Here is a 63,099-nt window from a genome sequence, read left to right as displayed (position 1 = left end):
GAATCATCTTTTCCCAATTCTCAACATCCCCTAGTATATCTCTCTGTATGGATAGAATTTGGGAGAAAAGAAAAACTACCTCAAGCGAATGGTATAAGGCTAGATGTTAGATTATTTCTCTCTTCTGTGCCACCACCATTACAGTTGGTGCACATATCTATGTACTCATTAGTCATATCTGTGCAGATCCACGTGTACACATGGTCATGCAAAATTAAAAAGATACTACATGATTTTTAGCTGACATTGAAAATAATACATCTTGTTTTCAGTTTCAGTGTCCAACGAAGGACAACAATAAATGCCATAAGGGGTTTTTTACTTATTCAGCCATGTCTTTGAGACTGTTTCAAAACACATATTACTTTAATGGAACCAAATCATTGCCTTCTCTATGTGCATTTATTGATGGATATTATGTGGTCGTTAAGCAAATCACATTTCTATGCCATGTTTAAGTTTACTAAAAAATATATTTATTCATTATTGTTCTCATGTGATGTTTTCAATGAAGTTTATCGATATATTTCAATGACTCAGTGAATATTCCTAAGGATATAATACGTTGACTACAAGTCTCTAAACATGTATTATAAATATTCCTATTTGATGGATACTCGAGGCATACGTTGAACCATCTGGAAAGAGTAGCACTAACTGATCCTACTTTAATGATAAGTATAGGTGATATTGTGACCATTATTATAGAGACACTAAGGGCATGTATTGGGCACTCTTAATTCAAAGAGGACACTAAATAGTTCCGTGAATGGTATTATAGCTAAACATTAATGAGGTTGATCCATATCATAGTCATCTGAGTGGTCCTCGTATCTAAAACACCAAATACATCTTTTTGAATGATGATTATATTTTGATGATGACTTATGAGGCCCTAATCATGGGATTCAAGTAAGTCTTAGCTCAAATATAGTAATAAGTACACAAAGGTGATTGAGTAGTCAAGATGGGATTGTGCGCCCCTTGTATATGATGATATTGAGTCAAGGAAAAAGACAAATTAAGTATCTGGAAAGGGTACTTAGGATATTGGAGAAACCGTTCTCTAGTGATCCATGTTACACATTCATAGCTAAATATAGCCCAAGTCATTCGAGAGTTTCCCATGGAAAAGGACTATATAGATATCGTAACAGATGATGGTAAATGTCTAATGAGAGAGTTCGATTGTATCAAGTAGAGAACAAAGGTGTAGCTTGTCACCCTAGAAGCATGAAACTTAACCAATCTATTGGGTTAAATTGGTAATATATTAATTAATTTTTATTACTATATTTGATTAATAAGATTTTATAATAAATATTATTCAACCACTAAATTTATTAAATAAGTCATTACATGGGTCACATGATAAGATCTATGGACATTGGTGGGACTAATTAAAACTAAAAGGACTTCTCTGAAAAGAACTATAGATGAGGGAGAATCTCTTTTTAGGCACTCATTCCAGCCAAACCTTGCCCCCTTTGTCTTGTTTTTTTCTCAAGCCACTCTCTCCTCTAGTGAGACTTGATAGTGAGAAGATATACTATATCTTAAAGTAGATTTGAAGGAGAAGAGGAGATCCATTGTCACATCAATCACATGGATACATCTTGAAGATGGGCACATGAATGGCTTTAAGAATATCTTCTAGGGAGAAAGTCAAAGGTGGAATAAGTTCAACACAATGTGACAAAATCATACATTGTTCTATTGATCGGTTGTAACTTTATTTCAAATTTCCCCTGCAAGAAATCTGATTTCAAGCAATCAATCAATCAGACTCAAAAAATCCAACAGTTTATGAACTAAAATCATGATATTTACTCAATTCTCTCACTTTGCTTTTTCTGTTTACTGTTTTTTGAATTGATTTATTATTGCTTTGGCACATTTTCTTGTGAGCTGTAAAGTAAAGCAATGATTACCTCGCACATGGCCCTCTTTACCTCTAAAAACAATGTGAGTTTAAAAATGGTCTAACTGCTAATGATTGATGAAGCCAACCATTGGTGAAAATAAATATCAAACTAATATCTGGTGCATGATGGAATAACATGCAAACTTGAATTTAACTGAGTAAAATTTTACCAACGGCTTAAATAAATTGAGAAATACTATTTTACTTAAAAATTAGTTTGTAAAAGAATATTTGTGGGTATGGAAAATACAGCAAAGTAAATGAATTCCTGTAGTAATTAAAAATAACTATTCAATAGTTTTTAAAATTATTTATCATGACTCCAAAAATATGGAAATTTTCATAAAATCACATCAAATGCTGTTTTATTAAATTTTCAAGTGAGGGCATGACAGTATAGTCATTTTGATGAATTTAATTATGAAATTTACAATGAAATTTATGAGCATTGAAAAAAAGATATAAAAACAAGAGGCAAAACCCATAGTTTAATATGCATTCTTACGATGTTTCTATGTTGTAATTTGAACATTGGGAAGCCGAACTACTTGATTATGAATTAGATGGTACCAGAAGATTGTAAAAAGATAGGTTAAAATTCAAGATATAGAAAAGAAAACAAATAAGGAAGGAGAAAATTAATGAGTTAGTATAAATTGGAGAATACTACTCTGACAAAATAAGAGAACTGGCAATAGAAGATTATGAATGGGCAATAGAAGATCATCAACGATGCCAATTGATAGTCTCAAATTTAGGGTTTTACATCGTCGTAGGTAATTGAGATTATTCAATGAAAAATATGTTTAACCATACTTAGGAATATTTAGCTAGTGATGAAGATGAATCATCTACACAGGGAACGATGATTAAGGATTAAATTTTCTTACTATAATGATTAACGATACGAGAAAAGATAAAGAAGATAATATAATAAGCAAGGTAGTGAAATTGGGTAAAAGGTTATAATAGTTATAATTCAAACTAGTAGAATTAGCAAAAAAAAGACGAGGTAGAAGTAGAATTACGAGACATGTTACGAGAATAAGGTAGAGGACGTGACGGATATGATAATGATCAAATGCGTGAACAGTGTGATGGTAGAGCGAGAGATGAGATAATGGGTACGTAAGGGATTGAAATGATTGTGAAAATATTATGATAAACCCTGATTAAGCTAACTTCAATGTCGCGAAAAGAGCGATATAAGGCAAACACGCTTACCTTAGATCCTTATGTTCCCCCAAGATAATGGCAATTTACGAGTGTCGGTAAGCTCCCCCTCTTCTCTAATGCTTCTTCCCGCACCCAGGACACCAAGAACACACTTGATGGATCTAAAAACACACTATCTTTCAATCAGCCCACACAAGTAGGAAGCAAGTTCAAGATGAAATTCACAGTGATCTAGACCTCTATTTATATATCAGAGGGTAAATGGAAAGAGGAGGGGGAGAAGAAGCAGCGCTGAAAATTTCAGCTCAATCCGAGTTGTAGATTGTCAGATATCGCCATTTGAGGTTGGAGCAATCCTAGCCCGTGATTGTTTTCCATTTCCATTAAATCGCCAAGTCATTAGGAATCCGTGCCGCATTGTCTTCCACAATTGCACTTTTCAGAGCGGCCACATGTATCTGCAGTTGGAAAAATACAGAAGAGAATCATAATATATTTATATTATTTAAATACTTTAATTTAATCATTCTCGTAGCTGATGTGGTGTCGCATCATCACGAGCCACATCAGCGCTTTTCTCACTTTCGTCCAATAGCCAGCTGACACATGCACGCCACGTGTACACGCACATGCCATGTGTACACATGGTGTCGTGTCGTACAGCCACGTTGCCTTCATCGACTATTCCAATGAGAGAGAGAAGAAAAAGTTCAGTTTTCTCTTATCGGGCCTCGATCCACATAGCATTTAGTGTAAAAAAACATATTTTTCACATAGCATTTAGTGGAAAAGTAAAAATCTAATTCGTTAGTTGAATGATGTTATGGCATCGCTTTAAGTGCTGTCATAATGACGTAGCCAAATGATTGGCTGATGGCCATCATTATAATTGGTTCTGATTTGTTGCCCTTCGACGAATCGAATGGGGACATGTGGCCATGCAAAATAGAAAGGTTCAAAATAAATTCAAAAATTCATATATAATAAAATAAAATTCCAAAAAATACATATAAATATCTATATATATCGACTTAGAAAGTTCATATCCTTCCAAATTTAATGCCAAACAGTTACAGAAAAATTATACTCTGACTTAGAAAATTATATTTTTTTAGACTCTATGGTCAGAAAAACCCCAAAAAAACATAAATAATGCAGAAAATTCAGAACATCATTCTAAAAATATATTTAATCATGTTAAACTTGATAACATGAAAATATAAGTAATTTAATGCAAATAAACATGTAAAATTGATCAGATTAAGGTAAAAAAAAATTATGTTATCAGCATGGAAAAAATTTATATTGGATGGAGATTTTTTGTAACAATGATAAGACCTATTACATAATAAATAATTATGTATTTATGGATTGAAATTTAGTCTTATTACCTTTTGGACCTTAAAATTTCAAAATACATGCAAAATAATGGAATTAAAATATAACAGTATTCTAATTGATAACATACTATGGAATGTGATTCATTTTATGTTCCAAGTTAAACATATTTAAAAGGGAGGTATTTACTGATGATAAGACATATATCTCTCGAATAATTTAATATATGCTTGACGTAAACGTGCTTTTGAATGGGATTCATTGAATCCCATTCCAAGAGGTTAAACCTCTTTAATGATTGGTTTAAGCCAATAATTAAAGGCAAAACTGTTTTGGCATCGTGATTAACAATGTCATTATGGCATTTATTACTAACAAACTATCTCTCTTTTTATCTCTATCTCTATCTCTATTTATTTCTCTCTTCCATAGGATGATGTGGCCCAGTAGTAAAAAAGAAGCTCCGTATTAAAATATGGATTATTTTAATACTAGATTTTCCATTGAATAGTCAAAAATTGTGGGGCCCGATGATGTGTCGTGAGACACATGGCCCTACATGTACATGTGGCACCAATGTGTCACTAATGAATTTAGAAATTTAAGGCAGTGTGCTGACACGTCACCACGTCACACGCGCATGTCCCCTTAATATATTCATAAAATATTAGTATACTACTATTTAAATTGTTGTCTTTTTCTTTAACATATACATGGTGTGATAGGTGTTGTCGATTGGGGATGACGCAGGGCAATCTGAGCCATTATGAAGAAAAAAACTAAAAGCAACATGATGACATTGAGGAGGACAATGATAAAGAACTATTTGGATTAAATCATCAGCTAGGAATCATCTAACTTCAGGGCTTGATGTCCAGCAATCCATAAGTCTGATTGAACTGAAATCTTGAGGGTAGCTTCATCTTTTTATACTCTATCCATCCATTCATTAAGATCTATAAATTGAACCCCTGATATTTTTAAAAAACATATTTAAGCTCACTTCTCCTAGAGACAAAGATTGAAAGAAATTGAAGTTTTTAAGGTCCATTAAGAGTGTTCATGGTGTCTAGCATTCTTGGATAGGGTCGACCAAGAAGTGGGGAGGCTGGTCTGCATCAGGATGATGCCTTGATCCTAGTGGAACATAAGCATCAAAGGTTAGTATTTTGTCGTGCATTGACCATTCTTGAACACATACACTTATGTAGATCATATCCATTTCATCACAACTATCCACCATATCCATCTCCATTCATTGTCATCTACCACCCATTTCACATATCATCTTCCAGCTACATCATATATCATCCACACCATAACGATGTCATCATGTGTTTTCTTCTTTATCCGCCTACCAAACCCTAAACCACCTTCTTCCTTCCTCTTATCCCTCACTCATTCCCTACCTCCAAAACCTTCATTTTAGCGTCTCATTCCATCAGCTCCATCATGTGTCATTTTCAAACCTGCTTATCCTATAAAGAACCCTAATTTAAATATTAAAGCATAAATTACATATTTCTGATTAACATTTCCTACTTTTTCATTTTCACCTGCTTTGTCTACATTCCATTGCGTACCAGTCAGGGTAATAGTCATCCTGGTCTTATTAAATAGTTATTATTCCCATATGGTCATTATCTCTTGTCCTATATGTATTCCTTCTTCTCCTCTTAAAATCACCATATCAAAAGAGTCATTTTCCTATGATATGTTCCATGTAGAGACGACATGTACTCATCCAGTATCCAATGCATTTAAGTGAGTGTTGGTTAATAAATTTTATTGATTAAAATTAAATTAAAAAAATGTAATTTTACCATAACTTATTATTTTATCACATAGACTGTCGTAACCAATGAGTTGACCTAATATATCTTCCATGTCTTGGTTTATAGACTTTAATATGTTGTGACCACGTGAGTTTCGATTGGTGTGCCAATCCTTGGCTGGATCAGATGGTTGGCCTAGTGACCAGTTAGCCAAGATATGGAAGGATAGCTGGTCTGGAAACCCAAGCCATAGATGGGCCTCCTGGTTACCAACTATTCAAGATGTATCTATGTTAAGATCTTCAAAATGACACACCATATAACTCCTGAGGGGAAAAATAAAAATTTTAATTATACATAAATATTAGATATGTATGTGGCCTACAAGCCAATTGCACATGCTACTTATGTTTCAATATTCATTCATACAAAACATGCATTATAATGTAGATAATATGCTTATAATTGGATTCCATAAATACAAAAAATAACAAAGTGAATCATGATAGGATGATAATTTTGTGATCACTCTTCTTTAAACATGTAGTTTAAATATTACTCTTTGAAGGATAGTCAATAAGGAGAACAAATATTCAGAAAGAGTAGTGTTACCTAATCTCGCTCTAATGGTGAGTTTGGCTGATCCCATAAGCATTAATGCGGAGACATTAACAACACATAGTGAGTGCTCCTAGAGGAAATGGTTCACTGAAATCATCTGTAACAATCCCTAAATGGTATTATACTTTATTAAAATTCACATTTATTCATTTCACACATAAGTGTGTAAATGTTCCTTACACCTGACACGCCAAAGACACCTTGTGGATGGATGGTTGTGTTATGAGAATGATCCATGATTCTCTAACCATGGGATTCGAAATTGTCTTAGCTCTGATACAGCCACACGTTCATCATCAAGATGGGATCAGCCACCATCAATATTATAGTGATTGACTCAAGGAAGAAGACATAGTTAATTCCCTCACCATGGTAGTTGATAGAGTCGAGTAGAAGTTATCTGAATGGTTTCGCCATGCATTTCTACCAGCTACAATGACTCATAAGGGTTTTCATAATGCATTTCTACTAACTAGTTACCCATACCCTAAGTCATTCAGGAGTCTCAGGAAAATATAGAATTTAAATTATGGTTAATTTTGACATGAGAGTTGATGTGCACTTAAAAAATTTTAGAGCACAATAAGTGGTTAGACACCCTATGGGCTGGAAAATCAACATATCAATTAGGTTGCATTGGTCCTTAGTTTACTAATTTATATGACGATAATTGATAATGTCCCCTATAAAAAGTTATTGTGCCACTAAAGTTATTAAGTAGACTGATACATGGGCCTTGAAGATTTTCAAACATTGGTGGATATAATCTTAGGTTCAGGGAAATTAATGAAGATTTCTTGGGGGCTATTATGAAAATTTTATAGAGATTGTAGTAGCGGAGGAATTTAATTTTTGACCCATGCAATTTATTCCTCAGTGCTATCCCTCCCTGCGCTATTTGAAAGTGATAATTCTAGTGATACTAGATGGTAACAAATTTTGCTCAGATTTCTTGTGGTACTACTTGAGGTGATGATGAAGAGATTGAATGCTCTGAAGTTTGTGTCGACATCAGAATGGCTTAAGGAGACTCATCTATGGAACAAAGAAGGTACAGATTTTATCTGTGTGAATATATTATGATCATCTATGTTTTCTATATTAGGATCCATATGTAGCTCTTTGTATGCACAACCAAATTCCGATTAGGTTAATCAAGGCCACGAATCCCAATAGAGCCTTGTCAATTGGATGAACAAGTAATTGAAATGGTTAAGGAGCTGGTTTCATCTCTATCAATAGTTGTGATCAGTGATTCATAGTGCATGTGAAAAAGACAAATGGTAGACTGTATGTTGAATCTTAATTCTGTCATCAAATGATTAGTTACCGGTAACATGAAACTATTATTATTAATAGTTTGTTATAATGATGTATTTCACTATTTACATTCTATTATGCACACAGGTTAGTTAAGATTCATGGTTAAAATATGAACACCATGAATAATTTTTCATATTAATCAATTCATCCATTTGTTAGACTAAACCACTGGAATATTTCATTCAAGAGGATAAATTATGATATTTATTTGGCCTTTATGATACTTAGGTAAATTGGCTAGTTAATTTTTTATGCAACCCAAGCTTATAGAAGGACAAAGATGAAGTCATAAGGTCATGTTTATGTGGAGCTCTTCAGATTCTCATTTTAGAGTTTCTGAATAATTTAAAATCATGGTAGATGTGATTTTGGACTCCAAATAAAGTGATCCTATCCCTCCATTGAAGGTTAAGGAAACCAAGAGCAGGGTGGTTTCCATATCCTTTCTGGAGGAAAATAATGATTTGGGTCTAGGAAATTCCTTATATCCACTGTTGAGGTCCAAGGGTAGGAAGATGGACTTTCATATAGTTTGAACGAGGACTGAGGAGGAAAACATCAATCGCCCACCAGAGAAATTGACCAACAGATTCATTGAACCAGCCACATTTTATTTCTTTGATATCGTCACCTAAATCATACGGTTTCAAATGCCAACAACCAGTATAAACAAATTACGCATGTAGCAAAAGTTACTTTCAAAACAGTCCATTGCAATTTCCCCCGTTCACTTCCGTAAATAGCACACTCTTGACCGATTGTTTAACATCCCCTACCCAACACCCACAACTAATGTGAAGTTCTTATTCACCACTTTGAGAGTATGAGTAGATGCTCTTATTTAAATAGTTATAGTTCATTTTATGCTCTAAAAGCCCCCAAATTTTCCAAAAAAAAAAAATTTTTCTTAAAAATTTAAATTAATGTTTTCTTGCATCCAAAACTAGATGTATTGTGCTCTTAATTTCCAGATCATAATGCCATGCAGGATTATAGTAAAATTATTGAAAATGGAGAGGGGTAAAGTTGTAAATCTAGGACAAACATCGTGATTTAAAGTCCCCAGTGTCTCACTTGAGTGTAATGATGAGTTAGTGTGAAATTCAAAGTAGCAATTGATATATGAACAATACCAATATGATCTTATGAGCTATAGAATTATTGCACTATCTTTATGTGAATCATCAAAATTTCATACCCACCACATTACCTAGTTAATCCATGTGGCTGGCTTAATTAAGGGGTGAGTTGGATAAAACATAGTATCTATGTATTTACTATAACGTAGGGATTCGTTCATTCAAAACCTCATTCGGCCTGATTCTTGCATTCCAGGAGCAAAAAATTGGAGTGATGTTCAAAAAAAGACTCATGACAGGAAAGAAAATTCAGCCCATTGTGCTTGTGGTGACAAGATTAGTGTGACCTGATGTATCAAATAATAGGTGCTAAGTGACATATTTGAGTGAACTATTTAATGACTATTAATATTTAAATTTATCATTTAAACATCATTTAACACTTAATTCATGAAATTTGCCTAAATTAGTAATTGAGTATTTGTATGTATTTTTTAAGACTAACCCCACCTGACTCATAAAGTCAAGTGGAATGAATCTCACCTCTCTTTTAGATTTTTTGACATTTTCAGATTTAGGTCTCATTTGAGGGTTATTGGGCTAAGGGAAAGAAGTACAAGTAGGCCCAACCACGTTCAAAGCTCCAAGAGTGGCCCAGAGTTGCAGCTTGCATGACTTTAATGAGCCTTTAATATTATTAAGGCCATTCTTTAAAAAAAAGTAAGCCAAGTGAGCATCCATAATGAGGGGCAATCAGAGGACTCAAACCTGATTGGAGGACACCTCTTCACTAGGATTGAGGTTTCAGAAGAGATCTGGACAATTCAAGACCCTGGGAGATCCAAGGGTCATGATTTCCCTCTTTTCCCTACATAAACCCCTCACAATCCAATGTCATACTCACTCTTGCTTCAATCTAAATCCAAGATTTAGTGGCATGTGTGCAATTTTTCTTCAGTCCTCTTACCTTTAGCAAGAGTTGGGTAGAGCAGGGGTATTCCAGAGCAAGAGCTGTTGGAGAAGTGGAAGAGTCTTGATCACCTTGGGCCTTGGATGGTGTGACAAAGAGGTTTGATCATTGTTTCTTCCCCTCATCCCTATCTGTTCACTGTTGTCTGCAAGTTAGTCTTGGAGCAGCTAGCCAACATCTAGACGGTTCCAACGCCTCCAACATCTAGACGGTTAAATTATTTTATTTTATTTTATTTTAATAATTACAAAAAATCCTAAAAATTCCAAAAATTCATACTTTATCTAATGTTTCCTTTTAGAATTAATTTTAATATAGATAAAATTTCTTAATTATAATTTTAGTAATTCTAGTTATTGTGTTTTATAAGTAATAAATTATAAGTATAAAACAAACTTATACAAATCTACCAAAATATTTTAAATCGAAAATTCACTAACTATTACTTTGCTATCTAAGGATTGATCCTTACTCTACCTAGGCTAGTAAGGTTAATAAATATTGTTGTTTTAACTCAGATTATCTAAAAAACTATAATTAGTGATTATTTTATCACTAATACACCCCAAAAATGAGTTATCATGACCTTCTTCATTTCTAACTCATATGTTTCCCTTTTCTTCCTAGGTTATCGTTACCAATAGCCTACATTTTCACCATCATGCACACCAATTTGTGCTTAGCTTATACATGGACTTGTTACTGTATGGAATGGTACACCAAAAAATATAAATATGAATCATCCCAATTCAATTTGTTTTAAATTTTTTAGATTACCAATTTTATTTATTTTCATAGTCTCATGGCTCACTAGGTCTGCATACTAGGTTGTTTGTAGCTCAGCAATTAGACGGTTGTGAGACCAGGCCAATCAACTGACAGGTTGAGTTAATGGACAAAAGTGCATAACATAAGTCAGCACAGAACCAACTAAGTTGACTACGTATGAGTCGAGTCAATAAGGGTTTTTCTAAGCAAATTCAGTCCAAACTAGTCAACTCAGTTTCCAAAAAAGGGGTGACTTTTATTGGAATATTTCAACTCAAACCAAAATAGTTCATCCCATATTCTATGAATATATCAACTCAACAAGGTTTCCCAAACCACAGCTGAGTCAGCCTGGATACAAGTGAGCATGGTTATGTGACAAATATTTACAAACCACAAAGGAATTTTGTGCTGAAGAACATGGCCAATCATGGTTGTCATATCCATAGCAGAAGGAAAACCCTTTTATAAATGATTCGTATCTTTTCACATCCACTAATTTGTTGAAATAATATGCTCTAAGAAAATTCTCGTGAAATAATCATGCCAAGTGAGCTCATGTATTTGTAGTTTTTGTAAATCTAAGATCCATGCATTTCTATTGGATGAAATTTTAAGTGAGCTGGCACTCCAAGAGGGACAAAGTTAACGTTGAATCAAAGGCTCCGCCATGGGGACAAATTAGTGAGAAATTGAAACCCGGTTCTAGTAGATCTCTTCTTTAACCGTAACTAACATATTTTTTTATTTCTGACTCACTTAACATCTATGTTAAATTTTCATTTATACTAGAAATCACTGGTATTGGTTTATTATTTCCTTAAAATTCTATGATTTTTTCTTTTGAAGTTTTAAACTTCTCGGAGATTTTAAGATATGTACTCGATAGTATTTGTTTACATACAAAATATTTTATAAATTATCAAATCTCCTCGTGGAGAATCACTCTTTAGCACGTAAAAAATGTGATTTCTATAGGTGAAATAGGGTAAAAATGTATAATAACCATCAGTAATTAATAAACATATATAAATGTTATTATTTATTTTTTCCATAAACAATTATAAATCAATATATCCTCATATTTAGTCCAACTCACTTGCCAAATAATTATGGATAAGTTATTCTATGAAGGCTTATGAACATCAATAAAATTTTTCAAATGTTATATTCAATATAAAATTAAAGTTCAGATATCAATTTCATTATTCAGATATTATCTCTCGCTCATCTTATATTTTTTATGTCTCATTATTTTAGAGCACTTTTTCTTCATAATGATCAACTAATTTCCAATAAAGTAAAATATCATTGAAATTAACACTTTTGAAAATAAATATAACTATACTATTTTCATTTAGAACATTTGAAATGTTTTTTTCATGTCATTTTGTTGGTTAACTATTTAGAGAAACACAGTCTACGCAATGGTTTATAGTAACTACTTTATCTTATAATGGGTAAAAATGTTATTATTCTCCATATTCCCTTATTTAGATTTGAATAAAATCAATTTCTTAAATTCAAGTGTATTTTAACTAAAAGACAGTCATATAAAATGGTGATATGACATAAATGCAGATAAACTATGTAAATCAGTGCTTGAATATGGATAATCTGCAACTCATGCAGCACAAACTTTGTCATCAATATGAACTGTGTAACTTCTATATTCCTGATAAAAAGGTGATGATTCCTGTGCCATTCACTTTTAAGATTTGGTATTTTTGTATTGATCATTTTTAGACTTCGTGGTGAAGATACATAAATATTTACGACAAGTCAAAGTTTCACTAGTTCTTTATTAAAAGGAAAATGAGAGCAAGACAAAGATAGTTATTGCTTACTTCCATTGGTCCAGATATCTATTTTTGTCTTTGATCCTTCTACTATGTCAGAATTTATTGTAGTTATCAAACACAAAAGCTATCCGCATAATATGTTTAAATTTTTTGGGTTAATCTCAAACTTCAATACAGTCCTACACGATGAGAATCTATCACAATAAAAATGATTTTATTACCCTTAAAAGATAATTATGTTCTATTTTCTAATACCATTTTTTAATTTGCATGTTATTTATTCCATAAAAATATCTTATTAAATTTGATATCATTTTTTAAAAAAACTGTAATAAAATCATCAAACCAGATATATCTTCATACTAAATAATTTCCGTCAGCTTCTGTCGGAAATGTTATTCTCAAAATTCATTATGGATATAATGCTATAGTTTAAATGGTAGGTGTTAGTTAGAATGAAATGACAATGGTCTCAAATGTATAGGTTCTAAAAAATGGTTTCACAAGTTCAATTTTATATGTAACAAATGGCATATTTAATTAAAGGGCAAATATTCCCATATATCCCGGGTTTTTTAAATCGTCTGCGATCTATCCCGGGTTTTAAAAAGTTCCGCGATCTATCCCCAAATTATTTTATTCCACGATCTATCCCGAGTTTTTTAAATCATCCGCGATCTATCCCGAGTTTTTTAAATCTCCAATAGAAGAAGGAGATCATGGGCTTAAATAGAGGAATGAATTAGGGAATGGATATTACCTAATACTCTCGCAATCCATTCCTCTAGTTAAGCCCATGATCTCCTTCTTCCCCCAATAGAAGCTCCCGTTTTTTATCTTCTCCTCTCCAAAATCATCTTTTCTTCTCTATCCTCCCCGTTAAGAACGTTGGTGAGATCGGCTTAACCAGCTTTTACCCCCGACTGCTAAAGGCAGAGAGTGAGGAAAATCGTCACTGGTAGAAGCAGTGACTCTCTAACTTGGTTTCGCATAAGCAGATCACCGACATTTAGTCAGTAAGAAATTAAATGTCTGTGCGTCCCGCTTTAATGCTGTAGCTTCATCTAGAGTAACAGTTCCTTACGACTCATTCTCTCGCATGCTCGCTATTCGCCACGGCAGCAGAACGTGGGTGGCATACGAAAGCTCATGGAAACCCCATGCTCAAATGCCCACCACTATATAAACACAACTCGCTCCTTCAGAAAAGCCAACCGAGCAAAGAACAAATCCAACTCTACTCTTCATCTGTTCTAGTGATTCTGAGTTTGTATTCTTCCCATGGCGCACAACAACATCAAGAGTCATCATCGCGGCGCGGAGATCTACACCGGCGACGTGGTATGCCGCCAGAAGACCATAGCCCTACTCGAGGAGCTTAACCTGCCCAGAGGCCTGCTCCCCGTTGAGAGCGTTGACGAGATCGGCATTAACCGTCTCACGGGCTTTGTTTGGCTCCGCCAGAAGAAGGCCCTCGTTTACACGTTCCCGAAGGCCGGCCGAGTCGTCTCCTTTGGTACCGAGGTCACGGGCTTCGTTGAGAACCGCCGAATGCGGCAGGTGACGGGCGTGAAGTCGAAGGAGATGCTCATGTGGTTCTCTTTGGACGAGTTCTTCGTGGACGCCAAGGACGCCACCAAGATCGTCTTCAGAACGCCCGTCGGCCTGTCCAAGTCCTATCCGACGTCCGCCTTTGAGCTTGACTAGGAGTACAACAAGTTATTTGTTTCCTATGAGATTCTCGTTCGTCCGGTCTGAATTCGCTCAGAAGTCGATTACCCTTCTCAGCTGTTACATGTCACTCATAAGTTGTAAATTTGCTGTTGAAAAATGATAGGAGAACAAAATCGCTTTCAATTGTGAATTTCTGCTTACCGGGAGATGGTAATTAGTCTCTGGGCTTGGAATCCGCGAATAAGGATTTGTTCCTAGGCTTTCAATTACTACGTGATCTTCTCCGAGCACCGTGTAAGATTGTTGTTGATGAAGTCCTCAAGAAGATAGTACTGAAATGGATTGGTCTTTCTGGGAATGCCGCTTCGTTTTGGATTTTGTTGCCATTTTTGTTTCACGTCATAATCTCATACAGGGTTTGACGGTCCCGGTTTTTTGTACTAAAGAAGAACTAAACCTTATCTGAAGTTCGGTCGGGCTCTGGTCTGGTCATGTTGGGTCGTGGTGTGGTCCCGCTCTAGTTATGTTGACTAGTTCATGTCAAAGACAAAGTGAAAAATTACAAGGAAGAAGACAAGAATAATAAAGTAAGAAGAAGAAAAAAAAATTGCATGGAAGAGGAAGAAAAAATAACAAGAAAAGGAGAAGAAAAAAAGAAAGAAAAACGAAAGGAAGCATAAAACAAGAAGAGAAGAAGAAGAAAAGATAAAGATAAGAATAATAAAAGAATAAGAAAGGAAGATGAAAAGAACAAGAAGAAAAGAATAATAAAACAAGATGAAGAGAAAATGGAGGTGAAGACGACAAGAATAATAAAATAAGAAGAAAAGAAAATGGACGTGAAGAAGACAATAAAAAGAGAAGAATATGAAAAGAAAAGAAAGACAGATGAAAATATTTATAAAAGAAGAAGAATAATAGAAGATGAAAGGAAGATGAAAAGAAGGTGAATAGAAGCAGAAAAGAAAAACAGAACAATAATAAAGGAAGATGAGCTATCCATTAACTGTGTTTTTAATTTTCCTGAATTGTTTGATTTGTATCATATTTTCCAAATCCAAACAAGAGAAATTTCCATATAACACTGAATATGTTTTTGACAATTTCTCCTTGTCATATAAGAAGAAGAGAAATTGCAATATAATTTTCAAATTTTATTATATTTTCATCTTGTATGGGTTACCTCATAGACATATAAATAATGTATTCATATACACACAGCATATCGGTTGATAGCTGTCACAGGCATCTCTACCGTTAAAACGAGGCACGTCTTTCATATTTTGCTTGCAGTATGACTTGGTTCGAGATTACTTTATATTTTTATCAATGGTGAAGATTTATCCATCAATTAATTGTGCATCCATGTCCACTACTAAGTCCTGGAGTCATATAAATCCCATATATGAGATATTTTTGGCATAGGCCTTGTGAAAGAATGATAAATTTTAACATATTCTATTCAATGTAAAAGAGATGATTGATAACTTTTATATTCTTCAACAAAATTTTGATATTTATTTATCAATGTCATTCATCAAGTAAAAGTTTGATTGTAGAACTTTACACATTCTGAAGTGTCATTTAGGTCGAATTGGGTCCATTTCAGGATCCTACATTTTGGGAAAAAAAATAAATTAATAGAAAATATTTATTTGAAAATACAGAACACATTATTAAGACAGAGTGAGATATGTTAAAACTGTAAATAAAGTACACTTTACCAGACACCAAATTTTACAGTCAAGTCTATCACACACCATTTTCCTAACAAATTCATATTTAGGTTTCAACATATCAGAAGCCAAGGATAAACTAATAATGTTACATAAGTTTAAGTAGCTAAGGCAGGTAATTTAGGCTTTTTAAATCTCATTCACCCTAACCTAATTATTGTGTGAGATATGATCTCACTACCCAGGGAATGAGATAGAGGATTGGGTAGAACGAGTTTTCTTACCCAGGTTAAGTTAGCCATTAATCCTATTCATGGATATCCGAATGAGGCGATGGGACCCCTAACCAAATTCGTGTGAATGGCATAACTATTCAAATTTTATGAATTTGAATAGTTGTAAATACAGCATAACTACTATACCAATCAAATAAAATTGGTGAAGCTATACTATCTTCTACTCCCAAAATCTCCCATGATATGATGATGTGTGGCCTTCTTTGACTTGCCCCCCAAAGCCTCCTCTTTTTCAGCTCACAAGTTCTTTACATAATTAATGTCCAAAGCCTACTGGGATCTACTTCAAATAACTTCATTCAGGTAGATATTCAAGTATGTTTACTGAGAAGTAATCCCTCAATATATTTCATGGAGAATATTTCTAATGTTCAATGAAGTATACATGCTGGTTCAATATACTGATTTTTAACTATCTCGTGTTCTCTTCTTACCTTATTCTTTTATGTATGCCATCTTCTACGTCAATGTTTATTTACTCCTCATGATCAAACTCACAAGCATTAAATATGTGAATAAATAAACATTCCTGGATTGAAATTTTGCAGGAGTGCCTATGCAGGTTTCATTCTTCTCCTTCCTGTAACTTTAAAAACAATCCGTCATTGAATAAAATATTGGCAGAGTGAGGATAACCTGAATAATTTTTATTAATTGTGGAGTGAATCTCTTATAAATAATTCTTCAGGCTGATTTTTTCTCCATGATTTCCCAATGTTCTGATGTGTTTCCTTCTAACTTCTTCAATTCTGTGTGGAATGTCACTTCCACAGATTTTGTAAATTTGTATAGATACTTTATGATTTGTTGTTTTCAAGATAAATTCAAAGACTACTGAAAAATTCTCCAAATGATGATACCTTGGCAAAGGCTACTGATGATACAAATTTTAGGTCACAACATTCCCATCCTTGTATATTTTTATGTTCTGCATCAAATGGCAAAATTTTATATGCTATACATTTCTATGGATTTTACAATTAAATCTTATGCTTGATATTAATATAGAAATTGTTAAGATATAATTTTTCTATCTTTTAACTTATTTAATCCTGCAAGAAACACATTTTCAGATCCTATAAAATTTAATTGATGTTTGACACTAACTTGGTGTCAAAAAAGCTTTAAAGAAACCTTGAGATTTGTTTAGAATATGATGGCTTTTGCTTTCTCTTAGAAGTGTAATTTTTCATTAAGAGAGAGATCCGAGGAAGATGAGGTCTGAAATAAGCATCAAATGTAAGCATCAAATGGTCAAATAACACATGTATGATGGAGAAGAATAAGACAAAGTAACTGCTATAATTTTCAACTAGCATATGTATTAGTTCGTGAATTCCGACCAAAAATTTCTTCCATGAATCAGCTTCTAAAAACTCTTTAAAATCATGGTAGATATATATATCATATCATATCATATAAATTTCAAAAAATTATAGGGTTCAATGTTTTGTTTGGAACAGGCATGATGTGTGAATTCTTTCTAAAATCAACCTACAAGTTCGTTCACAAAGTGATATCTTTTTCTTTCTCTTTGAAGTGAAATGATTTTCTAAGATAGAGAGAATAGGCTCAAATATTAAGGCTGTATCTGTCTATATCAAATTCCAAAATTAAATGGGAGATCGGTAATGTTAATAATTATTAAATGGTCAAGTAAATTAAATATGATAAAGATGACTAATACAGAAGTTATTTACTTTTGAACTTGTATTTAGAACTTTTTTGTCATTTGCTTTATAAGCCACCAAATTTAAAACCAACCATTCCAGGTCTTCCATGAATTAAATTCTAAATATTCTTGGAAATAATATAACATGCACCGGAAATAATCTTCTTCAAAATATTAACAAACACATTGAAGTTCAAATAATGTTAGCAAGTCATGTGGCATAGGAAACAAATCAAAATCAGAATACAAGTTTGTCCACACAAAAAGATGTCTTGCTTAATGTGGAATCAGAATGTGATTTTTCGCCACGAAAAAGAGAGAAGACCTGCCCATTTGATCTCCCAAAGTGAAAGGGCCATGGGGTGTAATTTGAATAATTATCAATCCATCAAAAGAATCAAATATTAGTTAGAAAAATAGGGTAGGATGAATAGTTTAATCTTGAACTGGAATTTCAAAGAAACATAGTTTTGAAAAAAACTTAACATTATTTAGAAATATCTCCAAAAGTTAGGATATATTGCTGTCATTTTTTAGTTTTGTTCTTTTACGAGAGAGAGAGAGAGAGAGAGAGAGAGAGAGAGAGAAAGAGAGAGAGAGACAGAGACAGAGATAGAGACAGAGAGACAGAGAGAGAGAGAGAGAGACTTAGCGACAGAAACAGAGAGAGAGACAGAGACAGAGACAGAGACAAAGATAGAGAGAGTGTGACATAGACAGAGATAAGGACAGAGACATAGACATAGACATAGACAGAGACAGAGACAGAGATAAGATGTCTGAAACTAAATAACCTTAGCAACCAATGTTAAGAAGTAGAATAAAAATTTCTCTACACAGAGAGGTTCCCAGCTTGCCCTTTGTAGTGCATTTTTTCACCAAGAAATCAAGGAGGGAGGCATGAAAGAATGGTTAAATCTATCTATATTTACTTAAAAATAAAAGTGGCAGGTTTGAATTTTTGAGTGAACCAAAAGGTTAAACTCATTAAAAGACAAAAAAAAAAAAAGAGAGGGTGATTAATTTAACGTTTAACCTGCATACTTGAATTTACATTTATTTATGCGAGATATATCGAATTATTTTCTTCAAAATATGACAACATTAATGAGGTTTGAAATGATGCTAACAGTAAACATGGTGTTGCATAAATTTTAAAAAAGCAGTTTAGAAATTTTTCAAAAATGCCAGATCTCTTGCTTGCTCTTTGTAAATTATAAATATTTTTCACTAAGATAGTAATAGTGAGAGAGGAAAATGAGTCATGGGATTTAATTTAAATGTAGAGGAAAATGAGTCATGGAATTCAAAAGTAAACCAATCCTTATAGTTCGTTCATGAATTTAAGTTCTAAATATTATAAAACAAAATTGGATTATCTAAAATAATCTTCTTATAACTATCAAAAAATTTGGAATATTTTACATGATGTCAGCAACAAATGTAGTGATAGAAATTTTTTTTCTAATCAGTGTACAAAATTTTCCAAAATGGGGGTTCTCTTGCTTGATCTTTGCCACATGGTTTTTATTACTAACGGAGAGAAACGAGTTCTGAAATAAATGTTAAATATGCTGATGCTTACTTGAAAATGAAAGGAGAAAAATAATAAAATAATTTTTCTAGTTTAGATACCTAAGGATTAACCTTAGTGGAGGGAGTGAATTAGGTTCTCTAAAAATATTATCTTGAACTTGGTCAAGTTACCATGTAGTTGTTAAATAGAAAATCAGGTAGATGAAATGGAACACAGTTAGTTTTATATACATATAAGGATAGTTCTTAATGATGTTTGGGGTATTGATTAGGGGACCATCTCGCCAGTCCAGCGTCGGGTCGCCAACAACCTCATCGTGCAGCTCGAGCCGACGTCCGCGACCCCGGCTTCAAGTACTTGGCATAGCAAAATGTTGTGACCTATGACTTTTATTTTCTTGTATTTTGGTTTTCCTGAATGATTCAGATGGGCTGCCATGTTTGGGTGTCGTCCATTGTTATCTTCTTTTATTTTGTTTGATGTACGTTTAAGGGGAAACTTTGTCATGAGACATTTTTCCCTTGTGTTTGGCCCACTTGGGCATCCTCCCTCCTCTATATAAAGTGAAGGCATGCCCAAGGAAGCCTTGGAGTACATTTGGAAATTTGAAAGGTTATCTTTATTTGGGCTCCCGCCTTCTACCGTTGGGAGATATTTTACCATTTTATTGTGTAGATCGTGGGCCCCGTCGCTGGCACGTCGCTAGCTTCACCACAGGGAGATCACCACCTTGTCGTCATCTTGATTTTCTTGGAGCGGCTCCAAGAATTCACATTCCAATAGCACACTGCTCGAAAGAAGCTTAGCCCGGCCATCTTCTCGCTCGACGTCGACTTCTCGTCGCTCCGAACGATCTCCATTCCAACCCGTCTGCCTAGAACATGTTTCTTGAATTGGCGAATTCCCCAAGAGGGGCTTCTTGGAAATCTTGAAGGCTCACCAGTAGTTGCTTGCCCACACACTCTCGGCATCCTCACATCCTTTGCCCGAGCCCACACGCCCTTACCCCATGTTGCAGGATGATGGCAGAGAGCGGTGGTGGCGACCGTGAAGACAAGGGCAACAGATTACAGAGGGCAGAAACGACGCCGAAGATGGCAACATCTCCTCGCCCACTAGAGGAGGAGAGCTTGGCGTAGAGCAGTGGCACGGCAAAGCCCACAAGGTAAAGATGAAGATTTTCTCTTTTCAAATTTCACCAATTTTTACGTCTAGAGAGGGAGTTTTTATAACCTTCTCTCTTGGAATGTTTGGAATTTAAAAAAAAAACCCAAAATTTGAAAGAAAATAAAAGGAAATCTAAGGTTTGTCACATTCTATTCTGTTATGTGGCGCCACCCATTAGAGTAATCGTCGGCTTTCCCTGTTGTTCTCCACCACCCTGCCAATGTGGCTGCATGCTTGTGTCTGCACGGCCCCACATCTGTGCCCGTGCGCCCACGCGCCGGCGCCCCTCGTGCACCCCCCCCCCCCTTTGCGCCCGCGCACCACCCGCACCTGTACCACGCGCATGGTCGCACTCTGTGCCCAACCGTGGCCATGGTCAGCTGTCGCGCGTCGGCAGCCTTCGATAGCCATTTCCCTGTGCCCACGCTTGCCCACGGGCATTCGTGCCATGCCCCGTGCATCCCCGCATGCGCACTTCATGCTCGCTCACCCCACATGTGCGCATTCTTCGCTCGCGTGCTCCCCCCCCCCCAACCCTTGCCCCGCACCACACACCTCAGCTCTTCGTGTGCCCGCGCATGCCCAGCCCTGACAATGTAAGCATCAGCCCATCGTACACACACCTTGCTGTCGGCCTCGGAAGTTTGATTGTGTCATTGACCACTTTCCACGGACTTCCGGATTTTGATCCACTCAGGTCAATCAACATCTTCCCCACTATTATTGCAGTATCATTAGTTTCTTCATTACCGTCTTTAAATTGTTCCTCTTCCACATGAAGTCTGCAACTAATAGGAATAGCCACCATTAGCAAGAGTCAGGAATTTCTTGTGATAACAAATTTAGGTCACCTAACAGTAGAGGATGTGGACGTCTCTAGACCATTGTGTCCCCCTCTTCATAGATGTCTAGTTGATCCCCATGGGTCATTGGGCGTTTTGGCCACGACGGTCCACTCTCAAATCTTTAGTCGATCGTATTACTAATCATAAAAAAACTGCTACATTTCTCATTCATTTTTTCTTGATAAGTTGCTTGCACACGTTCATCTCATTCTTTTGCCATCAGTCCTGCGTTGTAACACAAGCCATCTAATCCCGACGCTCATTGTGTTACACCAGGTATCTTTCACGAGGTTATGATGTGGCTTAGCCATCTCTGTTTGAATGCCCACCAAGTGAATTACTTGGAAATATGCTTGAACAATGATACCAAAAATAGAAAAATTTGGCAAAGCTCTATTGCCCTTGACCCCCAAAGTCTTCCATGAGCGATGGCACTTGAACTAGTTCCACTTGGCCCCCGAAAGACTTCTCCACTCTGTCCCTCAAAGTTTTCTTCATATCGCCCCCAAAGCCTTAACCTGACCAGCCAAAAATATTTAACAAGAAAAGCATACTTCTGAACACCATAGGTTTATCATCAACATCAGTTAGTATGTAATAAGTCTCTTTCAGTAATATTCATGAAAAGACATAATTACATCTACTTCAACATGAATAATCATTCACATCACTATTTTTTTAGTTTAAATATAATAATTAGTAAATATAATTTTTTATTTAGAAATATTAAAAAAATTTAGCTATGTTTACTACATGATTTAACTCAAGATATCAGTATTGGAACGTTATATCCTTCTGTGTTTAATCTTCATTAAATCATCAATAAATTCAGCCTTAAATACCCAAAAGTAGGAAGGGGGAATTTAAAGAAGTCATTAAGCCAACCAAATGAAGTCAAATCCACATATACATTTAAAGAGTGTCGGAGCATATGTTTGAGTCTGTTTCATTGAAAATTTGAGTCCTAAATCAGTGATTTCATGCTTTTATCATGTGGTCAAATTTAGTAGCCTTTAATATAACTGAGGAAATATTGTGCATCCATTAATTTGCACATTCATTAAAACACATATTAAAACATCTTACTAAAATGCCCTTAATGCTCAGTCTTCACATTCAATAGAAGGGAGAAAATGATAACATGAGGACTATTGAGTGAATATCTTGAAATTTACATATTTGTACAGTAAAAAAATTATAAATGTGTGGTGTCAGTACTAAAATTATTAAATATAACTTTTTAAAAGGATATTCAATTTTATATTTATTTTTATTTTAAGGATTTTTTTTGGAAACATAATCTGAAAAGATTCACTTTTCTGAGTCAAAATACATTTTTATGAATTGTTTAATATTGTCTTCACGATGATATGAATATATTTTTAGAATTTTATATTTTTTAAATTAGATATATTAATTTTTTCCTGTCTTTAAGTCTCACCCCAATCAAATGTTTGTCACATTATCAAGTTATATCTCCATCCAAAAAGGATAACTCCTCAAAATTAAAAATCGGATGACAAAATCAAAGTCTCACCCCACCACATGTTGTCATCTGATTATTTATTGTGAGGAATTATACTTTTTGGATGGAGATATAGCTTGAGAATGTGACAACCATTTGATTGGGAAAAGAAAAGGCATTTATCAGGCATCATCAATCTCTTTGCAATCTCACCCATTGATAGCAACCTTTTTATTTTTTTACAAGAATTAAATTTTTACGCATATCATCAAAGAAAAGGAAATGGTCTTGAGGCATCAAACGCGAATGATCTGTGAAAGCATACATATTTTTAGGCTATTTTTGGCATCACAACATTTATATAATCTTAATTTTCATATAAATTAACAATTCATGCAGTTATGTGGCCATTTTATTAAAATACACTTTTTCTTATGATTTTACATAATTTTGTGGTCCAAAATTTTTCTCAATAAAATTATGTTTTAACACTGTGAATTTTAATGGGACGGATAAATAGGTTTTTGGGCTCACTTATTCTCTTGAGTGTGACCTTTTATATTTTATAATTTAATGAAAAAAGGAGGACAACCAAAAAAATGGGTATTAGCTAGAGTGCACGCCAACCGATCTATGGAGGCACAACAGCATTGAAGCCATGCGATGCCCATGCAGCAGCAATGCAATGAAACACCATCAGCACATGGAGGGCCAACATCGAGCTCCATAGAGAGGCCCACACAAAGAACCAGTATCTCGCAATGCACAACCCGCGCATGGGGAAAGGGCTTTATCTAATTCAATAGTCATAAATGAGTGCAATTTATATAGGAACAAAATTTTTATTCCTCCAATATGGAATTATGATTTCTATCTTTTTATTTCTATTTTGGTGGTGGAATGGAACCCAAAAACAAAAGAGAAGGATCATAGCCCAACAAGCTGTAAACTTAAGAGAAGAGGAAAGAAAACTACTGAGTTTTGAGCCAACTCGGCCCGTAGCATGTGCCCTAACGGGGTGCAATATAAGTGCCATAACGGGGCGAAGTATAATTCAATAGTCTCGAGCATATGATCTTTTAAAGGAAGATCGAATAATGTGATTTATACCCATTTTTTTATTTTCTTTATTTTGTAGGGTCATGAATGGCCGTGGACACTAATGAGGATGGCAGGGGGCCGCACCGACGGTAAATCAAAATCTCTGTTGTTCATGGGGCAGCTGACAAGGCTTAAGGGTGCATCACTTCAGAAAGGACCACAGCTGTAATTTAATCACATTCATTCATCCATCCACAGCCAAGGATAGATCCATCCATTGTCACCCTCCTTCAGGCCAAAACTCTTGTTGGCCAAGGGGGAACGCTTGCGGTGATACAATGGCCATAGGGAACCCCAAGACCAGACCACATCATTTAGAGTCTCTCACAGCTATACTCAACCCTTAAAAAGAGTTCTCATGGCCCAAGTTCATTATCTTCTAATGAAACTTTACAGCTATGGGGGTGGGGGGGGGACCCGTACAGGGCCCATCCAGTCAAATCGGAGTCCATAACAGATCGAGGACAGCTTGGCTGGCTCAGGAAACCCCTTGAGGAGGCCCATAATTTCCAATAAATGTGCCAGCATGGAAGAAGACAACCAAACCAAATAGTGACATTAGAAGGGCGATCGGCATCCCATTCTCAGCTTCCTTAATCAGAGAAATTTGGGTGAACTCTAAACCATATATGGTTTATGTCTAGTTGATAAAAATGATTCAACCCATAGATTTATTATCAATCAAGACCAAAATTCATATTTGAATGTATATTTCATAGATCGACCTCTTTGAAGCATTTCATCGAATGCCTAATGACCACAAACATTTTTTCTACTTTTATCTCCTATTATCTCAATGTTAAGTTACAAAAACTATATTGAAATCACTTATTAAATGCTCAATCAGCGAAACCGGAGTACTGAGCTGAGGATTTCTCAATCAGCGAAGCCTCACACCCGAGACTTGCTGGCTCAATTTATTTTTAATTATAATTTTAACTTTTATAATTTATTTTATTTACAATTTTAACTTTTATAATTTATTTTATAATTTTAAATTTTATAATATATATTTCAATTATAATTTTCTTTTATATATTGTATTATATTTATAGAATTTATCCCCAAATCCTATAGTAATATTAATGATTATCTCTTAATTACTCTTATTATCCACTATTTTTTTCCATTATCTTCTAGCATTATCTCTCTCTACCTAATTTCATAAGATCTTCAAAGAATTAAAGTATATTCTCTCCCTACCTCTTTAGCTCTCAAACTCCTATCTGATATCTGTAGCCTACCTCACCCACTAAATAAATAGACAATGAGAAAATATCTTCCCCAATCTTTCTAGTGCTTATCCTTTTTCTTATCCATCTCTCCTCTTATTCCCCAAGTCCCTACATCTTAATCTTCCTTCATTTACTATAACTACCTAACCAAACTAACTTTACTTTAGTTTGGTTATACGTATGTCACGTATAACCAAACTAAAGTAAAACAAATATACATCTTTAGAATATCCAATACCAAGTACATGATGAATCCATTTTGATGCATGAATTCCTACATAAGGTTATTTTTGGCACCACCTTATTGTCATTATCCTCATTTTCAATTGAATTAACAATTCAAGACTTAATTGGACCTTTTCTATCAAAATAACACATTTTATTATGATTGTTAATTATTTTACAGGTCCAGTATTTTCATTCAAAATATGTGTTAACCTTATTCAAAATATGGGTTTCATTCTTCTCTCTCTCTTGTTGGTGATTAAGTGATTTTTCAGGCTAAATTCAAATTTAAATAAATAAGTGATTTTTCAGAGAATAAATTTATCTAACAGCCAAGAAAGGTGTGGTAGTGCTCAAGCCAGTTATATGCCAGCAAATGTAGCGCATTCAAGCTAGACTGCGACCAGCTAGCCCCACCGCACAAGGAGCAATAGTGCTTGGGAGGATCAGCACAAAGAGCCCATTGAGCCCCACATGGTCCAAAATTGAGAGGCCCAACATAGAGATAGCCCATGCATGCGCCTTGGGAAGAACTTTGTTTTATTTGCTTCATAAACCTGTTTAATATTTATTCAGCAATCATTTTTCAAATTTTCAGATTTGAAACATCTTTCAAATGGTTTCTTTCAGATCCACACTAGGCGAGGTCGAAAAGAGACGAAAAGGATCACGATCCAACAGGCCATGATCTTAAGAAACGTGGAAATAAAATATGACTGGGCTTTGAGCTGATCCTGGTGAAGCGTGCATCATATCAAGACTATTTAAATGTACTGATAAAATCTTGATTGGCTGATATTTTCTTGCTCTACATAGTTTCATCAATATTTTTTTCTTATAGTTTCTTGACTGGTTACCAGAGTTGAAAAGGACGGGTGTTGAAAAGTATGGTAAGGTGCCTCACCGGATAGTCAGGAAGGGGAAAAGCTAACGAGGGAACTAAAATGGTAGGGCTGCATCAAGAGCCAACGGCAATTTAATTCTAGCTATTAACCCCTCTTGAAACAAGAGACAAATGCTAGGGGCAAATACATCCATCTGCTCCCCTAGCCATCGACTTCCAGTAAGAAGGGAGGGGGATTAGGGATGATGAGTCATCCTACAAGCTTTACAAGACCATCGAAGGTCTCTCCTCAACCTTAAAAAGAGGTTTTCAACCCTAATTTCAGCATCTTCACACTGGAATCGACAACTGCCACGAGAGACCAGGACAAAGCCACAGGAGTTCCAGCCATCTCTAAATTGTGTTAGCATGGAGGAAAGCAAGCATAGATGCATACCAAAGCTAGGGGCCAGCACTTGGTATCCCTATTCTCTGCCTGCCTGAATTAGGGTGATTTGGGTGATTGATAACTCAGATTTTGGGGTGTATTATTGATAAAAATAATCAATAATTGTACTCATTTGGTAATCTGAATTTTTAAAACAATAATATTATAAACCTTACAAGCCTAGGGAGAGTAAGGGTCGATCCTTAGGGAGAAACGTAATAGTTAGTGAATTTTCTGTTTAAAATATTTTTTTGGTTTGTTTTATACTTATAATATATTACCTATGAAGCAGAGTAACTAGATTTACTAAAATTATAATTATGATATTTTATCTATATCAAAATTTATCCTAAAAGAAAACATTAGATGAAGTATGATTTTTGGGAATTTTAAGGGATTTATTTAGAATTATTTTAAATTTAAAATAAAATAAAGTAAATTTAACCATCTCGATGTTGGGGGCATTGGAACTGTCTAGATGTTGGCTAGCTGCTCCAAGACTAACCTGCAGGAAAAGGTGAACATATAGGGATGAGGGGAAGAACTAGAGATCAAACCTCTTTGTCCCACCAGCCAAGGCCCAAGGTGATCAAGACTCTTCCACTTCTCTAGCAGCTCTTGCTCAGGAATGCCCCTGCTCTACCCAACTCTCACTAAAGGTAAGAGGACTCAAGATCAATTTCACACAGGCCACTAAATCATGGATTTATGTTGAAACAAGAGTGAGTATTACATTGGATTGTGAGGGGTTTTTATAGGAAAGAGAAGAAAATGATGACCCTTGGATCTCCCAAGGTTTCGAATGGTCCAGATCTTTTCTGCAGCCTCAATCCTGTTGAAGAAGTGTCCTCCAATCAGGTTTGAGTCCTCTTATTTCTCCTCATTATGGTTGCTCACTTGGCTTGCCTTTTTTGAAGATTTAGCCTTAATGAGATTAAAGGCTCATTAAAGTCATGCAAGCTACAACTCTATGCCACCCCTGGACCTCTGAACGTGATTGGGCCTTCTCGAACCTCTTTTCCTTATCCCAATAACCCTCAAATGATACCTTAACCTGAAAATATCAAAAACTCTAAAAGAGAAGCGAGATTCATTCCACTTGACTCTATGAGTCTAGTGGGGTTAGTCTAAAAAATACTTATAAATACTTAATAATTAATTAAGGCCAATTTCAATAATTAAGTGCCAAATGATTTTTTAGATGATAAATTTAAATATTAATAGTCACTAAAAAGTTCACTCAAATCTGCCATTTAGCACCTACGATTTGATTCATCAGCGATCCCGTCCATTCCATCGGGTAGATCTTTTCTAATTTATTAGTTTTAGGTTCTTTGATTAAGTTCATATTGACACCTGTGTGTGAGTTCAACCAAATTTAAGAGATTGGCCTCTTTCAAGTGTTGAAAAGAATAAAAATTACCTATTAAAATAAAAACCATATAAACTCTATTTTATTACTTTAATATATCCCTTAATCATAATATATATATATATATATATTTAACTCTTCAAGAAACCTCCTCTATTATCTTCTAGCTCTCACTGTCTACCTGGTTAAGTAAACTATTCTTGAAATCAAAACCTATTTTCCCTTATTTCAAATAATACTAAAACTCTTATCGTACATAAATCTTTCTCGATTTCCCTATTTGACATAAAATTAAATTATATATTTCTTACTATCATTAATACTAAAACTCTGAATTCTTCCTCTAATCTTCCACTAAAATAAATACACTATTCATAAATTTCCTTGACCATAATATCCATTTAACTGCTATATTTATCTATCCTATCCTAAATATAACTTAAATATCACTTGAAATAAACAACCATAATAATTATACCTTGTAATAAGAGTAGTATCTTGTCAGTTTCTCTAGCTAATTAGTCTTATATTTTAAGTAAAATCTAAGAATCATTCTCCCACTATGTATCTCACTCTCTTCCTTTATTATATAATACAACAAATCAGCTTCATTATACTACTTACTTACTATTTCTAATATCTATCAAAACTAATAATTTTAAATATTAATATAATTAACATTTTATTGTATGAATATCTTACCATTACCTTTTCCCTATTTCTTGATAACTCTTACTACTTATTTCTACTTACTACTCATCTTCCACATTATCATTATGAATTCATTATTATTATTTCATCTCTTATAATATCTTAATATATTCACCGGCGGAGTTGCTCCGTTTGGTGCCGTAATCATCCTCTTCCTCTCAGACGAGGCTCGAGAAGTCTAATCCCTCCACCACCGGGTGACTTCTGTCGATCCTCCGGGAGTCAGAATTCTTGGTAAATCGGCACTTGCATGTGCCACTCTGTCGCGTCTTGCATCTCATCTTAGTTCAATACGGTTAGGATTCTCCGTTGGATGATGCCACTGTCGTAGTCCGATACCTCCATCTTTCATTGGCACCGAACCATCACATTTGGTGTTGATCGGACGACGAGCTCTCGACAGGCGGCCCGGAGAGGAGTAGAATCTCCACCCAGCTTCGCGCGCTTCCACGAGGTCGCACATGGGTCTACCAGGTAGTCAGCAAGTCGGGGTACTGGATGGTCGTCACTCCAAACCCAGCAGCAAGAAGAGAATCGACGCCATAGCCGTTGGTCCGTCGGGGCCAAAGCGATTTTCCACTCTCGGAAGTGGGAGGCCCCGCTCGACGTTGGTGCAAGTTTGATGGCGATGTTCATTGAGAACGGTGACTCCGCGTAGCACCGCCGGAAGAAGCGCCGAGAGAGAACGGATCGGGGCGGCCGATGAGTCTCCCACAGCGTGTTCTTTCTCCTCCCATGAGCTCTTCTTCCTCAAGCTTTAGCTTCTCATTCCCTCCTTCTTCCTCTCAATGGGTCGTGACCCTTCAACTTCAACGATACTTAGATAAAAAACGCAAGTCAAGGGTGTCCCTTAGGGCACCCAACGTTCCCCTTTTATAGGGGGGAACGTGGATGGGCCCCTAACAAGCTAACAATAAGGGGAGAAAAGGGGGGGTTCTAGGCCCATTAGTGGGGTGGAGGGGAAAATCCTTATAGTTTGTATTTTCCCTCACTACAACGGATAATTGATAGTGGAAAGAGATAAAGAAAAAGGAGAGACGAGAGATAATACCGATGGTGGAAAATGCGAGAAACGCGTATAGTAATTCGGATGAAAACAACAAAAGAAAACGCTGATAGCGTGCCCGTTACCTGGGATATTTGAATCCGGGTGTGCGCCCCGTCGCCTTGGCTTGTCGGGCAGGCTGAACGCGAGCCGGCGGTGATGTCGATGACGATGGCGATGTCTCCGAAGACGTTCCTGGGGGCTCGGGCTGCGTCCCGCCATCAATTTTTCAAAATTTATAGAATTCTCTTTCTTTCCACTTCTAGGCATCTGATTGGCCATGAAGACTGATGAGGATGAATCGGAAAGGAGAAAATGAGTGATAGGGCTGATGACAGGTCGACTGATATGGCTTGTGGGTGCACCATAAGTAAAAGGGGCCCATGGCAAGTCGCAGCCATTGGACTTCCTTTGAAGGAGATCAGATGGCCAGGGGAAGATCCATCTATCTCTGCTCCCAGCCGTCAACGTCATGTATCCGAAAGCGGTTTCTGGCCACGAGGGACTGCTAGGGGCAATTCAACAGCCTCTGAATAACACCCCCGGCCAGCACACAGTACTTATTGCTGGTGATGATTCCTTTGGAGCTTTAAAATGAAGCTTTTCGTCTTCAATTTGAGGTATCTCCCAATCTAGATCCAGAACGGTGTCTGAATACCCTTCAAATGGTTGTGCGAGCAAGAGAGGGGTATGACACCCTCTGAGAACTCCCTAGCACTCAGAATGGCATCAGAGGAGGCTGAATAAGATGAAGACCTATGCCAACATGGAAGAGAAGAAAGGGGCAAATCACAAACTGAAGTTAGGGGTTGGCAGCTGGCATTCCCACCCTTTGATCATTAATTCAGGGAAGATTTGGTACTCTTCTTGACTTCATCTTCATGAAAATGAGTTTATTTGTTAAGCACCAATGGTGAATTGAAACCTTAAATTTGAGTCACCTGAAAATAATATAGGGTAATAGCTTTAATTTTATACATATAGCCTTAAAATTTTTGAAAGAGGTGAAATCCCTTGGTTTCTCTTTGTAGATTAATTTTTAGTCAAGAGAAAAAGATATCAGGTTTGAATTAAGACATGATTACTCCTTTGACTTTTAACTGGCATATTTTCAATTTTCCATTTTTATAAGTCATTAAACATAAAGCCAATTATAGTAAGTGTTCCATAATTTTAAATGGTGTAAGCAACAAATGTGGTGTTGGAAAAAATCTAGAGTACTTAAATACTCTTTAAAAATTCAGATCTCATGATTTCACTTTCTAGTGTGATTTTTTTACAAAGAGAGAGAGAGAGAGAGAGTAATATCTAAAATTAGGGCTAAATATGCCTTTATGGACTTCCAAACCAAAGTACCAAATTTTTCACCAAAAAAAGGGATATGAGATCTATCACAAGCGCTAAAAGTAATGATAAACACGTAAAGAATCAACGGTTAACTCTGTGATTTTAAAAACATCCAGTAGTCAAATGAGTAAATATTAATGAGTTCAATATACATATAATCGCTTTAATTCTGAATGGTGGAATTTGACTTATATATTTATTTTATAATCTAGAAAAGTTTAAAATAATTATTGATATTCCTCCATGAAATGAAGTTATAAATTATTTAAAATTTAATGTAGATACCAAGAATCATTTGGTTAAAATATTAAAAATTGGATTTGAAATGATGTAAGAAAAATACATGCCAATAAAACAATTTTAAATCAGCCTAAAAATATTTAGGGAGAGGAAAATATCTTGCTTACTACTTTTAGTGAAATTGTTCCCCAAAGGAGTGAGAGAATAGCTCTAAAACTACTGGTTGATATGGCTGCATGGATTTTAAAAATGAAATGGAAGAGATTGTAATTCTAAGATGTATCAATGATCAAATGAATTAGTAATGATATAGACAAATAAGATAAGGTAATGGCTTTAATTTTAACTTTCATATTTCAAAATTTCATTGACTTTATCGTGGAATTATAAAAGGCATATCGTGGAATTATAAATTCGTACTAAATTTCCCAAATTATTGAAAAATCATGCTAAATATCTTAAATCATCTTCAGTGAAATATTAAAAAAGCCATGGTCTTTGAAATGATTACAGCAACAAACATAGTGCGATAAAAAGGCTGAAAAACCCATCTAAAAGTTTCTCCTGAAGGCAAGATCTCTTTCTTGTTCTTTGTAGTGTGATTTTTCACCATGAGAAAGATCAATAGGCCATATGCCTATGTAGACTCATAAAATGAAAGTGAAAGTAAATGTTCAAATGAGTTAAATGTGTGTGAGGGAGAGAGAAGATGGTAAGTGCTTTAGTTTCTAACTTGAATAATTACAAGCCATAAAAGTTGAAAGTTATCCTTACAATTTATCCAAGAATTTGGCTTCTAAATTTCTTGAAAATTTTACAAAGATTTTATTTTACTCATCTATTTATTGGCTCTATAAACTAATCCATTAACTGGGATAAAAATATTAAAGTTAGGTAGATAAGTCCACATTGGCCATCATCTTTGAGTGGTCAAATGATGTCTGGTCAATATAATTCTTTGATCAATGACAAAGAACGGTATCAATGATTTGTATAATTTACCATACAGTCAAACTATGTATGTGATGGATACTATGTGGCCATCAAGCCAATCACATTACCATGTTTCTTTAAGTTCATTGAATAAAATATTTACGTTCAATATTATTCTGTGTGATGTCTATAATGAAGTCCATGAATATGTGCAATGACTTAGTGAATTATGATGAGATCATAATATAGCGATCATTAGTCTTTAAACATGTATTCCAAATATTCATATTCGATGGATAGTTGAGACAGACATCGAATTATCCAGATAGAATAGCACTAGCTGATCCTACTTATACGATAAATATAGCTGATCTTGCGGCTATTAGTGTGACAACACTAAGGATAGATTGTGAGTGCTCTTTGGAAAAAAAGTTCACTCAATTGATCCGTATGAATTCCTGAATGGTATTATACCTAAATGTCAATCAGGTTGATTCATTTTGACTACGACTTATGAGCCTCTAATCATGGGATCTAAATAAATCATATCTTGGATGTAGTAAGAAGCTTACAGAGATGATTGAGAAGTCAAAACGAGATCATCTGCCCTCGGTATAAGAGGAGATTAACTCAAGGAAGACGATGTAGAAAAATCCATGGCCAAGGTAGTGAGGATATTAGAGAAGGCGTTCTCCAATGATCCCTGTTACACATCAGCACTAATCGAATGAAGGGCTAGGGTTTGATTATTAACCATACCCTAATTGTTTGAGAGTCTCGCGCGGGTAATGGATTACACATATACGGTGACCAATGACGGTAAAGATTCCATGAGAGAGTAACACTACTTGTATTTTCTAGAGCACGAGGTGTAGCTTGGCACCCCAGGGTCTAGAAACTTAACCTATTGATTGGGTTAAATCGATCTTTTTAATTGATATATGTTGATAGAGTTAATTAATAAGGTTGGTCTATTAACTAGAATGATACATGGGCCTAGAGGGTCACACACATAAGGTCATAAGAGTTTTGGTGGATGTATTTTACTTTTAGGGTTTTTGAGAAAAACTTTAAGTGAAATATAAAGAGAGAAAGGGATCTCATTTCAAGCACCCATGCAAGCCAGATTTGAGAGCCCCTCCCTTTCTCCACTCTCTTCTCCTCTCATCCAAAGAGAGTGTCTTCATGGTGATAAGATTTAAAGAAGACTTAAACCTTCTATTTTCTATATTTTCAACAAGATTTAAAGAAGAAGACGTGGAGATCCAACAGCAGAGTGATCGCATGGATACTTCTAGGGACCAAAGGCTTGAACGGCTTCATAACAATCTCAGAGTGGCAAAGTCAAGGTTGGAATGAGTTCCCCAAAAGCTACATTTGATGTTTTGTTTTTAAAAATGATTATGAATTGATTGACACGCTTACACGTCCATGGAAACATGTTTTCCATGGACAAACCAAGGCACAGAACTCAATAGTATGTCTATATAGACATGAACATAGTCAACCACTACATATGCGAGATACATAGTTTGAAGTATACAATTTCAGTGATCCTTATCTACATGCTTCCTTATATGATGATCCATGAACAATCTGATGCCAAATCGATTGACTTTAGCATATTCAACTTTGAACATCCATCAAAACACATAGGCATTTTCAATAAAATGCATTGAGTGTTCATCTTCAGATTAGACATTTTAGTGTTATACACATTACTATTTCCCATAAATATGAATCAGATTCCTGATAATAATTTAACTGATTTTTAATTATATATAATATCTTCAGATAGAAATACACATATTAGAGGTCAAATATACGGGTAAAATATATGAGAACAGATAATAAGTGTGTTATCAGCCCTAGTACCCCCTCGTATCATAGGTAGGTAAGAACAGTTCTGTAAGAACAAAAAAACCCATAGAACTAGGTTTTAGACATAGTGATAATGACAGTCTAAAATCAGCCATTTTACGAAGAAATTCGTAAGAAATTAGCCATTTTTTCTAAAATGGTGTATAGGAGTTAGAGTTATTGATAATAAGTTTAAATATATTATATTAGAAAGTTTAAATTAAAAATGAGAGAGCAAGGATTGGTTGTGAGGCTTCGCCGATTGAGAAATCCAAAGCTCAGTACTTGGAGGCTTCATCGATTGAGAACTCATCATCACAGTCCACGGAGGCTTCGCCGATTGAGAACACCTTAGAGGCTTCGCAGATTGAGAACACCTAGAGGCATCGCCGATTGAGATCACCTCAGGATTTAGAGGCTTCGTCGATTGAGAACACCTCATTTACTCGTGGTTAAGCAAAACCCTTATTTTTTACAAGGGCAAGTTTCGAGCTTTTATATATATATAGATAACAACTTTGTATTGTGTCTGTTATATAGAAACTTGCCCTTGTAAAAAATAAAAGTTTTTCTTAACCACGAGTAAACGAGGTGTTCACAATCGGCGAAGCATGTAAAGCCTGAGGTGATCTCAATCGGCGATGCCTCCAGGTGTTCTCAATCGGTGAGCCCTCCATTGTCTTTTTGGCTGAGGTGTTCTCAATCGGCGAAGCCTCCTTGGACTGAGCTGAGGAGTTCTCAATTGGTGAAGCCTCACAGCCAATCCTTGCTCTCTCATTTTATAATTTAAACTTTTCTAGTATAATATATTTAAACTTATTACCAGTAACTCTAACTCCTATACACCATTTTAGAAAAAATGGCTAATTTCTTACGAATTTCTTCGTAAAATGGCTGATTTTAGACTGGTTATCACTATGTCTAAAACCTGGTTCTATGGGTTGTTTTGTTCTTACAGAACTGTTCTTACCTACCTATGATACAAGGGGGTACTAGGGCTGATAACACACTTATTATCTGTTCTCATATATTTTACCCCTATATTTGACCTCTAATAAGTGTATTTTTAAAGAATCATTGATCATTTTAAATAAAAACTTAGTATGGGACTATATTTTATCTTACCTAAGATGTAAAATAGATCATTCAACATGTTATCAGTTGACATTAAATAAATTACTTATCTAGTATATTTTATACTATTGGTATTTTAGCGGTTATAGTAAATTTTCTAATGGATATTAGCACTATAAAATTTGATCAGTTTTAATCGGATCGGATAGCTTAATTTATTCTTATTTATGGATTCTTTTGAAAATCCTTCATCTCTTAACTCATGGCGGAGATGATCTGGTGTCGTAGTTTTTGTATCAATGTCCTGATTTAATGAATTGATTAAAAAAGACCATTAAAATTTTCTGTAGCGTGAAAACTTTGTATAACAAACATTCAGCTATATCGGTTTACAAATGATGAATCATTTTATTTATAGAAAATAATATGGGTTTGTTTATTAATAAATGACAATTTTTTTGGAATTTAATTTATCCAAGTAAAAAATTGAATTCATGATAATATCAAGTATTTTAAAGATAATTAATATAGCCACATGAAGAAAACTTTAAAAGTGAATAGATGCAAAGGTGGTATTCATTTGCATATCTTGTTAACACATGGTCTAGAAAATATCAGTTTACATAATTTACAGCCATCATGTGAATCTGATATGTTTTTAAAATAATATAGATTTTAGGTAAAAAAGATTAGCTTTCCTTTTAGGATATTCACTGAAGATAATCGATAGAAGATATTTCTTGTACACACTTGCTAGTATACAAAATTTTTATTTAGAGTGAATGGGTCTCATGATTTCTAAATAGTAAGGAATTAAAAGTAAGAGTTTCAGTTCTTTAACATTTCCTCTTTAAATACATACCTCTTATGAACATTTTTTATGCATATTTTAAATGACACAAACTTTTAAAGTGGTCTAGAACTTTTCAAATGTTATTAAATGCAGACTGCTCTATCCATGTTAGGCTTGGTCTGTTTACCTTGCTGGCACTGATATATTATTTACGTAAAGACAAATAAAATCTCATTTTTGGAATGTGATTACTTCAAGAAATATAAATATTTATTTTTATTTATCATGCTCATTCAACCATAATTTTTATGGTAACTAATCATTTATGTCCATAAACTAGTTCACCGTAGCATGTAGGGAATATTTAAGAAAAAATTGATTTCTTGATGTGTAATGAGATAATAAATGTCTGTTTGATTCAAATGTAGATGGAATTTCTGGGGTGAAAATAATTGATTTAATTAATTTAAAAATCAATGGTATCAGTTTTTATTTGATTTTCATAATATTTTCATTTAGATGAAATATTAATATGTAGACATGTCTGATTTATAATATTTATGTTCCTATGCATGCATTTAAGAACCTAGTATTCATTGTGTTTGGAATGGGTGAAGACTGTGTTCTTTGTTAATATTTTAACATATTTTTAATCCTAAATCATCGGCCTAAAAATCAAGTTTCATCAAAAATATCAAATCCACTATTTGAAAACTTGTGTACTTTCTTATCCCTATATGTGCAGAGTAACAAGATGTATTAAATGAATAGATACATATAGCTCTTATCTTTCCAGATCTCGCTATAAATTTGTACAATTAAAAACATCTGAATATTCAATCTTGCGTACTTATTTTAATCAAATCATAATCTTCCATGAGAAATTAAGTTGACACAGATTTTAAAAATATCCCATTAAAACTCATAAATTGTGATTGAGTGGAAATCTGTTGCTGTGGCTTTTGGGCTTCATATAGTAAATAGTATCTATTGGCTTGTTCCACTGTTATTATTTTATGAATATTTATATTGTGAATATTTCTCTTCTTATAAAATTGATAAAGATAAATGGTAGTATTTGATGTTAAAGAAGAAAAAAAAACATTTCCTGGATCTTCATCCATCTCTATTTGGTTAAATTTAAGTACATTATCATTTCTTTTACATTTAGTATTATTCTGTTTGCATAAAAACTTCAGATCTGCACAGAACTTTGGATTTTTAATGTAGATAATTTTAATAAACTACTGATGACTATTTATTGTATTAAATATTTAATTTTGTGTAAATGAAATATTTGTATTGGAGATAAGTTGATGATTATTGTATCAGTAAATCTGTTTGATCAATTATATTTTAAAATGATAATGAAAAAGAATTACATTATCATATAGAGAGATGAAAAAAAAATTCTGATTTGTATTTATGCTAATAGGGTATGATTGGTTATATTGTCTCATTCAGCCCATTTCAGACCTGGCTCTCTCTGTTTCTCTTTGCCCTTCAGGAGGTGCATAAGACCATGTAATCCAAGTTTCATCATTACAATTTTCTTTGAATTGATTCAAATGTTATCAAATTTAGGGTATTCCATGTTCAAATTATATCCTTCCCCTATGAATGCCATATGTTTATTGTTGCGCCTTGTCACTACGCTAGGAGAGCCCTTATTCTACTTCACCCTTCCTAGGTGGTACCTGGTTACATATGTCCTTACAGCCGCTACCCTGACATGTTGAATACCATCACTCATCTTTCCCATATACCCATGCCAAGCACCTCCAGTTCTGCCCACAACTTGTTGTTGCACTCATATTCTACCACAACACCAGCATCTTGATGTTTCTATCACATGCTTGCATTGTGCCTGCCCTTTGTCACTAGGCGTGCCTCTTCCCATCAAATCCCCTGCCTCCACAATATCATGTTTTACTTGTTAGCTGCCAAACCATGTTGGTTACCTCACATTTCATCCAAAGTTATGCTCACCACATCCTTCTAGTGGGGATCCTTTTTCTCCCATATTGCGTTATATAATGAAGGCACTATTGGAAATATACATTTATTTCAAGCCAATCATGCATTCAATGTCTCGTTCAATATTCACTGATACAAGATATATTCATTATACTGAAAGTGAGATGTGGATAATTGAAGTCCATGAATACAAATGAGCTGATGATATCATAATACAGTGATAATTAGTTTTTAAATGATCCTAGAGAAGGACATCAAAATATCTGGATAGAATAGCAATGTATAGTCCCATTCATATGATGAGTATGGATGGTCTCGTAGGCATTAGTATGGAGACATTAAGGACACACAGTCAATGCACTTTGGGGAAAGAGTTCATTGAATTGATCTGTATGAATTCCTGAATGGTATTATACCTATTTTCAATCAGGTTGATTCATATCACGGTTGTGAAAGTAATCATATGACCTGAGACACCAAAGATGCCTTGTGGATAGACAATTGTGTTTTGACTATGACCTTAAAGTACCTAATCAAGGGATTCCAAACTGTCCAAATCTTGGATGCAGCAATAAGTCCAAGAAGGTGATTATACGGTCCATATGGGATCGTCCTCCCTCGGTATAAGAGTATATTGGATTAACAATAAATGATGTAGTTAAATCCCTTGCAAGGTAGCAAAAATGTCAAAGTGGGCATTTTCTGATGATTTCTCCATGTGTCAGTACTAAATATGATGTTCAGTTAGGGTTTGACAATTAACCAAACCCTAAGCCATTCAAGAGTCTCACATGGATGAGGGATATAAATACATGGTAACTAATTATGGTGAAGGTTCCATGAGAGAGTAAACAAAATCCTTTGTATCTTCTTAGGGCATGACATGTAACTTGGCACCCTAAAATCCAAAGAATTAACCAATTGATTGGGTTACATTCATACTTCATTCATTAATATATATGCAATATATTTAATTAACAAGATCCATTTAATAAAACATATTAGGCCATTGGAGTTATTAACTAGATTGACACATCGACCAAGAGGGTCACACATACCAGTTTCTTGAATTTCGGTGTATATATTCAGCATTCCAGGAATTTGATTAATTTGATTAAAAGTATTTTTGTTAGGGACTTTTATGAAAATTTCCCCATAAAGTATACATAGATGAAGCCACCTTCATTTGATACACATGAAAGTCAATTTTATTGCACTCCCTCTTTTTTCTCTTCCTCTTCCTTGAGTGATGCTTGTAATGGAGACTAAATGTGGAGGAAATAAAATTTCTAATAGCATATTTTGCAGAAAGAAAAGATCCAATGCTCTAAGTATTATGTGCAAAGGAGACAGTCTTATTTTTCTATATTTTGGTTTTTAGACATATCTTAAATTTGATATTCTATGGAGGAATCGATTTTAGGTCTTGTTGATCAACACCAAATCTTAACATCAGATTCAGCCAGATAAATAGTCTTCATCTACTTCCCATCTTCTCTGGTTGGTGTCCATCTTCACTAAACACAATCATGGACCATGGGCATCTGGCTTAGAGAACTTAACACCTAATAATATTTGATGCATTTTTAGATTCCAACATCAACTATCATTCCATCCAGTCATACTGAATAGGCCATGGTAGATTCAGCCATCCTAAACTGGATACTTAAGAGCATCAGTCCAAAAATTACTTGGCTTCTTGCCCATTTCATCGATCACGGGAACTTCGGAATAGAATAAAGATCGACTTTTCCAATTGGACAAACATATCCTAGACCTTAAAATTAACTGAGTCTCTTTTGCATTTAAAGAAGATACATCTATGTATCCCACTTCAACAATATTCATGCAATGATTTAGGAGCTTTTTATCTATCAAGTTACAAAAAAATTATTATTTCAGTTATTAAAGGTATATATCTCAGTACTCTTTAAATTCAAATATCACTCCTCAAGTATGGGATCAACTCCCTCAGGTGATGTGGCCTTGACTCTCTTATTGTCTTGGTGACACCACAGGTGTTCTTCCATCTATTATATCTTTTTGGGTCCCATTCTCTCCCGCCAGTCAATCTACACCAGTGGCATTTGTCCGTCATGACAGATATGGTGGACATGGTTGGAAGAGGAATGGTGATTGTCATCACTATTATTTCACACATAATTTCCCTTCAAGTAACCACAACGGGAAGATCAATCACCCATCATCATAGTTTTGGGAAGGTTTGGACAACTCGATTAGACGTAGATTATCATCTCCCCCACTCTGGATAACTTTGAAGCTTGGAAGAACGAAAAAAGTGGCTAAAGCTTCTGGAGTTTTTGTCTCCACTCATGTATCCACCTGAAGTACACATCCATTGCTTTATTGTTAGAAATTGTCATGGATCATCCATACAAATAGAACCAGACTAAAATGATGGGTTCCCTCTCCATCTCTACCCTCAAATCTAAGCCATACCATCTGCTTGTATTTCTTCCCTGAGTTATGTTTTTGGATTAAATTGAATGATAAATGAAATCAAATATATAGTTCTTCACAAGGTTCTCTACAGTCTTGATTACCTTGCCAATATCCTATCCATTAGTGATGGAGGACCATCCTGGAGACGGCACGACGGGACGACATCAGCCACGCCGAGCAGCTCGCATCGACGCTCGCCACCCGGGGTTCAAGTACCCCGCGTAAGCATCTCTATCTTCCCTTGTGTTTGTTTATGTTTTGATTGTGTCTTTGGATTTCATGGACTGGGCCAATGTTGGGCCTCGCCTTTTTATCTTTTACTTTTGAAATTTCATTTTTATTTTCAAATTGTAAGGAGAGGCCGAACCACGTCTCGCGACGGTTCGTCCTCTCCCCACGTTCACTTGGCACCTATCCTCACTATATAAGGGGATAGCATGCCCAAGGAACATTTGAGTCATTTGTTGAAAGAATTTTTACAACTCTTGTCTCCACCTATCGTAGTGAGTAGAGTAGAGGGAATTGGCTATTCCTGCACACGTCGAGACCACTCCGTGGAGTAGAGCCCGCGTCCCCCACGTCGAGACCACTCTATGGGAACGCGTTCAACGTCTTCGTTGAGATCACTCCGAAGAAGCTAAAAGATTCAAGAATTCCTCCCTTCTTGAAGCCAAGAAGCCCTCCGTCGAGATCACTCCGAAGGGTCTCAAGGATTCAAGAAAGCGTCACCAAGGGAGAAACATCGTCAACCGTCACCGTCGAGATCACTCCGGGTACGCATCGCCATTGTTCCTCCCCAAGATTTCACCAACCTCCTCCAAGAACGCCCTCTCCTTGGGAATCTTGGGTTGTTAGCCCCCAAGAAACGTCCAAGAAACCTCTTCTTGGAGGTTATCATCCCCGCCGTCGCCGTCGTCCGCCGCCACCATCGGCCTCCTCCAAGATCCATCCAAGAAGATCAAGAAACACCCCTCTATCACAGACTTCTTGGGTGGTTATTTTCAAGAACCCTCTTCTTGGAGGCTATCGTCCCCGCCGCCGCCATCGTCTGCCGCCTCCATCGTCCCCCACTGCCATCGCCATCCACCAAGAACCACCAAGATTTCAAGAAACCGCCACCCTCTTGGCGTTCTTGATCAACTACCGCTCAAGAACCCCAAGGTTTCAAGAAACCACCACCTTCTTGCATTCTTCATCTACTACCGCTCAAGAACGATCGAAGCTTCAAGAAATAGTCACCTTCTTGGCGTTCCTGATCAACTACTGCGCAAGAAATTCAAGAATCGACACGAGCCACCATCCAGAGGCATTCTTGGGGTGATTACAAGCCAAGAACCCCATCCTCCGCCCTTGTTGTGCCTCACCCACGCGGAATCTCCCATCACCTTTGACTACGTCGAGACACCATTTCCCACGCCGTGGACTATCAACATACAAGGTACCCTCTCGTCTCCCCTCCGTCATTCCCAGTATTATTACTGCCTTCAGTGTCGTCTTCCCCTATCTCGTCCGCTGCCCTCTTTCAATATAATCTATGGATAGGGTTAGCCACATTCGTCGAGAGATAGGATCTTATTTTTGTGGTTGAAAGGATATTCGTTGATTTGAACGCCGAACATCTTAGGGCCGTCACATGCCCCTTACCTCGTAGTCGTCTAGTCGGTCAAGAGGGTCATTGGGAATTTGATCTAGGGTCAATATCTTCCCCTTGATCGGCGAGCTCTTCTTCCCTGCTTGTAAACGACCGAGTCTTGCTCATTCGACGTTTTCTTCATCGTCATATATTCATATCATTCACGAAATTATTCATCGAATTCTTGTGGCGTAATACGAGCCGATCGATCCCGGCCGATCGTATTACATCAATTAGCTTCATAGCTTGTATGCTTAAATTTTTCATAATAACTTTTCTTTTCATTGTGACTATCATCATCTAGACACAGGAGGAGGATTGGTTTGGGTTGGAAGAATATACGTGACATCTACAATTTGCAGTCCAGTTGGGTGTCTTTTCTTTGCTCCATTTATATATGGCATCAGGTAAAAACATTTTATGCATAAAATATATCACTGCCATTCTACATAGATCTCCTTCATCTAGACAATGTACAGATTTGAATTTATTTTGTTTCAAATTTTTTTTACTTGTTAATTCTTACCAAGGTATGATATAGATTATTTTTTAAAGCGATACTAATTTTTAGAAAGAGAAGAGTAGAAGACATAGAGAGGACACCATTTGTTGACTCAGTATATACATATATTGGCTAATAATGTGCTTATACTAGTCCAATCAGATAGAAGTCCAATCAGCCTCTTCTTTTCCTTGTCTTCTTGCTTTAATTTTTAGATCCTAAGGTCATGGAAACATTAATTCATCATGAACATCCTCAACACTATCATCATGTAGCATGATTCATCATAATTATTTTTCATCATCCTTCATGTATGATGGATATTATGTGACCGACAAGCCAATCACACTTCCATTTTTATTTAAGCTCATGGAAATAAATATTTGTTCATTATTATTTTATGTGATGTTGATAATGAAGTCCTCGAATAAATGCAATGAATTAGTGAATTGTGAATCATACTAATTGATTCGTAGTTTCTAATCATTGGATACTCAAGACGTACATGAAGTTATCCAGATAAAATAGAACTATCTAGTCTTACCTATACAATAAGTTCAGTTGATCATGTGGGCGTTAGTGTGGAAACACTAAGGATAGACAGTGGGTGCATTTTAGAGAAAGAGTTCACTGAAGTAATATGTATGAATCCCGTGATGGTATTATACCAATGTGTTAGTGAGATTGATTTGTGTCATGGTTATGTAAGTGGTCAATTGACTATAGACACCAAGAACACATTGTAAATGGATGACCCTTTGATTTAAACGTGTATTAGCTCAGGCATAGCAAGAAATATATGATAATGTTTTAGTGCTCAGGACAGGATAGACCACCCTCAATATAATACGGAGCTGGACTCAAGAAAGAAGATGCATCAAATACCCATGCAGTGTGGAAGGGATATTAGGCAAGGAATTCTTCACTGATCCATGTTATAGACCAATATTAACTAATGGTAGATTAGGGTTTAACAAATAACCATAATCAAAGTCATTTGGGAGTCTCATGAGAAAAAATAATCATACATATATTGTAATTGATGATACGACAGGTTCCATGATAGGGCTCAAACACTACTTTGCATCCTCTAGAGCACAAGGTGTAACTTGGCACCCAGCGTGCCGGAAACTTAACCTTATTAAAGTTTATTATTCTATATTTTAATATAGTTAATTATTAAAGTTGGTCAATAAATGTTATCTAACCTTCAAAAGTTATTTAGTAGATTGATTCATGGCCTACAGAATCATAAACACAATATTAAATGACATTAGGAGGTATGCTTTATTAATAAGGACTTTTATGAAAAGTTCTTAATAGGTATAAATAAGAGGGGAACCCATTTTATGTCTTCATGCCTACTAGATCTGCCCCCTAGAAAAAGAACATTCCATTGATCGTGTAGATACCTCTAGAGATGAGCCACGTGATCGACTCAAAAGCACTCTCCGAGTGTTCAAGTTAAGGGTGGAATAAATTTTCACAAGGTATTCTATTTTTTCATGCTTAAGAGATCAATTTTAAATTGATTTCATCTTCCATTAGAAGGGAAAAAGGTTTTCCACGCAGTCATTCATGACCCATAAACCAACAAGATTATGATCATTCATCATTATTACTTCATCTTGATTACCACAAAGAACAATGCTTGTGTTTTTTGGGTGATAGGGATTGGCCTCCATTAAGGGAGTTTTGTGTATACACATCTATATGAGCTTGATTACCTCATCTTGATTATTATTTTTAAAGTTTTTCTTAATGCATAATCTCATCTTTATTGCTCCATAGAAATCCAATGTTTTTTACTAGTGCAGGCATTGCTTTGTCTTGATTACCTCATCAATGTCCAGTTTTTTCAATTACTTGATGCATTATGTCATCCTCATTACTTCGTCTTGATTAATTTTGTGATCATTTTCTTGGCAGTATTATTAATTAATTTTTTGGGATGTCTTTCGACATTTTGCTATTTTATTCCTCATTTGTCTATGCTTCTTGTATGCTGTAGCACTTAAAACACTATGTGCTCACCCATTCATGGCCCTTTGGGCTTAAGTCATGTGTGGCTTGATAATTGCTTGTAAAATCACTAACTTCATCATCCCCCGAATTTGTATATTTTTCTCCTTCTGAGTTGATTTTTCATATAAAGTATACAAAAATGATTAGAAACGATAGAATTTCATTAAAGGCTCTACAAATATTATTTAAGCTGTTCATACACAATGATTCTCAATAAATTATGTTAGAGTATGAAAATGTCAAAGTGTATTGTTATGAACGATATATGTACATATCCAGCGATTAATTGATAATTTACATTATATTGGTTCATTATATTGAGTTATTTTCAACAAAAAAGTATTTTGTTCCCATGGAAGTCCTCGAAAACATAAATCATTGTCTACAAATGAATATGAAAATGACTTGTTTCAAAAACAAGACCGACAGGAAATGTCATTGATAATGTACAAACCTCAGCACTAGACAGGTATAAGAGATTATCAACTTGTATATATACTTACCACTACTTCCTGCATGGAATTTACATTTCTGTTGATTTCTCTTACAATACTTCTACATACTTCTATCAATTACCGAAAATACTAAAAATATAATCAGAGGGACCAAAAAACGCCATGCTCCATTGAGTTTTAAACCCTTCATAAGATTCTAAGCAGAAACGACAATAAGACAAGAAATATCGATATCGTAACGTATTCATAAGAAGAAAATTTGCGTCTTCCTATGATAAAACATCATAGTAAATGAAACAGACTCACCTCATAGCACTTGCTAAGGTTAGCTTTGAATTCGTAAAGTTACTTCTATTAGTTTAGCTGTCGCCTGAATCCACAAAACCAGAAACTGCAGCTTCTGAATGAACAAAGGGAACGTACAAGAGAAGTAGACCTCTCCAAATAAATAAATTTATTGAACTGTATTGTTAAAAAGTACATCTTATGACTTTCCATAGGAAATTAGAAAAACCAAATTCACGATGAACAGTATGGGACTAAAGAAATATCTCTTTTACACAACAAACCAGAAGTACGATAGCTCGCAGAGAGGAAAAATCTGATAGGTCTAAGAACAAGCAATCGGCCCGACAACAATGGAATCTGAGATACTGGAGACCACCTAAATATAACAACATAAAAAATTTGAGCTGAGTGAGCCATTTTCTGTTTGGCCGAATAATCATGCAATATGTTCTCGGGCAATACCGGTTGAGCATTTCCCATTCATACAAACTCGTAAGGAAAATAAAATGTATTACTTTTTTATATACATGGAAATGACTCGTCATACGAATAAAAATCATGAATCAAGAAAGTCCACACCTACGTTTAAGTCTGCGGCCGGGAGATTTCGAAGAACCGATCGATCTCTTCCAAAAGCCTGGCGGGAATCGATCGGTCGCCGGCGGAGAGCTTGAGTCTTAAGAGGAGGGCGCTGACTTGCTCGTCCCCGGAGATGAAGATGGGCGAGTCGGCGGGCTGCTCGGAGAAATCTTTGTACAGCCGCTTCCTGCACGCCTGCGGGGAAACATGCATGAACGCGAACGCAAGTAGAAGAATTTACGCTTTTGAATAAAGATTTATCGTGGGCGATAAAAAAAGCTGATTTTTTGGAGGAATTAATAAAAACCTGGAAAGTGCGGGCCAAACGGGCGGCGGTGGCGTCGTCGAGGAGGCGGGCGAGGGCGAGCTCACGGAAGAGCGCGACCATCTCCGGGGTGAGGCTGGCGGGGCCGAGGTTGGCGGCGATGCCGGCGAGGGAGGAGGGGCGGAAGAGGGATTTCGCCCACGCGGGGGGGCCCTCTCGGGCGTGCGCGAGGAGGGCCTTGGCGACGCGGGCCGCGGGGCCGTGCCGCGCCTTGAAAGGAGCCGAGGGCAGGCCCGGCGCGAGCAGGAGCGGGGCCAGCTCCTCCGTTATCAGCCTGCTCCATTTGAGGCCGACGCCGGCGCCCGCCGCCCGCAGAGTCTCCCAGCAGAGCGCGCAGTTGGCGGCCACGCGGGGGTCCTCGTAGAAGACCAGCCCCTCCACGACCGCCATCATCGACCCAAGCCGCCCCCCCGGGCAGAGTCGGCGCAGGCGCTCGGCGGGTATCCGGGGCAGGATCTCCGCCAGGCTCTGCGATGCGGTCAGTTTGACTGCCCGCGGGCCGTAGTGCAGCAACCGGCAAAGGTCAACGCAGGAAACTCGGATCGCTCTGATCTTCTCCGTTGACCCCTCTTCGGCGGCCCAGATCAGCTCCTCCCAGCCCGTCGCGACTGCCCCGAAACTGCAGCACCCCAGAGAGAGAGAGAGAGGTTAGATTTCTCTTTTAGGAAAAAAAGGGGTCTTCTTTCTTCTTCTTCTTCTTCTTCTTCTTCTTCTTCTTCTTCTTCTTCTTCTTCTTCTGTGCTTTTTTACCTCCCCACGGAGAAGAGATAGAGGAGGAGAACGAGGAGAAGGGACTCCTGGTCGCGGTCGGCCAGGGCGGGGCCTTTGGCGCATGCCGCTTGGATCTTGAGATCAACGGCGGAGATGAGCCCCGCGTTGAGCACTACGGCTTTGGCGGCTTCTCCCAGGACCCCGGCGGCGGTGGCGGCGCGGTGGAGAACGAGGCAGAGAATTCCCACTCCCAGGCAGGCCGCCGGGCTCACCGATTCCTCGGCTAGAACCAGAAGAGAACTCACGCTTTCCGACACCTGCAAAAGAAAATTAAAATTAAAATTAAAATTAAAACCAATTCTGTTTTCAGAAAAAGAAAAAAAAAGAATTCATTGCACCTTGACGCAGATGGGGAGCCAGGCGGCGTCCCCGCAGATGGACAAGGCTTGGGGAGGGGCCGAGCCGAGGACGTTCAAGGCCAGGAGCCACACAGCAGCAGAGTTCGTCGACGCGTGGCGCGACTGGCAGAGATCGCGCAAGGCGCCGGCGATCCCGTTGGAGCAGAATTGCTGGGCCGCCGCCTGGGGCGCGGCCACCATGATCATCAGGATCGCGTTGATCGTGCGGCCGAGATCATCTTCCTGGGATTCCAGCCGCCCGAGCAAAAGCACGAGGATGGAAGCTAAGCCGTTGTCCCCGGCGACGACGAGATCAGAGAGGAGGCGGACGTCCACACCCCGCCTGGCCGTCATCGTCGTCATCGTCCTTCCCGGCCGCTCGCACAGCTGCTCGGCCCAGGTGTCATCCAAATATCTGCAAAAGTCGAGGATCAGCCCGCAGAGAGAAGCGCCCCCGAGGCCGCCGCGCTGCTGCAGAAGCCACTTCAGGGCCGTCGGATGGACGCCGATGGAGACGAGCAGGGCCCAATCGTGATCGTTGATCAGGCGGAAGAGGATCCTCTCCGCTTCCTCGCTGTGGGAGGACCCATCAGAAGACGGCGATAAAACCCCGCGGGCGAAGCTGTAGAGATGCACGAGCTGGGCCAGCGTCAACCGCCCGGCGTTCGTCTCCCAGGAGAAGATGCAGTGGTTCGCTAGAATGAACTGCTCCACAGCGGCCAGGATCTCTTCGTCCTCCGAAACTCTTCCAAAGAGGAAGAGGAGGAGGTGGAACACATACGTAAGAATTCTTTCAATTTCTATTATTTTTTGAGGTAGTTTTTCATTAAATATATATATATATATATATATATATATATATATATATATATATATTCTTCTTGGAATCTGAGTAGTACCTTTCGTCCAAAAGGGTGGTGCTGTGGAGGATGGCAAAGACCGCGGATTGGCAGGAGAGCAAGAGATCGTCACCGCCGCTGATGTTTTGACGGCCGAGGAGGAAGAGCAGGTCGACGGGGTCCGCCGGGAGGCTCTCGCAGGCTTCTCTGATCGGGTCTCCAAAGTCCGGCCCAAGAATACAGTCCAGGAGCGAGCTGAGAAGCAAATAAATCCTCGCTTTCATTTCGGCCGAGGGGAATAACGCCAATAACCCAAAGGAGCGGCTTATCCAGCGGGAAGAGGCCAGAGACTCGGCCAAGTCCGTCTTCCTTTGCTCGGCGGCCGATTCCTGAAGCAGGAGGAGATGGAAGATTTCCAGAGTCTCCAGAGTCGCCGTATACTCTTCCTCTTCCCTTCCTCTTTCCAGGGCCGAGCCCAGCCAAGGCAGAAGGTGGGTCTTGCAGATTTCCACGACGCAGTCGGCGATTTCTTCTGCGTTTTCCTTTTCAGAGTACAAGAGTGCTTCTTTCGCGAGGTAGAGAGAGTATAGCAAAGCCCGGTCGCTCGTGCAGTGGACCGAGAGAGAGGATAGCACGGCGTTATTCAGCATTTCCCGGACGAGTTGTGATAGTTTGCTCGTCTGGTGAGAGGAGGGCGCCTTGAAGGTCTCCACAAACGTTAGACAGCCCAAGACGAAGGTCTCCGAGAGCATGCCGAATTCCCCGCTTCTGTATCGGGCGAACATTCCCGTCAGGGAAACGGCCAGCTCTTCGGCCTGAGACATCGATACGAGTCCGGGGAAACTCGAAACGGAGAGCCAGACTAGCTTCATCGCTTGGCACTGAACCGGGTGGAGAGGTATGTCCGCCACATAACGCAGCACGGCGAGTAGCGTGGGAAAGCCAACTGCCAGTCTTTGCTTGAGCTTGTCTTCGGCAGGTATCATAAGTTCTAGAACCCGCAGGCATGATATTATCAAGGGGTCCTTATTTCCTGCGGAGTAAAAATGGGTGCGAAAAATCCATCTTATTTTCCTCTGGAAAAACCAAAAAAAAAAAATTTTTTTTTTTTTTTTTAACCTGATAGCCTGAGGATCTCGAAGACGTAGTCTGCAATATTCTCCTCGATGAGGATATCAATATCTCCGGGGGGCCTGAATAGTTCCGTTGATAAGGAATAAAAGACGAGGTCTAGCGTCCCTATCTGAACTCTGGTGTCGGAGGAGAGCAAGGGAGCTTTAATGGCGTCCGCGAATAAACTGACCAGAAGCGCCTCTGAATCAAGTTCGGCAGTTCTTCTTCTGGCAATGTCGTCGAAGCATCCCCTTCGAACGAGCACTGTCAGAAACGCTGAAGAAAACACCCGTAAACTCGCTAGAAACTCCACAATCGCGAGCATAGCAAGTAAAATTCTAGCTAATTGTGTTCTCTTTTTCACGAATTTAGTTAATTCTAGCTAATCGCGAGCAAATTTTCATTATTCATGGCTCGGGAATTCGAATTGTAATGAGCAAATAGCCTGGACGATTACACGGTTCGAGTACCTATGCAATTTGTGCGGACGTCATCGTTCTGCGTCTTGAGCAGGACTTCCAGAGATAACCTCATTAATTTGAATCCAACGAGGTACTCTTCTAGGGCGTCGTCGTCGTCGTGATCGTTATCTTCGTAATTACGATCGTCGGCCGAAAATAGCTTATACAAGACGAATAGGATCTCCCCCCGAATCTCTTCGCTGCCACAAGGACGAAAGAAATAAAAGGAAGAGGTGAAAGGACTGCCGATGAGAAACTGATTTCATGCTGTTACCACTCAACTCGGCAGGGTTTCGATGAGAAAGAGTTAAGACTCAACGCGGAGTCTCTGATAAATTCACCTCGGCAGCCGAAGACCGGTGACAAGGTTCTGTACAAGGTCAGCTTTATTTCTGATATAAGACGAGGGATTGGAAGCTCCTCCACGGTCCAGTAGGACACCCAGGCAGTGTAACTGAAGAGTAGAGCATTTTCCACAAACTATCATCATCATCAAATCGACAAGAACGAGGGAAAAGTCCGAAGTCCATGTTTTAAAACAGTCCGCGAAACGTCTTTTAAAATAGACGAAAGGCAAACGGTCGAAAACCGACTCCGTCGATTATAGAGCGTACCGCGTCCCTTGTTTTAACAACTGCTCTATTTTAAAACAGAGGAATGTTCAATCCGAATATTTATCCATGGCATAAATAAGACGACGAGCAGTGCGTTCGTTCAAAGACCGGAAGACTGAGATAGCAGGAAAATAGCGGGGGAATCGCACCATAAATTAAAAATTAAAATTAAAAATTAAAAAAGGAAGCACGCACCATGAAGAGCTGGCGACGGCTCCAGGCGAGAGCGCCGGACGAGAGCCGATCCGCGATCCGAGCGACGAAGTCTCGAGTCAACGATTCGCAGGGAGCGCGGCGGTCGCGATCGCGCGAATTGTCGCAGAGATCGGAGACCAGATCCAGAGTCTGGCGAGCGAGAGGCTCGTCGTCGTAGGAGGAAAGGACGTGCACGAGCGGGAGCACGAGGAGATGGCCGTGCACCGCGCGAAGCTCCCGAGCGAAGGAGCCTCCTCTTCCTCCTCCGACTCCATCTCCGCCTACATCTCCGAGGCCGGCCATGGCGCGGGAGAGCTGAGAGAGCGCAAAGGAGACGTGATGCGAGGGCGCCCCCGCATCGTCGGAGAGGAGATTGGCGAAGCAGAGCAGGCAGAAGCTTCCCCCTTCCGCCGTCTCCACCGCCGCCGTCGCGCGGTGCCCCTTCCCGCCCCCCCGCCATTCTCCACTCTCCTCCATTCACACCCCCCCACCCCTTTCCCTTCTCCTCCTCCCCGTCGCCGCTCAATTCAAATTCTCCCGCGCAAACTCCCCTCTATACATACACTGAAACGACAGGCGAGGGGTGTAATGGTCATTACCCACACTCTTTTAAAATAAACACAGATTCAATCATTTAACAGCTCCTTATTTATATAAATTTCTTTTTCCTACGTGAAATTGGAGAAACCATTTTGAATATAGATTCCATATTTATGCCTAAAATCCCAATGTTTCCTCTGCTTAAATTTCTAGCATCCAAACGACGGCATGATTTTCGGCTACATCTTCGCACTTTAAAAAGCCGTCAAGGATACAATAATCGCACGAAATTTAATATTTCCTCCGGCACTATTTAAACCAAAGTCCGCAACTAGGACAAGATTAAACTCGGAGTAATGATAATTCTCTTTTTTATTTTCTTTTCTTTTTTGGGTCCTTTTTCTACGCCGCCGTCTTGCTCAGCTTGGCAAACATGTTGCCGTAGAACTTGGCGTCCTTCTTGTTGAACTCCTTCACCTTCTCCTTCAGAGTCTTATACTCCAGCTTCACGTCCCTACGGAAATCACCGTAGATTAAACTACAATTTTCTCCACCATATCAGATTTTCTCAATTGAAAAGATAAACCCAAGAAAGAAAATAAAACCTGTTGTCCGGGTCGATCTCAAGAGCTTTCTTAATGTCGATCTCGGCGAGATCGAGATCGGCGAGGTGGATGTAAGCTTGGGCTCTTCGGTAGAGAGCTTTCACGTTCCGACTCTCCAACTCCAAAACCTTCGGTCAAGTTAAATCTCTCGTTATTATCTACATACATACAATAATTAAGACCAAAGTAGGACGAGAATAAATTCAATTCTACCTTAGTGCAAAGCTTCTCGGCCTGCTTGTAGTCTTTGAGCCGGAGCTTGCAGGCGGCGTTGTTCAGGTTGCAGGAGACTTTCAGCGCCTTTGACTGCTTCTTCTCCTCCTCGCTGAACGAGGTGTCATACTCTATGAACTTGGCCGCCTAATAAACACCCCAAATAACATAGTTAGAGAATTCAATGTGTATTCAATTCCCATGTTGTTAAATTCAATTCCTTACCTTCTCGTAGCGCTTGGAGGCCCTGAGGAACTTGCCCTGCTTGAAGAAGACGTTTCCTTCTTCCTTCTTCTTCCCTGCTGCCTCGATCTTCTCCGCCGTGTTCAGGTCCCACGACTCCTTCTCCTGCAAAATATAGAGACAGAGAAGATCAACGATAATTTGTCCTCCCCGGATTGCTGCAAGCTAGACATGGTCGTTCTGTTCTGTTTGTTTTAAACGAAAAGAACTGCACAAGGCCTTGTTCTTTGTTCCGTTCTCCTTTTCTCAAAAAAAGAACATTCACATAAAACTAGAACAAAATTTGCACAAAGCGAACAAAAGAACAGCACAAGTTTTTGTTTGAATTTGTTTTTGTTCTATTCGGAAAACAAAACAGAACGAACAATTCGCACAAATTCGCATAAAAAGAACAGAACGACCATGTCTACTGCAAGCTAGGTAGGGAGAGACAGACCTTGACAAAGGAAACCAGCTCGACTTCATAGAAAACAGTCGAATTGGGCGGGACGACGGCAAGGTCCTGCGGCGAGCCGGCGGCAGAGAAGGCGTACTCCGGCGAGATCGTTACCAGGGCAATCTCTCCCTTCTTCATCGTCAGCACGGCCCTATCCAGCCCTTCGATCACTTGCTCTGCACAGACGATATAAGACTCGTCAATTTCATGACAATCCAAGATAAAAGAAGATTATATTCCTTCTAACCTTCGTCGGTTCTGAACTCAAATGGCTCCTCGCCATCATGCCCCTTCTTGGTGAAGACGGCCCCGTTCTCGAGCTTCCCAGTCAGTTTAACTGAGAAAGATGACGCCCATGAATCAGATTTGATCCATATATGTGACTAACAATTCCCTGAATTGATAAAGGAATTTATAGAGAGATGCATACCTTGGACTACTGCGCCCTCGTTGGGTTTCTCGTATCCCTCGCCTTCGGTGAGGATCTTCTTAAGTACCTTCTTATCGTCGGTGATCTCAGTGACCGTCTTCCAGGAGACCAGCTGGAGCTCCACTAAGAGGGTTGCGCAGGGCGGAACTGCTCCCTCGTCGCGATGCTTAGGCCTTCCCTTCTCCCCAAACGCATCTGAAATTCACGTAAGAAATGCTTCAATGGAGAACTCAAAAGCCATGGCTAGAAGCAAATGGGAGCTTACATTGTGGCTTCACTGTGAGCAGCACCTTCTCGCCCTTCTTCATTGTCTTCACGGCTTTAGAAAAAGCAGTGCAGAAGAATCCTGGCAAAGTAGAGGAATTAAAGTTAGAATCGTAATCAAGCTAGAATTAATAGATAATTTCAGAGAGTATAAACATGACAACCTTCTCTAACGGTGAACTCCACTCCTTCAGACTTGGAGATGACCGTTCCGTCCTCCAGCCGGGCTTCGTATTTCACTTTATCCAACAATGATAAACGTCAGATTATTGAAAACTTTAGCTAGACCTGGGTGTTTAGTGAAATTTTAAGGCGAGAGGTACCGAAGACTTCATCTGGGTCCTTGGGATTTTCCCATTTTTCCCCCTCAGTTAAGATTTTCTTGAAGATACCACCGTCTTTGCAAATGTCCTTCACGCTTGCCCAGGAGAGTAGCTCAACGTCGAACTGGAGAGTGGCGTTGGGTGGGATGGTGGGAGGAGATCCAGACGCGCCATAGGCAAGCTCTGAGGGAATGGTGAAGATGGCATTCTCGCCTTTCTTCATCGTCTTTATCCCTTCATCCCATCCCTTGATTACTTGACCTACAGAAAACTCGAAAAGTAAAGAATCAATGCCTCAAATGAGAGCAAAAAGATTGCCAAAGAAAATGCAAAACCAACGCATGATTTAAGACGATTCTAGATAAATTTGTCTAAGGAGTAGGACCACTAATAGAGAGAAAATCATGAATCAGATGCCACAAGCACATAGGTAAAGATCTTAGGTTGTAACACTGTCAAATTGAGAGATCCGGCTAAAAGCGGGCATGACCTTAAGGTTCTCCACCCAAAAAAATGAGAAGTTTGGATACCAGCGGAATCCAAAGTGCCAAAACAATCTCCTCCAATCAAAGGGTTAAAAAAATCGATAAGACAAAAGATAAGGAACTACCTTGACCCAGAGTGAACTTGAAAGGGCTACCCCGGTCGCGGCTAGAATCGAACTTCGTCCCATCCAGCAGCGTTCCAGTGTAATGTACTGCGAGCACATTCATCCATCAGCGCAAGGAAAAATACAAACGCAACAAAAACTCAAGAAAACAAGAGATCTGAACCAGCACCTTGAACCTCATCGCCAGCCTCGGGCGTATCCCATCCCTCGCCCTCCTTGACGAGCTTCTTCTTGAGGCCTTGCTTCCCAATCTCCTTCTCCTCCCCGACTTTGATTGCGGGGTTATCATCGGGGAAATCCTCCATCATCTCTTCGTTCAATCCCCCCGACGGCAAATCCATGTCGTCCTCCATCGATCGACGGATCAAGCAGAAGTAGAGGAGAGATCAACCACCGAAACCCTCGAGCAAATCACAATCGCAAGATCAAGGGGTCATCAAGTGTTCATTTATAGTGGGGGAGGTTGCGTGGGTTCTAGAGACTTCCAGGAGCTCCTCGCGATAAACGCCAGGATGCTTCCAGAGAGGTTTTTTTTCTTATTATTTTCTTAAATTCCTATCTTGAAGAGTTATTCAAAAAACGACGATTTTTCGAAAAAAAATAATTATCCGATGAATTTACGAAATTTTCCTTGGAAGATGGACAGCCCAGGACAGTGGGCCCCCCCCTCCAGCCATCGAACAAAACGGAACGAAGCTACGTCATCATACCTGTGAAATCTCGGATTCACCCTCGCCAGTAACGGCTATGTATTCGGATCCGCCGTTGTCGTCCGTCTACGTCCTACGTCATCGGCCAACGAAGACGATGACGAGGAACATGATGGTCATTGGACGACAAGTTTATATGGAAGAGTTTTAAAGGGCAATCTTGTTGAAGAATGGCCTGTACAGCATGGAAATTTGAAGCAAAATATCAAGCCTTAGTTGGCAGCCAGCGTCAAGCAGTGGCGGCCACAGCGCCAAACGGCCTGTAGCCGGCAGTGGGCAGCAATCCACGTCAAGAAAGATAAAAATAGCAATGGGGGATACCGGCATGAATGAAGTGCACATGCATCAAGGACGGGGACGAAGGATGGGACAGATCGTGATATCCCACATCCAATTTTTACAAGTTTGTCCGAAACGTCCTGTCCAGAATCTGTCCCATCCCAAATATTTTTCGTCCACATCACGTCCCTCCCGAGACATTATTATTGCATCCCGTTCTAGACATTCTATTCCGCCCTTTCTGGAAACCATGACATCTGATGTCGGGGGCAAAAATAGGTAATCCTTATTATCAGTCAACTCTCGCTTTTCTTTCCCTCTCGGTACATGCTCAGATCGCACTCAGCTTTCCCTCTTGCGCTCGAGGCTCCCCCTTGACTTCCCCCTCAGTCTCTCAGCTCCCACTCTGCTCTCTCTCAGTTTTCCATCTGGGCTCCTACTTGATGATGCAGGACGGCATCTAGGACATCGTCCGGTCGACACCGAGTATGATGGCTCGGTGCCGATAAATGATGAAGTATCGGATAACGGCAGTATCGTCGTCCGACGGTTACCCTAACGGATATGTAACTATGTGATGCGGAGTGCCCTACGTGTCGTGCATGCAGGCTCCGACTCGAGGGAGGCATTGAACTCCGAGTTTGGACGGGAGTCGCCGGGTGACGGCGACGGGGCCTCTCGAACCTCGTTGGAGCGACAAGGACGTCTACAGCCGAACGGAATCAATCCGTTGGGTTCGCACGTAACGGACGTACTGTCCGTACCGATAAGACACTCAAAAAGACGTAGTTATCTCTCGTTTGACCTCTCTCACCTACCTAGCCCGAGCGCGGTGGAGTCGGGACGAAAATACACAACAAGAAGTAAATAAACGAGTGATGGGGAGTACGGCATACCTCGACGGCGTAGCTCGTAGTGCAGTGGGTCGTCGATGGTCGGCGGTCGGAGCGGGTTTGATGACAGGTGCTAGAGAGTTCACGGAAGCTCGACGAACAGTAGGATGTCGGAGCTCGATGTAAAAAGGTCGGAGGAGCAAGGGCTGGATGGCTCGAGCGCACGTCAAGGTCTAGCACACGCGTCCAGGAAATGGAATGCAGCCAGGCCCAGTAATAGTGGCGAGCAGCAGCGAAAGGTGTCAAGCTAGGCTTAGAGGTTCGAGGGCCGACACCCACCTTCGTCTCAGTCAGGCAGTCGATTCACTGGGGTGGAGGCGTGAGATTCCATAGGCTATTGAGTCTTCAGTCATGGCAAGGACAGAAGTTCGCACCGTACGGCGTTGGTCGGTCGACGACCTAGGTACTGAAATCTCCCTGATCGGTCGGAGAGCAACAGGGATAAGACGAGCACCGAGGACCCAGCGACGAATCAACAATTGGGTTCTGGCTGTCGTGGATGTCCACGGCCGGATCGCTGACCGTCAGGTCAGCAATTTGGGTAGCGCCGATAGAAAAGGTCCGGTTTATGCGCGGGGCAGCATCTTCTCTCGGTGACGGCTCCGGAACGCGGGATATTCAGCCGGATTGAGCGGTCAACCCACCCCTCCAAGGCGCGGGATATTTTGCCAGATTGAACGATCAACCCGCTCCTTCACGGGGTGCGGTGTACCGGCGCTCGGGCAGAGAAAATCCGCCGGGGGGACCCCATAAGACTGCCGGTTCGAATGCTGTCACTTCTTGCTCTGCCTTGATCAATCTTGGTGCACCAGACGCAGCGCCTAGCACCACTCAACGACGATGGAATCCCATAGGGGCGGTCGAATATGGGTCGGTCCGATTGCTAATCTCCACACCCAATGAGTTGGAATCGCGGCTTGAATCACCAGGTGGACGGGGCGGCAACCCTGGCGGTGGTCCACTCGTTCTGCCCCTTCCTTGTCTCTCGACTTCTCAATCCTTCTTGTGTTTTTTTCTTCCCTCTCTCGTCGGAGGAAGAAGAGACCCAAAACAACAAAACGATGCGTTCTTCCTTGTTAATTTCTGGTCTGAGCATTAGGACCCCCCCCCCTCTCCCCTTATAAAGGGGAAGGGGAATGGGCCCCCAATGTGGGCCTACAAAGGAGTCCATTAGGGGAGCCCTTGTAAATGGGTTCCCCCTATTACAATCAAATAAAAACATAAGGAAATAGAGGGGAAATCAAGGAGATGGGGGAAAGAAAAGGAGAGGGAGACATGGGGGGAAGGGTCAACGGACGGTCCACTCCCCTTTGACGACACAACGTGGACGAAAAAAGACATCGCGTGCGGGACAAAACATGACGAAAACGAGATGAACGAGAACGGAAAAGACAAAAACACGAGAGAGATAGACGAGAAACAAAAGGGTAACTCGAGCAGCTTCACCCGGTCTTCAACGTCAAGGACGCGCGCGCGGCGGATGACGTCGATGACGACTCTTGATGGCGTGCACCATCACTTGACTCCCACTATACGAAGAAATAGTCCCATCCACCATCCAAGGCCTCAAACATTCTTCATTTCTCCTTGAAAATCTTAAAGTTCTTCTCAACATGAAAACACTCCTTCGCAGGGCAAAGAAGAGATTAGAGTGGAGAAAAGGAGGGGTTCTTAAATCTGACTAGCCTAGGTGCTTAAAATGAGTGCCCCTTTCCTATTTATATTTGATTTATTAAGTTTTATTCAAAAACCACGAAGTAAAACATATTCAACAATGCCCTTATGATCTCATGTGTGTGACCCTCTAAGTCCATGTATCATTCTACATAATAACTTTTGTGCTCCAATAACAATTATTGACCAACCTTATGATAAACCAGAATTTGGTTTAAATAAGTCGTTCAAGGCTCTAATTTATGCAATAATATTTATAAGATTTTCCTTAGAGTAGGGTAAATAAGGGTCGAATCCTCAATGAGTAGGTAACGAGAAACTAAATTGTAATTCAAATATATTTTGAAATAACTTTTCTAGTGATTTTTTATATTTTTAGATTTTTAACTATTTTCTAAAGATAAAATCAAATAAGTGATAAAAACTACTCAAAACTATTTCAAATAAATAAAATAAGTCTTTATGTTGTTTATAATAAGTTAATACTAATTTATGATGATTTTTAAGAATTTTTATTGAGCAATAAATTTAAAGATAAATAGAACCTTCGACCGCATTTCCTCTGGAAAGCTTTAAGTCCAAGCTATCCTCTGGATTGTTTACCTGGACAGAATGGTGAGAAAATTCAAATCAATTATGTAGAAGATCACACGAACGTTGTTGTCAACCTTTCCCTAAGGGCCAAGTGGTGCTCTTTCTCCAAGAATCTTGATCACCATTGAACTCTCTCTCCCACATTCTTGAAGAACAAGAATTTATCAAAGAAATCTGATGCACTAGGCCTCCAACAGCAAGTTGAGAGCAAAAATCCAAGATGAGATACAAAGAAAGAGAAGAAGAGAATAAATAGATGTGTCCTAACTCTCCTTGCCATTGGATTTAATTCCAAGGGATTGGAGGATTAAGATTTCTTGATTTCAAATATGGACCCACATGTGCTCCTTCTCATATTTCAAAATAGACATTTAAAATTTAAACTGTGGGTTAGTTTCACAAATCTTGCCTTAAGTTGACACGATCTTTAAGGAGGTTTGAATGGGTTTCTATTAGGGTTGGGAAGTTTGTTTTGCGTCGTTGAACGAACACTATCGACAACGAACAAACAGAACAAAAATTGTGTTCGTGTTCATGTTAGGTTCATTCGTGTTCGTTCGCGAACAAGCACTAACGAGACGTGCATCCTGGAACCTTTAATTTCAATATATGAAAGTTAGAAAAAATTATTTACTTGAATGAAAATTGATAAATGAAAATTGAGCATAATATAACTTCAGAAGAAATTTTTGAGGTAATTTCGAGATTAAATGAAGTGGCCTCATATTATATAAGTATTTGAAAAGGAGAAATACTAAAATAATTTTTAAAGGCCGTGTTTGGGAAGGTTCATGTAGTTCTCTCAATTTGTAAAATTGAATGTGAGAAGAATATACTTCAGAGCTCCACAGTTTATTTATTTAGCAATAGACTGTAATTTTTAATTTAATTATTATAGAATGCATTGTTTTCTTTAGTTGAGCAGACTCATATCTTTAGAACTTTTTATTGAGGACAATCTGAAAAACATTTATTAGATACATATATATGTAGTCATACAATATCTGAGAGAAATAATATTCCAAGGCAGTCAAAAATATTCAGAAATAATTATTTTTAAAACCAATGACATCCAAATGTTATGTATAACAATTTTTTAAAAGCGACTTTTGATGATATTTATTCCACACCTAACCTGTTGTGGTACCTAGTAAGAAATTTAAAAGCAAACGATCAATACTTTCATTTTTTGTACTGTGAACAAATAAAAAAATGCATGATAAAAATGACATATAACTAGAATCCCCATGCTACCTACATTCCTCTATGTTTTCTTCATCCGAATCCTCTTCCACCAATTTGATCTCTTCAATCTCAAGTAATGAATCCGCTATGTTGCTTTCTAGATGTTGTAGCCTCAACCAACATTTTAGAGTCATAAGTACGGACATGTTCTCCACCGAAAGTTGTGAACGTTTATAAGTGCAAATTCCACACCCAATAGAGAAAAAGCGTTCAACTAGTGCACTAGACACACAAACAAGAAGAAAATATCGTGCCAAAATGGAGAGCTTAGGGAATATCTTGCAACAGTCGCCTTGCCACCATAGGAGAGCATCAGTCGACTCACGAGACATTAGTAGGTAACTCTGTAACTCATCATCCACGGATGGAGTGACATATTCTTGTCGTGGGAACACCTATGCAAGCCTCGTCTTGATGGATGATATGTAGCTCTCATCTATCTCGGCTTCCTCATCATAATTCATGTGTTGATGTCGACTCACTCTGCTGCTTCCAATGTTGTCGTCATCCCAAAAATTTGGGACGTCCTCCTCACTAACGTCATTCAAAAGTCTTCGCACATATGACACCAAGGTGTCACGATCTTCAGGAGCAATGGAGTTTAAATTAATGTTCAGATCTACACCTAATGAAACCGAGAAGGCAGTATTTCCTCGAACGCGAGCCTCGTACTTGGAAGGTTTTGCTCTCATGGCTTTACGTTTAATTTGGATGGAGGCGCGTTGTTCCACTGTGAGGACAGCAGTGTTTGGGAAAAGGCGTCCTTGCTCTATGGCATCAATATGTTCACGAATGTGTTCATCAAGGACTTAGAGCAATGATAAAACTGTTGCCGCCATCACATGTTTAGAGCTTCGAACAAAATTTCATGCTTCACAGATAGGCTTTAAAATTTGAGCAAAGTGTACCACCATTTGCCACTCATGGTCATCTATCACAAAGTTTTTCTCTATCATGCTCTCTAGCTAAAAATTGTCCACCTTGTACAACACTTTTCTCTTTTGATATGTGACTTGCAACATTTCATGAGTGGAGTTTCATCTAGTCTTCACGTCCAACACCAATTTTCTGTTGGGTTCTATAGGCCAAGATCTGGATGAACATAACAAAAACGATGCGCAGCGGAAGACTTTTGCGAATCGAACGGCATCAACAAAAACATTGAAATGAAGTACCTTTTCATGGATCGCATCCGTGATTTCTTCGATCCCAGAGTGAGATGAGTCGAGCTGCTCAAGTGTGCAACCTCTAGACATATCCACGCGGTCCTCGGCACGTCGATCTCCTCCTTCTCATTGACGAGCCCCTTTCTATCTCCGTCGGCATTGTTACTTCATCCCGATCACATCAGGGATGGAGACGGGGTGTGGGAAGAGTGGAGAAGAAGGGGAAAGGCCCCTGAACAATTCTGTCCTGGGTGAATTTTGTTCAGGGCCTTACCCTATTTATACTAAGTGGGTATTTTTCATAAAAACCCCCAAAACTTAAGTATATCTTCCAACGTCCAAAAGACCATTTGCGTGTGACCCTATAGGCCCATGTATCAGTGTAGTTAACTATATCATCATATAGATTAATTAATGTCAGATCGATTTAACCCAATCGATAGGTCGAGACCCCGACACGTGGGGTGCCAAGCTACACCTCGTGTCCTAGAAGATACAAAGGAGTGTGTATCGACTCACTCATGGAACCTGTTCGTCATCAGTTACCATGTATGTATAATCCCTCATCCACTTGACGCTCCTTGGATGACTTAGGGTATGGTCAACTGTCAAACCCTAATCGATCATCCGAGTTAGTACTGATGCATTCGGAAATCATCGGAGAACTCTTCTCCGATATTTTACTACCTTGGCTAAGGACTTCATCGCATCATCTTCCTTGAGCTGTCACCTCTTATACCGAGGGTGGACGATCCCATCTTGACCACTCAATCGCCTTCGTGTACTTCTTGATGCACCCGAACTAAGATCGTTTAGAATCCCATGATTAGAGACTCATTGGCCATAGCCAAAGTACAACCGTCCGTCCACGAGACGTCTTTGGTGTCTTAGGTCTAAGGACCACTTACACAACCGTGACGTGAATCACCCTGATTGACAGTTCGGTATAATACTATTCAGAGATTCGTACGGATCAATTCAGTGAACTCTTCCCACTAAAGAGCACCCACTATCTATCCTTAGTGTCGCCACACTAATGGCTACGGGACCAGCCATACTCATCATATGAGTGAGGCTAGAGAGTGTTATTCTATCCGGATACTTCGATGTCCTTCTCGTGTATCCTTTGAAAAGGAATGTTTAGAACACATGCTTAAAGACTAGTGATCTCCGTATTACGATCTCATCATAATTTACTAAGTCCGATCATGTATTCATGGACTTCATTATACGCATCACACGTGCACTATTGGACATAGAAGAATGAATATGTTGGAATATGTTCTATTAATGAACATGGAACGAGATGTTGAATGTGTGATTGGCTTGCCGGCCACATATATTTCCATCATTTTCAACCATTAGGCATCTTTAATTGCGTACACCATTGGACATAGTTGCTCCATCTATCATCTGATGAAGGAATGGATGTAAAAGTTTGACGCACTCGTGTAACCAAATCTCCCAACGAGGCAAATCGCCCAACCCATCGTCTTTGTACTTCTTCGAACTCCCCGTCCGCGAGCACCGCTGCCTTGTCGGGTGTAAGTGGAGGTGGAATTCCCAATGCCTTCAACCCATCCTGCACTGCAAGCTTTATGAAATGCCCAATACATGGTATGTGTCGGTTTCGATCAAAGTTGGGGTTCCCTTTTCATACTGCATTAGTCAATGATGTAATCATCAATCTATTATTACTTCCGTTGTCCATCGTAATACCAGTTACTTTCTTCCCCAGGCCAAAGTCGATCGACACCTCCAGGAGAAGTTGTGCGAAGTAACTCCTGCTATGTACACATTCTTCAAGTCTCATTCTTCTGTTACCCAATGAACTGTTATTCCCAATAAGAGAGTCATATTTTCACTTCTCCATGCATCTACGTTAGGCAAACACTTCTAACACTAGATAGTAAGCATACCAGCTTTTGCTTCTCTCACCCAAACAAGGCGTTTGCGTATTCATGAATGGTCTTCGTGCATG

At 38.5% G+C, this 63,099-nt stretch overlaps 3 protein-coding genes across 3 annotated transcripts; 1 reads left to right on the top strand and 2 right to left on the bottom strand.

Moving 5' to 3' along the window:
* The first annotated feature begins 14,057 nt into the window (after positions 1 to 14,057).
* LOC144704960 (uncharacterized) lies at positions 14,058 to 14,483 on the top strand. The gene has a single exon (XM_078577543.1). It carries the CDS (start codon positions 14,058 to 14,060, stop codon positions 14,481 to 14,483), a length of 426 nt encoding a protein of 141 aa, XP_078433669.1.
* A 31,665-nt stretch (positions 14,484 to 46,148) lies between these two features.
* LOC144704959 (protein PUTATIVE RECOMBINATION INITIATION DEFECT 1-like) lies at positions 46,149 to 51,370 on the bottom strand. The gene is made up of 9 exons (XM_078577542.1): positions 50,894 to 51,370; positions 50,426 to 50,538; positions 50,094 to 50,284; positions 49,630 to 49,899; positions 48,571 to 49,543; positions 47,672 to 48,416; positions 47,313 to 47,590; positions 46,545 to 47,181; positions 46,149 to 46,432 (listed from the first exon to the last, which is right to left on the bottom strand). Exons 1-9 carry the CDS (start codon positions 51,368 to 51,370, stop codon positions 46,244 to 46,246), a joined length of 3,873 nt encoding a protein of 1,290 aa, XP_078433668.1. The 3' UTR covers positions 46,149 to 46,243.
* A 333-nt stretch (positions 51,371 to 51,703) lies between these two features.
* Positions 51,704 to 54,993, bottom strand: LOC144704067 (70 kDa peptidyl-prolyl isomerase-like). Its single transcript, XM_078576293.1, has 12 exons — positions 54,727 to 54,993; positions 54,558 to 54,644; positions 53,948 to 54,208; positions 53,789 to 53,863; positions 53,626 to 53,706; positions 53,361 to 53,555; positions 53,178 to 53,267; positions 52,931 to 53,106; positions 52,477 to 52,599; positions 52,252 to 52,398; positions 52,039 to 52,166; positions 51,704 to 51,947 (listed from the first exon to the last, which is right to left on the bottom strand). Exons 1-12 carry the CDS (start codon positions 54,908 to 54,910, stop codon positions 51,836 to 51,838), a joined length of 1,659 nt encoding a protein of 552 aa, XP_078432419.1. The 5' UTR covers positions 54,911 to 54,993; the 3' UTR covers positions 51,704 to 51,835.
* Between the last annotated feature and the right edge of the window lie 8,106 nt (positions 54,994 to 63,099).

This window comes from Wolffia australiana, chromosome 6 (assembly GCF_029677425.1).
Source record: "Wolffia australiana isolate 7733 chromosome 6, ASM2967742v1".
In the NCBI taxonomy this organism is placed as follows: Eukaryota; Viridiplantae; Streptophyta; class Magnoliopsida; order Alismatales; family Araceae; genus Wolffia; species Wolffia australiana.
The sequence above is the reverse complement of the archived record's forward strand: the minus strand, read 5'-3'. Positions and strand labels throughout refer to the sequence as shown.

Excerpts from the sequence above, each read along its gene's own strand:
- LOC144704067 (XM_078576293.1), bottom strand. The coding sequence starts at position 54,910 with ATGGAGGACGACATGGATTTGCCGTCGGGGGGATTGAACGAAGAGATG. Across the intron at positions 53,268-53,360 it reads CGAGGGCGCAGTAGTCCAAG|TTAAACTGACTGGGAAGCTC; the intron begins GTATGCATCTCT and ends CATCTTTCTCAG. Across the intron at positions 52,167-52,251 it reads CCGAGAAGCTTTGCACTAAG|GTTTTGGAGTTGGAGAGTCG; the intron begins GTAGAATTGAAT and ends ACTTGACCGAAG.
- LOC144704960 (XM_078577543.1), top strand. The coding sequence starts at position 14,058 with ATGGCGCACAACAACATCAAGAGTCATCATCGCGGCGCGGAGATCTAC.
- LOC144704959 (XM_078577542.1), bottom strand. The coding sequence starts at position 51,370 with ATGGAGGAGAGTGGAGAATGGCGGGGGGGCGGGAAGGGGCACCGCGCG. Across the intron at positions 50,285-50,425 it reads ACCGGTCTTCGGCTGCCGAG|CGAAGAGATTCGGGGGGAGA; the intron begins GTGAATTTATCA and ends TCCTTGTGGCAG. Across the intron at positions 49,544-49,629 it reads CGAGATCCTCAGGCTATCAG|GAAATAAGGACCCCTTGATA; the intron begins GTTAAAAAAAAA and ends TTTACTCCGCAG.